Below are 72,089 nucleotides of genomic sequence, written 5' to 3'. Positions count from 1 at the left end.
TCATTTTAGAGGCAGCCTGGCTCCATATTTTAAACAGATCATAGATTTCCAGAGCAGCATAAAAACCAAATCAACAATAAAAATCAACCTACACGGACTTAGCAGTCATTCTATTTCAACACCTGGCAGAATTATCAGTTAAAAAAAATGTTTGGGAGAACATTAGGGTGAGAACCATGCAGAACCTGGGGGGGAGGGGATATTATTTGGGGGGGGGGCAGATGAAGATTCAGGAATTCTGGGATTAAAGTCCATATCTCTTAAACTTGCTGAGCTGGCAAAACACAGTCCTACAGTAACAACCATTGTAAATGGCAACAGTGGCTCTATTTCAGTGATGTTGCTGTGATTTGTCAGCATGATATTGGTATAAATTGCAGCACATTCAGACTCAGCAATTAAAAGGTGGGAATCCCAAAATGGATCAGCTTTTATCTAGCTTGCTCAGAAGGAAAACTGTTTAAAACAGCTTGTTTCGGTGGCAATTCATAACAGCTTTTGAGGACAAGAATAAAGGACAAGGAGATCTGCTGAAACAAACGGCTATTATTAGGTTTGGGGGTGGGGGTGGGAGAAAGCTCTCCTACCCTTCCTCCCAAGTTTGTCCTTCCCCTGTTTTTAATTAAGAGGAAACGGGCATGTTTCCAAGGGAAGCCTTTAGCATTTGGTGGCGGTTACTACACATAGACACACACAGACACACAAACTCTCCTTGCAGGTTCAGTGGGCTCTTATGAAAGTACTATGTGCCTTCCCCAAACGCCCCCCCACCTCAATCCACGCTCTTGCCTCTCACCTGACTTGTTACAACCACCTCGGTGATCCCTGGCTAACACGTGCCATACGTTAAATAAATAAATAAATGTTACAATATTAACCATGGAGGGTTTTTTTTTTTACCTTCATATTTGCCCTTTACAAATAATTAATAATAATCCAGTATGATCTTTTTCTGCTGCTAGACTGCTGGCTCTACCCAGGAATACTTTTTAAATTCAGCACTTGTGTGCTTCTGAATAGTAATGAAAATCAAATGAAAAGTGTACAGTCTAGGCGAGGGGAAGTTTATTTTTCCCAAGGCAGAGTTTCAGAAAACCTCTCTGTTCCTCCTGAGGTGGCCGGATCGTTCTATCCAGTTGCTAAGATTTTATTCTCAATGCTTTTCTTGTTTGTGTTGAGCTAGTTATACAATCATCAAGCTCTTTACTCTGCTTCTTAAAAGAAGAGGTCAGACAGAGAGCCTAGTACACGGAGAAGCTGTTTTCAGTTTACTTCAGATGGTGTCAAAGATTTCTGTGAGCTTGAATGAATCAACTCAATTCTGTTATTGTTCTGATGCTTTGGGAATTGGGAATCGGAAACATGGAGCTCCAAAACATTTGGATAAAATTGCTGTGATGAAAAATGACAAGATGTGCATCATGACGGTCACATTGTAATCCCCAAGGTTGTACTTTGTCCTACAGAAGTCATGTAGTTTGTATTACATCATATGTTTTGTCATTCCCTCCCCCAATAAAAGTCGACCTTGACTTACAACAGTTCATTTAATGACCGTTCAAAGTTACAACAGCATTGAAAAAAGTGACGTATGACCTTTGTAGCAACCCCGTGATCATGTGATCAAAATTCAAGGTGCTTGGCAACTGACTCATTTATGACAGTTGCAGTGGCCCAAGGTCATGTGATCACCTTTTGCGATCTTTTGACAAGCAAGTCATTGGGGAAGCCAGATTCACTCAACAATTGTGTTACTAACTAATCAACTGCAGTGATTCACTTAACAACTGTGAAAAGTTGTAAAATGGGGCAAAACTCACTTAACAAATGTCCCACTTAACAACATAAATTTTGGGCTCAATTGTGGTTGACTACCTGTATATAGGTAACTTGGACATTATCACTTAGGGGTGTACTCACTTTTGTTGCCAGAAGTTTAATGGCTGTGTGCTGCGTTATTTTGAGGGGACAGCACATTTACATTATTATACAAGCTGTATACTCACTAGTTTACATTGTACCCAAGTGTCATTTCTTCAGTGTTTGTCACATGAAAAGATATACTTAAATATTTACAAAATGTGAGGGGTGTACCTCACTTCTGTGACATACTGTATATAAGGGATGTGGTGGCTCAGTGGCTAAGACGCTGAGCTTGTCGATCGAAAGGTCGGCAGTTCAGCGGTTCGAATCCCTAGTGCTGCGTAACGGGATGAACTCCTGTTACTTGTCCCAGCTTCTGCCAACCTAGCAGTTTGAAAGCACGTACAAAATGCAAGTAGAAAAATAGGGACCACCTTTGGTGGGAAGATAACACTGTTCCGTGCACCTTTGTCATTGAGTCATGCCGGCCACATGACACGGAGATGTCTTCGGACAGCGCTGGCTCTTTGGCTTTGAAACAGGGATGAGCACCGCCCCCTAGAGTTGGGAATGGCTAGCACATATGTGCGAGGGGAACCTTTACCTTTACCTATTTATATATGCCCATTCAACCTGCTTCAATTTTTTTAGTTTATTTTAATCAACAGAAACCAAATCTCCAGCTTCCAGCATGGCTTTTCTTTCATGGAATGTCTCTGAATACCTGCAGTTGAGAGATTCATTTGAAAATTTAGAAACTATCCAGAAAAAAAATGGCAAAGATAAATGGGGATCATAGAGAGTGCAGGGTTTGAGGAGAAGGAATGGCAGAGAGAAAATTATTAGTCTTTTGCTACATTGGTGTTTTGTCATTGATCAGATCAGCTAAAGGCCTAGAGGCTGCATTTATATCATAGACAAAGCTTAGTTGTAATCATCATTCAGTTTTAGAGATTAGTATATTTGTTCAATATAAGTCTCAGTTATTGAATGAATCCAGAAAATGGGTTAATTTAATAATCAGGTTAAGTATGTTGTGTGAACAGAACTAGGGGTTACATGATAACAATATTTCAATATCTGAGGGGTTGGCATAAAGAATAGGGAGTCAACCTATTCTCCAAAGCACCAGAAGGTAGAACAAGAAGCAATAGGTGGAAACTAATCAAAGAGAGAAGCAACCTAGAACTAAGGAGAAAGTTCCTGATCGAACAAATTAATCAGTGGAATGACCTCCCTACAGAAGTTGTGGGTGCTCCAAAACTGGAAGTTTTTAAGAAGAGATTGGACAACCCTTTGTCTGAACCATTTGTCCCCTGCCAGAGAAGGGAGTTGGATTAGAAGACCTCCAAAGTCCCTTCCATTATTCAATCTTCAAGTGTTTACCTTCGTTCTATAGCTGCTATGAAAATGCCAAATATTTTTTTGTTGTTGTTGTTTCTGGACAATTTTCTTGAATTATCTTTTGAATTCAGTTCCGAAAGGATGCTTTGGAATACGTAGGGTGCAAATATGATATCCTTCATCTTTTCCCATCACTATACACGAGTTGCAGAGATGTGCTATGTTTACATTTGGGCAAGCTCCTAAGCACGTTTTTGGAATCAAAATATGATAGAATATATTTACCAGTCATAGTAAATATATTCTATTGAAAGCTAGAGAGCATTTATTATTTTTGACTACTTCGTGGTATGGTCAGATTGTTGAGCGTATGTAATAGTCTGTTTTGAAATTTAAAGGAAAACTTTGCAAAAAGTCTCTCTCCTTCTTTATAGGTGCATCTCACAGACCTGTTCTATGCCTGTTCTAGCTGAGTCTGACAGGCCTGTAGGTGCAGTTTTTCATTTATCTCCTAGTCATATTACAAAAATATCCAGCATTGGGGGTATTATTTTGATGCTCTGCCTTAAGTTCAATATATCTTTCTTTTGCTAACACTACAGAAAATCAGTCCACATAGGCAGGAAACTTTAGATGGTCCATTGCTAACATAGAACAGAAACAAGTGGGGAGATACAGAGAAGGGAATTTGCAGTGCAAATTGGAAAAACAAACAAACAAACCCCGAAGTGGCCTACTGGTTTGACATTGTGGCTCCTCTGGGGGATTAGGGTGTTACGGGATTACGGGACATAGAGTTTCATAGAGTAGGGATTACGGGACATAGAGTTTCATCCCCTTCCACTCTAGGCCATCTCTTTTCAACAAGATGTGTTGGTTGTCTTGGAACCACTTAGAGAGTCAGTATGGGATGTCCCTATAGGCAGTTACCTATCTGTGGGAGGTTTTAAAATTATACTATTAAAATTATATTAGAATTATATACATACAGTGGTGGGATTCAGCTGGTTCTCTTTGGATCAGGCGAACTGGTAGTGGTGACTGTGTGAGGCTCTGCCCACCCCCCTGGATGTAATGCACAAGCACTGCGCATGCGCAGAAGGTGATGCACATGAACAGAGGAGGTACGTGCGCTCACATTTGCGAACCGATAGGGAAGGTAAGTGAATCCCACCTCTGTTACATATATATATCAAATGGTTTTGCAAGAGAGACCAGGTACTCCATCAATTAAAACAGAAGTGTGGGAGGACAAGGGCACAAATTTTTTGACACTGCTACCAAACCATTGAATTGGATCTTAAATTTTATTTAGTTTCTAAAGATAGAACATTTAGATTAAAGTGGTTGCAAATTTGTTGGACTAGAAATGATCTATATACTAGTAAAGCTCTCTTGTCTGTTTGTAACCTTCAATTAGCCCCAAGAGTGCACCATAGCACAAAATACTTTGAATCAATTCGTTTTTCCATTCTTGCGTGTATAGTATCCTAGTTGCAGTAGTGATGTGGAGGATCAAGTACCATTTTTCTTTAGTTATTTTGTCTGGTTTCATTCCTAATAAAAAAATCTCTGGTTTCAGCTCTATGTTATATCCTGTAATTTCCACTATCCAGTTCCGAACCTTGGACCAATATTTGCCTGCTTTGGGGCACGTACACCAACCATTCCCACACTTCCAGCATGCCGGAGAAACTCCCGGGAACATTCTTGCAATTCTTGCCAGGGGGATATGCCAACAATAGACCATTTTATAAATATTTTCCTTGTAGGAGGTTGACAAAGTAAGTTTCATATTCCTATTCCATATCTCATCCCACTTATCCAAATTTGGAGAAAATTTGAGGTTCCTCCCCCAGGCAATCATAGTGTCCTTAATCACCTCCTCACCAATCCATCGTGACACCAAAAACTGGTAGCACCTTGAAAGTAATTTCTTTTCGATTCCCAATAAGATTTTATCTAACTTCTGTAGTGACCTATATATTCCCTCCTTTCCTTTGTCCCTTCTGACTCTCGATTGTATTTGGGCATATGCAATTGAAAGTCAATCGGGAAGCCAACTGGAAATTGGAAATTGCTTCCATTCCTCCTGCCTTTTTGCCCACTCATGGTCATTCTGTTTTTTTGTTTAGGTAAGAAAATAGCTCTGAAGGGATAACTTATTGGGTCATGGGTTGCCTAGTATCTGAGATAGTATGTGCAATTATAGCCAAAAGTTTACTGTACGTTCTTCCAAAGATTGAATTACTAGATGATGGATTACACCAGATCCTTGGTTTACTGCTTATTAACACTATTATTCGTCACCTCTCGCCTTGACTACTGCAATGCTCTCTACATGGGGCTCCCCTTGAGGGGCACACGGAGGCTCCAGCTGGTCCAGAACGCAGCAGCGCAGGTAGTGATGGGAGCAGCATGGTGCTCCCATGTAACACCGCTCCTGCGCGAGCTGCACTGGCTCCCGGTGGTCTTCCGGGTGCGCTTCAAGGTGTTGGTTATCACCTTTAAAGCGCTCCATGGCATAGGGCCTAGCTATCTTCGAGACCGCCTGCTGCTACCGACGACCTCCCAGCGACCCGTGCGCTCCCACAGAGAGGGCCTCCTCAGGGTGCCATCAGCCAAACAATGTAGGCTGGTGACCCCCAGGGGGAGAGCCTTCTCTGTGGGGGCACCTACCCTCTGGAATCAGCTGCCCCCAGAGATAAGGAGAATCCAAGACCTCAGTACCTTCCGCCGTGCCCTTAAAACCCACTTTTTCCAGCAAGCCGGGCTGGCTTAGGAAGACATTTTTTAAATTTTTAAATGTTTAATTGGTTTGTGGTTTTTTTAAATTTTGGGCCAAATTTATAGATTTTAATTGTTTTAATATTTGTATTTCATGTTTTTAATTCTGGCTGTGCACCGCCCTGAGTCCTCAGGGAGAAGGGCGGTATATAAATTGAAAATCAATCAATCAATCAATCAATCAATCAATCAATCAATCTGAAGAAAAGTTTAAATATTAAAGAGGGAAAATAAAAATATTATTTTCATATTTAAACTGGCATTGCAAATGCCACAGCATAAAAGACAGCAGCTGTGTCAACAGTCAAAGACAAACAATTCAGTTAGTTAGCAAATGTGTAAAAGGATTTCTTTGAACTGTGATCTATATATTCTTTTCATTGGAGTACCTATTTTACAAAAATGTTCTTTTCCACTTAAATCTATTTAGGAATCCTAACACATACATGCTAGTTTTATTGACCCGTCCGCTCACCCATTGAAAGTTTCTGCTGAACTACCCATGGAGAAAAAATACAATCAGGCAATCCCATTATAGTAATACTTTCCAAACTGAATATGATGAATAAATAAATAAAAATAAATCCTGAGTATGAGGCAGTATCCTATATGTCCCTTCCAGGGGTGAAATCCAGCAGGTTCTGACAGGTCTGGAGAACCGGTAGCGGAAATTTTGAGTAGTTAGGAGAACCGGCAAATACCACCTCTGGCTGGTCTCAGAGTGGGGTGGGAATGGAAATTTTGCAATATCCTTCCCCCAGGAGTGGGGAGGGAATGGGGATTTTGTAGTATCATTCCCCTGGAGTGAGGTGGAAATGGAGATTTTGCGGTATCCTTCCCATGCCATGCCCACCAAGCCATGCCCACCAAGCCACACCACGCCCACCAAGCCATGCCCACAGAACCGGTAGTAAAAAAAATTGAATTTCATCACTGGTCCCTTCTATTTTGAGGATACATGTGATAAAACAAGGATTTGATTGTACTTATTGATGAAAATGTGCCAAAATTGGGCAGCACTTTCTTTACCATTGGCAGGGAATGCTACATGTGGCATGTGTAAGTCCAAGGGGTGTGTATGTGTCACTTAGTTTATACCAGGTTTTTACTATTTTATTAAAAATCATTGAGAAACATTTCTTTTTCTTATCTTGTGCCTTTAATTTATTTGGCTTACTACTTCTGATTTCTTTATTGCATTCTGCATAATGTTGATTACCCCAAAAGAGAATAGTGTGATAGGTATGTATGTGCGCATGTAATACGATTCCTTTTCTGTGTTCAATTTTTCATTGTTTTTCCTCAGCCATATTGGCTTTTTTGGTTGTTTTCCCCACCATGGAATTCTACTTATAATTGATTAAAAATACATGTTCAACCACACTCATATTTAGTTTCTCTTAAAATCAAGAAGCCCAGCATTAAATAGTGCCTCCTAATATTCTGTGCTATTTCTACTATACTGTGCTATATAATCAAGATCACGTGAAGTGTTAATACCACTTTATAATGCCTTGGTAAGGCCACACTTGGAATACTGCATTCAGTTTTGGTCATCACAATGTAAAAAAGATATTGAAACTCTAGAAAGAGTGCAGATAAGAGCAACAAAGATGATCAGGGGACTGGAGGCTAAAACATATGAAGAACGGTTGCAGGAACTGGGTATGTCTAGTTTAATGAAGAGAAGGACTAGAGGAGACATGATAGCAGTGTTCCAATATCTCAGGGGTTGCCATAAAGAAGAGTGAGTCAAACTATTCTTCAAAGCACCTGAGGGTAGAACAAGAAGCAATGGATGGAAACTAATCAAGGAGAGAAGCAACTTAGAACTAAGGAGAAATTTCCTGACAGAACAATTAATCAGTGGAACTTGCCTGCAGAAGTTGTGAATGCTCCAACACTGGAAATTTTTAAGAAGATGTTGGATAACCATTTGTCTGAAGTGGTGTAAGGTTTCCTGCCTAAGCAGTGGGTTGGACTAGAAGACCTCCAAGGTCCCTTCCAACTCTGTTATTCTATTCTATTCTATTCTATTCTATTCTATTCTATTCTATTCTATTCTATTCTATTCTATTCTATTCTATTCTATTCTATTCTATTCTATTCTATTCCACTTGCCTAGCTAAACATATTTTGTTGGTTAATATCTGAAAAGCCAAAGAAGTCTGTATTGAGGCAATGTTCAAGAATCCTCTTGTAGTTTCCTCCATATTCTGAGTGAGAAAATTATCAGCAAGATGAGTCTCAGATTATCTGGCAGGCAGAATTTGTCTCCAACAAGTATCTGGATAATTAAAGTCCTTGGTACAAAGTACATCTTGCTTTTTTTTTTTGAAAGATCTGTAATTTTGGTTTACTGTCTCACTGGAGATTGGCTACCCCTTGGATAGGGAATTAGACTAGAAAACTAATAACTCATAGATTATATAATTATATCAAACATTTTCTGGTGGGCTGAGAAATTATTAATGTAAATACTAAGGTTATTTTCAAGATGTGCTCGCCTTCCTTCTAAAGAAGTCATCTTGTCCAACTGAGTGACAACACAAGCCATGTCTTGCCAATCCATCTGTGTGATTCCTGCCTCTGTCTCTTGGAATTTGTTAGATCTGCTTTTTGGTTCTCATTTGCTTGCTGTTCGGTGTCAAAAATAAACTCTGTGAAAGCCTTTGGACTTTAGAGTCCAACATGACTTCCATTGAGATATCAAAATCTTCAGTTTAGAACACGTTGACAAATAAGAAGCATGAGTCATTCATATTTTTTGCTTCCCATCCTCCATGCAACAAAGAAAGCTACTTGCAGCTGTTATGCCCTTGTGATAATCCATGCGTCTATTTGAAAATGAATTATGGCAGAAGATGTTTTTTTCTCTGCTGATCAAATATGCTTATCCTGTCATTTTCTTTGAAATCTTTGTCGGTTCACAGACATTCAAACCCTTCCTCAATTCTGAGAAGTACAGATATAATTGGGGGAAGTAAGATAGTGAAGAGATGTGTCTTGATTAGGTACATGCTTTCATATTGCACCCTTAGCATTTGATCGGGTTAATCATAAAAAGTGGTTGCCACAGTGACACAACCTTGTCAATTTTCCTTTGTGCTTTCATCTTAACTATCAGCATATTTCAGTGGCAGTTTGCCTGTGTTCCAAAAGGCTTAATTTTGAATTTCCGCAATCTCTATCCAAAATTATCTAGCCTCACAGAAAAGATAAGACTGGCAAAAAAGAAAAGGCTAAAATGAGGATGGGATGCAGTCAATAGAGAAGCTGAATTGACCATCTTAAAATTGCCATTGATGCTGTAGTCCTATATTATCCTTGAAATTATTTCAGAGAATATATAGCAATAACAATAACACTTAGATTTACTGTGTTTCCCCGAAAATAAGACCGGGTCTTATATTAAGACGCATTAGGACTTATTTTCTGGTTGGATCTTATTTTCGGGAAAACAGGGTATGTACTGCTTCACAGTGCTTTACAACTCTCTGTAAGCAATTTACAGAGTCAGCATATTGCCCCCAACAATCTGGGTCCTCATTTTACTGACCTCGGAAGGATGGAAAGCTGAATCAACCTTGGGAAGGCTCAAACATAATGAAACTGCTAATTATATTTCATTAAAAGAACATATGCTTATGACAAATAATACTTGTTCTCATTTGCCTTTCCCTGCTCACTCACGCATTCACTCACATTGTCAGATACACAGAGACTGATATTGTCCAACCACTGAATGCGGATGATTTGAACCATAATTCACTGCACAGCACATGGAATAATAAACTAGCCACATAGCCTGAATTTGCCTAAGGGCATTGAACTGCATTTTAGCCTAGCATATTGTAAAAGTCCATATTGTATCATGTTACTGTATATGAATCCAATTATTGCAGTAAACTATGATTTTTGCCTGTGCTATATGTAAATCAGCATACTAAAAAGCAGAGACATCACTCTGCCAACAAAAGTGCTTATAGTTAAGGCTATGGTTTTCCCAGTTGCAATGTATGGCTGTGAAAGTTGGACCATAAGAAAGGCTGAGCGCCAAATAATTGAGGCCTTTGAACTATGGTGCTGGAGAAGACTCTTGCAAGTCCCTTGGACTACAAAGTGATCAAACCGGTCAATCCTAAAGGAGATCAACCCTGACTGCTCTTTAGAAGGCCAGATCCTGAAGATGAAACTCAAATACTTTGGCCACCTAATGAGAAGGAAGGACTCACTGGAGGAGAGCCTAATGGTGGGAACGATTGGTGACAAAAGAAGAAGGGGACGACAGAGAATGAGGTGGCTGGAGGGAGTTACTGAAGCAGTCGGCGTGAGCTTAAATGGACTCCAGAGGATGGTAGAGGACAGGAAGGCCTGGAGGAACATTGTCCATGGGGTCGCGATGGGTCAGACACGACTTCACAACTAACAACAGCATATGTAAATCAAACTATTGGTAAAACAAACCATGATTTATTCAATTGTATGAATAAATGACTAGCTTGACTAGTAATGACTGGCTTCATACATCATATAAACTCATTTTTTTCAGTTTGACTTACACAATATATGAATTCAATCAATTATCAGAAGCTTTCATGCTTAATCGAAGTAACAAATGATACCTGTAAAAACATCTGGTATATTCTGCCTTAATAAAATCCTGTTCAGAGCACCAACCAGCCACCAATGCAATCTTGTATTGATTGGGAGTTATGGGAATTGAAATCCAATTTTTCTGGAAGGTATCAGATTGGAGAAGACTAGTATACATTAGTATATTTTCAATCCAGGCAACTTTCTTTCTCTATTGCTCTCCTTACTTTTGATTATTTTAGCCTAGTACAGTCCTTGAATCTTACTGTTCCTGGAATCCACTGGGTATGAAAGCAATAAAAAATCTATTTCTATAATAATGGAAAGCCTGTCCAGGTTTGTCTCAGTTCTATCTTATCCTAAACAAAAACAATGTGGGTTATTTCTCATAGTTGTTCAACCTCTAGATTGTAATCTTTTCACCAAATCACTCTTTAACAGTTTTTTCATACCTTCTCAAGGTATCCTTTAAATTTCTTTACACAACTTGGTATTGAGTGAGTGAAGGAAAGGAATTATTAAACATTGCTGCTTTAGAACTTTATCTATTTGTTAGAAGAAAATTCTTTTGACCCATTTTCCAAGCCAGGTCATGAAAATAAACACACTAGGCAATTTGCTTGAGGAGAAGGATCGTTTATTTGATGGTGTGGTGGACAGTACACCTCTCAAAGTTGACCATGAATTGAAAGAGGGAAACAGTAATATTTAATATTTGTGTCACATGTTAATTCTTAATCCTTTGTGTGTTGAGGTGTTACAATTTTGGCTAATGGGTCTGGCTCTGGCAGTTGTCTTTGTGTAGTCAGAAAATTTTCCTGTCTTGAGGGGATTTTCTTTAGTTATGATTAAATTAGTAGAGTTTACTGATTCCTTAATGGCAGACACGTTTTGTAAATTTCAGCCTAATCAGGGGCGGGTTCCAAATCCCATCACTACCAGTTTGCTCGTGCACTTGCTTGTGTGGCACTTCTGTGCATGCGCAGAAGGGTGGGCAGAACCTCCCGCCACTACTGGTTCGCCTGATCCAGTGCGAATCGGTAGCAGCACACCACTGCTTTTAATATAGCATTAAAGCAGTGGTGAAATCAAAAATTTTTTACTACTGGTTCTGTGGGCATGGCTTGGTGGACATGGTGTGGCTTGGTGAGTGTGACAGGAGAAGGATACTGCAAAATCTCAATTTCCACCCCACTCCAGGGGAAGGATACTGCAAAATCCCCATTCCCTCCCCACTCCTGGGGAAAGGATATTGCAAAATCTCCATTCCCACCCCACTCTGGGGCCAGCCAGAGGTGGTATTTGCCAGTTCTCCGAACTACTCAAAATTTCCACTACCGGTTCTCCGAACTGCTCAAAATTTCCGCTACCGGTTCTCCAGAACCTGTCAGAACCTGCTGGATTTCACCCCTGCATTAAAGGCTTAAGCAGTCTTTTGTTTGATTGTCTGGGAGTTCCTTGATGGGGCTGGGGACCCTGATTTGTGGGACCTCAAGTTGACTGCCGTGGAGTGGGATGAAAGATATGAGTGGCATTTTGGGGTATTTTTGTCCCACACTATAGTTTTGAAAATAAAGATAGATCTGATATCTGATTATTTTAACATTATTTCTCCTAATCTGCCCTTCCAGATGTACAAAATACATTTATCATTTTAGACCATTTGGAGATTTTTAAAAAAACCTGGCCAAACAAGAATTATTAGGTCTCTCAGGAAGCTTTGTCAAGATTTGGAAAAGACACTGCACTCTGAGTGCAAAAGATAAGAGCCAAAATATTATGGGTAGACAACGTGCTATGTAGACATTACTGTACCAGAAATTGTAGTATGTGCCACTTATACAGAAGTGTATTTATGTTAATGATTGCCACTAAATCGGACTGAAAGGTCAGCATCACTTGAAGTCCAGCCAGCCTACAGCTATTACTGGCATTTATTTTCTTTTTTCTTCCCCCCCCCCCACGCCTTCTCTATGTAAATTTCCCATTAGAAACAAGTAGCTATTTCTGTACCATCAACACATCTCAGATGACTTTGCTCAATGCAGGGTATAATTATCCAAACTGTGAAAAAGGAGGAAAAACTGATACCAAAACTCCTGTGAAAATGCCCACAACAAAATGTGAAATGGTATTTATAAGCACCACATGAAAAAGCAGAGTCTCTTTTTTTTAATGGTTTAGATATAGCCAGAAGAAGTAGAGAAAGAAGTCAGATTCATGAGGCAGCTATTTCTAGCATCTAGAACAGGGGTGTCAAACTCACGTCGTCACATCATCGTCACATGACGTGATTTCCCCCCCTTCACTAAACCGGGCGTGGCCAGTATGTGACACATCTGGTCCGCGGGCTGCAAGTTTGACACCCCTGATCTAGAACAATAATGTCCATCAGTTTCCTCACTCCTGTATAATACAGATAGTCCTCAACTTACGACCACAATTTAGCCTATAATTTATGTTGTTAAGTGAGAAATTTGTTAAGAGGGTTTTGCCGCATTTTACAACTATTCTTGCCACGTTTGTTAAGTGAATCACTGCAATTGTTAAGTTAGTAACACGGTGGTTAAGTGAATCTGGCTTCTGAATTTGCTTGTCAGAAGATCACAAAAGGGGATAACATGACCCCGGGACACTGCAACCGTCGTAAACATGAGTCAGTTGTCAAGCATCCAAATGTAAATCATGTGACCATGGGGATGCTACAACGGTCATAAGTGTGGAAAACACTCATAAGTCACTTTTTTCAATGCCTTCGAATGATCATTATTTTAGAATAATCTTCCCCAACTTGGCACCTCCAAATCTGTAGACTACAATTCACATTACTGTTGAAGCCTGCAGTCTACACCAGGGGTGCCAAACTGGCTGCCCGAAGGCCAGATGTGTCATGTGGAGGCCACACCCACCCCAGCTCCACAAAGAGGAAAAACATCATTAAACATCACATGTGTCAAACCTGGAAGCCATCTTTTACAGTTGGGCCTTCAGGCCTGCCACATTTTTCTACTGTGGGAAAATGGGAGGGGGAATTGTATAGAGCATGGGTGATATATAGTCAAACTAACATTCTTTTCTCAGAGAGTCAAGGCCATGGTGCCCTGCAGCTGCCATGAGGGGACTGGGAGGTATCTTCAGTTTTGGATGGTACCTGATTGGATCATGTGATGGACATTTTGGGTGCTGGGCAGGGACTTGAACTTTCTTTTTTGGTGGGGAAAACCTGGAAGCTTTCAGATGTGGGTTTTCCCAGATGTGCTAATATGACATCTTCAATAAAATGGAACTTCAAGGAAATTCAAGCCTCGGAGTCTTCTCCCTAGAGCATCGGTTCTGTTATGGTGGCTTTCAGAGCCTTCAAGGTCACACGCCAAAATTTGACAGCAACATTAAACAATGGTGATGCAATTTCCCATTGATTTTTCATGAGAAAAAAATTGATATGCTACGCCTTGATAGGTTTTGAAAACTACCGGGAGAGGGGTGTAAAAAAAGAAGAGAAAACAGGTCAGGGAGTCAAAAAAATGATACTGGTAGTTCCAAAAAGATAGTGTGATAAGCTCACTTTTGACTTTTCAACATCTCTTTTATACCTGAGAGCTAAATAGGTCCCGGAGTTATAATTGTAGCTGTATAGAATAAACCTTAATTCCTGGTGTCCATATTCACATACGTATTTTGCAACAGCATAGGAATCATTTGCCATAGCTTCTTCCTGGATTGTTTTTGACTTTCTAATTGTGCCACCTTATGAGTACTAACCAGATCAGACATTGCTTACCCTTTCAAGATTAACTGTGGCCAGCTAGGTTTTCCTGACAGCAACTTGATATAAAAGGGAATTTATTTCTATCGCTTTTAATTTTATTATGCCAACTACTAAACCAGTATTTTTCATACTTGGCAACTTTAAGATGTTCTGGGCAACTCCCAGAATTCCAGAGCCAGCAAGGGAATTTTGAGAGCTGAAGTCCACACATTTTAAAATTGCCAAGTTTAGAAAATACGGTATCAAACTCTTGCCTTTGTCCTTCATGGTATTCACCACTTTGACATCCAGCATTTTCTCTCTTCCCTCATCCCCATATTTGCATTTCTGTCATGTTCATAGCTTTCCCTCTGTTGCTTGAGCTCACAGCTGGGCCTGAGGGCATCCTGACATTTCATAAAGCTGCAGTTGCCTTCAGATGACGACATAGTGATTAGAGCCTCAATTTCTCATAAATAGTAATTTACAATGGTGACTGTAGGCTGATCAAAGTGTTATTTATGCATTTATTTCATTGCTTTCTTAATAATTAATAGCCAGGGGAAGGCAATATATATATATTTTTAGCGAGGGAGGTGCCACATTTTTTGTTTGGCTTGTAAGGCCATTCACCACTTCCTAAGTGCTGATATGATATCATCTTTTTTTTCCCCATTTCCGGCCCATTGCAAATGCATTTTACATTTATTTTTGCCAGCTTTGATTCAAAACTGCTTCTATGTGACCTGAGCTATCTTAAGCTCTTCAGAGCAGATGGTCTCCATCATTGGGTTCTGTATTAGTAGCCTCACCTTCAGTTGACAGAAGTGCTTGCACATCCCTTCCTTTCAACAGCTGGTCACTGCCCTGTGAAGTCATTTCATACTTGGCTGTCAGACTGTTCTGTTCTCTGCTGGGTGGCCACATAAAACTGTGGTTGATCCAACGACAATCTGTTAAGTCAGCGAACCATCTTCAGCCTAGAAGCTCATGCCCCATTCATTTTTCTATCTGCCAATGGCGTCCTTTCTGTTTTGTACAAAGAATGCTCCCCATTCTTTCTTTCAACAATAATATGTGATGTGGACATACCCAGAGGGGATTTTACAATCTGGAAGCAATGTGGGAAAAAGTCTACGTAGCCACTTGGGGTAAAGAACAAGGGACAGGTGAGAGTTGTCCATTCCTTTTGAGCAAATGGAATAGACTGAGATGAAGAAAGGAATGGAAGGGATAATGAATGATGCTGGGAGGGGACTTGAGTCAGGTCATCTTAACAAGAGCCCCTAAAAGTTATAGTCAGCACTACTGTGGAAGCAGAGGTGAGTTTCAGCAGGTTCTGACCAGTTCTAGAGAACCGATAGCAGAAAATTTGAGTAGTTCGGAGAACTGGTAGTAAAAATTCTGACTGGCCCCACCCCCATCTATTCTCTGCCTCTCAAGTCCCAGCTGATCGGAAGGAAGTGGGGATTTTGCAGTATTCTTCCCCTGGAGTGGGGAGGGAATGGAGATTTTACAGTATCCTTCCCCTGCCACACCCTCTAAGCCACACCCTCTAAGCCACGCCCACCAAGCCACGCCCACCAAGCCATGCCATGCCCACAGAACTGGTAGTAAAAAATTTTGAAACCCAATGTGGAAGGTCTTGTTTGTATTGGATTCCTCCCCAGATAACTGGTTCAGCACATATATCAGAGTCTTTTAAAGGATATTTGTCTGTTTTAAATTCAGTTCCATCATTATGGTGGGAATTGTATTGTATTTAGCTGTTGGCATTTCATCCTGTTTTTCATATGAAGTTATTTGTGTTTATTACTTTCTGTTTTAAAAATAGTGCTCAGTTAATGACAGTAATTGGGACTAGAACCATCACTAAGCCACACAATTATTTGTACATGTTGCACAATTGCACATGACTGCTCCACTTAGTGACAGCAGTTCCACCGGTCTCCAGTCATTGTGGCAAGGGTTGTTAAGCAAGGACTTCATGTGAACTTCCAACTTCCTACTTTGTTTTGTGGGAAGCCAGCAAGGAAGGTTGCAAATTGTGTTCGCGTGACTGTGGGACACTGAGACATTCAGGAATCTGGGCCATTTGCTGAGCTCCCATGGGACAGCTTTGCCAGCCTCAACTTCAAGAATGGTCAGAGTGACCACTCATTCAGCCCCGGTGCAAGTTTGCATGGTCACTAAATAAGTGTTGATTAAATGAGGACTTCAGAAAATACAGAAAATTTGTTTGTATTGAATAGTAGCATATACAATGACCATTTTTAAAAAAAGGTTTTGGTCTATATTAGTGATGAGCTGTTATCTTGTGAAATAGTAAAAAAAAAATATTAGCATTATTTTTAAAAAATACGGTAGAGAAGTACTTATCAAGAAACCACCCAGTCATCGTACTCTAATGAGGTTTTGCCACCCTGCGACATTTTCATTCTTCAAGGAGTAATAATTCTAGAAGTGTGAACATTGTATTTGGTTTCATTGGTATTAGGTCATTGGAAACTGAGTTTGTTATTAGAGCTGTGCAGAAATTCAGATTTGATGGAGCAAAATGCAGACTGGAGTACACATGGGTGCAGAAAATGTGTCTTTTCTATAGAGTAGAGTAGAGTAGAGTAGAGTAGAGTAGAGTAGAGTAGAGTAGAGTAGAGTAGAGTAGAGTAGAGTAGAACAGAACAGAACAGAACAGAATAGGTTTATTGTCCAAGTTGATTGGAATTTGTGAGACATACAAGGAATTTGTGTGTCGTGAACGTATGCCAGCTGCAGAAGATGGCTGCATGAGTCCAGGAAAAATGCAGCTGTTTAAAGTGCTATATTGATGCCACACATACTCTTTAAATCTGCATATCTGTATAGTACTAGATTGAATAGCATGCACAAAATGGAGTCTCCCAGCATTAGGCCCCTCCCCAAATGACATTTTGGAGGGGAGGGTACAGAACCATCGGAACTCACAATATTGTGCCCAACTGTAATGGACATGCTTTCTGGGAACTAAAATCCACACATCCTAAAGTTGCCAAGGTTGAAAAACATTGGCTTAGCACATCATGGGAAGCCAAACCATAGTGATTTATTGGCTATGGCATAGAGTTTAGGGGTTCCTGTGAACCTAGCCAACTCTAATTTGTTTTAGAGAATCATAATGTTGAAAGGGGCCAAGAAAAGTATGAACCCACTGTTTTTATTATTCAGACTGGAATCACAGGTAATAAGTCTGCTGTTATGAACTTATTCTTACATAGCCTTTAATGACTCTTCCTAATTTGCAAATGACAAGGTTCCTTGTTACATTATCTAGTCATTACAAGGATTACTCTGCAGTCTATTAATTTGACACCTTTCAAATGCCAAGCACAGAAACTTCTGCTCTGTCATTTTTTAGCTGAGACAGAAGTAGGGTGGGGAGAAGTATGTCACTTGAGCAAATTAAGACATCTTCTTAAATTCCATGGAGATAAGAGCTTTTCTTGACCTTTTTTGGTCTTCAGAGCAAGATACCACCTGCTAGAATCTTTATAGGAAAGAGAAGATTGAGCCGCAGAGCTCCTATAACGGGTCAATATTTGCTTGCCATTTGGAATGAGAGTGATAGTTGGATTTGATTTTGCCTATGCAGCCTTTTGATAGCATTCACCATCTTCAGGGCTTGAGATCTGTTTTGTGCTTGTTCTCCTTCTTCCTCCAGGTTTGGTTCCAGTTAGTGGACTGGTTCTCAGTCATCCAGGTCATGGTTGTCTAACTGAAACCCAAAGGTGCTTTTTCAAAAGGCAACTGGAGTTCTGAAGATGCTTGGATGAGAAGCGAAACATCTTCAAGGAAAAACAAAGTCCAGTTATTTTTTGAAAAAGCAGCTTTGGATTCCAGTTAGTGTTGATATCTGGTCGAGCCCATACCCATACTGTGACTCTGAGTGGCATATAATAAAAACAAACCATAAAACAATAATATTAGAAAAGAACTCTTTCATTAAAAGCACCTATTGGTGTTACTATTGTTAGTCGGACAGACCAATTATTTGTTGGGATCAGTGTGTCTTCGCCCAAATAGACTCTGAACTGGAAAGGTGAAGTAAAAAAAAGAGTCTTTATCTGTGTGCACAAGTGAAGTGGCTCCTCTTGCTGATCTCTCAGTCAAGAAGAGGAGCAATTTTCTGCTGTCAAGTGCCATTTGTATATGCTTTTACTTGAGAAAACAATAAGCAGAGTTCATTCACTGATTTCAGGAACTTGACATATCACTGACATTTTTGTACCTTACTGCTGGCTTGTATGCCCGTTAATGCTCATCTAAATATTCAGGAAATGTGTTTTTATAATTCTAATGAACTTTTGAATGCAAAAGATCAAGCAAGATCCTCTTGATCAGTTCTTATTGGTGTAACTGCTTACTTATTCTTCCCAATTTAAGGGATCTAGTAACTGGTAACAGAAAATCTCTGATCTGCTGATATCATTATTGACAGACAATGAGAGGGTTTGATGTTATAGACCATGGGTGTCAAACTCGCGATGTCCCGTTATGTATCACAACTTTTTTCTCCTTCGCTAAACTGAGGGTGGGCGTGGCCAGAGTGTGATGCATCTGGCCAATGGTCCACAAGTTTAACACCTCTGCTATAGACAATGCAGCCACCTCACTAAGTTGCCAGTTCATGGAGATCCTAAGCCTGTTGATACTACATGTTGTGAGAAACTTCCAGAAGGATATTAAGGATGAGGCCAGTCTCACCTCAGGGGAAATGATGTTCCGTAGGCCAGGTGCCACAGCAGAAATGATCTTCCATAGACCAGCAGATAGCAGATTCCACCAGATGTAACACATTCATCAGGGGTGAAATTCACTTATCTTCCCTACCAGTTCGCCTTCTGCGCATGCGCAGAGGCTGAAATACATGCGTCATGATATACGTGGGGGTGGGCGGGGCTTCGCGCATTCGGCCCTACCAAATCGCGTGATCCGGATAGAACTGGCTGAATTTCACTCCTGACATTCATGGACATTCTTACCTTCTCTGTTGAATCTGATGGGCTGGGCAGATCTAATCAGGGATTGGGTTAGGGTTAATGTTAACCCTTAAATAAATTGGATCCATGATATGAAGGGCTTTAAAGATCAAAAACAGCACCCTGAATCGAACCCAAATTGAATTGCATGGCAATCAATGCAGCTTGTGAAGCAAAGCTATAATGTATGCTGTTCTTAGGAGAACACGTGACCGCTTGTGCCACTGCATTTTACTGCCATTAGTTGTTTTTCCAGCCTTTTGCACCCCAGACCAGGTAGCCCTGCTATGCAATGGTGCCTTCTAAAAGGCCCCTTCTAGAGTATGAAGCAGTTGGTTTCATAATCACTTGTGATTAGGTTCTGAAAAGCCTTGGAGAAAGTTACTTTATTGCCAGGCTGATTCCCTGTGGACTTTGCAAACTATATGAAAATGGTCATCGATATTTCAAGAAAAGTTCATTATCCAGTGGAGTGAGAAATAGGGTCTCATGTCTGAAGTACAAGTAGGGATATTAGCATTCTTACTTTTGCCGAACTACTTTAACTTCGAATTAGGGCTACCAGCTCTCACCTGCAAAAATCCGGATAACAAAATCTGGGAGGGAGAGTATAGTAAGAGCTCCCAGCCCACTTCAGAGCTACAACAATTTAAAAACTAAACAGTTTTGCCCCAATAAAGGAGAATATTTGTAGCTCAGAGTTGACACGAGGTGTCCTTGGTGCTCTCTGAGCTTGCTTGTTTTCTTGCAGACATTTCAGTGGTGGGTTGCTACCAGTTCACTCCAGATTGGGTGAACCGGTAGTGACGGTGGCGGGAGGCTCTGCCCATCCACATGGATGTTTCCACGCAGAAGCGTCACACACATGCATGAGTGCGCGCACACCCTAAGCGAACTGGTAGCAACGGGTTGTGAAACCTGCCCCTGAGATATTTCATTACCCAAACTAGGTAATATCATCAGTGCTAGTAAGGAGTGCAGTTAGCTGTCAGATTGTATTCTGGTAGCTTGCCCTGTCAGTGTTGGTGTGGGTGGCTTTAGAAGTTCTTTGGTTGGGCTGTTTACTGTTGGCTCTTTGGCAGTTTCTTGATTGTGGTATTGTTTACTTGATTGTTGGTCTCACCAAAGGTGGTCCCTATTTTTCTACTTGCATTTTTTACGTGCTTTCGAACTGCTAGGTTGGCAGAAGCTGGTCACTATACTGAAGCCATTTGTACATAGCAATCTTGTTTTTGTTTTCTTATCTTCCTTTAATTCCACTTTATAGAAGTTTAAATGAGAACAGCAAGCACAATCAACTGAAATTCCACTATGTTTCCAAGTTAGCTGGAAAGTAATGCTTGGATTTACAAAAAGTACAGTATTTCCTTTACTTGAGTTCAATCTTTTCCCTTCCATGTCAGCAGTTGATCTTAAAGGTTTAACATATTCATGAATAACATCCCAATGAACTGCATATGTCAAACAATACAGAAATAGCTGGTTGATATTTTACATGATTCATAAATTAAATTACCAGTTCATTCATTCAAGGAAAAAAAAATCAAGGCTGTTGCAATTCACTTATTTTAAAAAAGAGAAAGTTAAAATGTGGCTTCCTTTCATAGACTGTCAAAATTAATAGATTTCATGATACATTGGTACAAACTCAGAAATTACTGTGCTAATTCTGAAAGCTTTAAAAATAGATACATGTCCTTTATGATGGAAAGGAAGAGAATCTTTCAATATATCTGAGATAATTCAAAAGTTTATGCTTTTGCCTTTCGAATTATTTTTTGAAAATATCCATTTGTACCTTTTAACTTTCAAATGTAAATATAGATCATCTCAGGGACCAGCGCTAAGCAGATTGAGAAGATGGCTGAATTTTTTTTATGGCCAGACTTTTCATTCCATGTTGTTTGTACTTCAGGGCCATCTGCAAGGAGAGGCTGGCAAAAGGGTTAAAATAGTGCTGGTTTTCATGTGTGTTTCCTTTTTTCATGTCTGTTGACAGGCTACTTGACATGATTTTTGAAAAAGGGCCAGGCTTTGTGCAATCACAATGGCCGTCCTTAACTTTTTTGACACCCCTATGATATCCCTGCTGCTTTTTAAAATCAGTGTGGGCTTTTTTCACAGAGTGGACCTTTTACCTTAACCCTAAAAGATAACTGAGTCTCTGCAAATTTTACTTCGCTATTTGTAACTGACTTTAGGGGGTGGTGCTCATCTCTGTTTCTTTAAGCCATTGACCCAACACTGTCCGAAGATGTTTCAGCAGTCATGTGGTCAGCATGATGTCACGCCATGACACATAGCGAAACATGGAATGTTGTTATCTTCCCACCAAAGTGGTACCTATTTATCTACCTGCATTTTACATGCTTTCCAACTGCTAGGTTGGCAGGAGCTGAGGCAAGTGACGGGAGCTCACTCTGTGACAAATCACCAGAGCACAAATATTCTCCAGCATCTTTTAAGCCACTGAGCCATGCCACTTCTTTTGCTGTAACCCTAACTCTTTTCCTTTTATTTATTTTCCCTTGGGTTTTTTGTGGGACTGCCAATGATTTAAATATTTTTAAAGTGGATTGTCAGTATTACTTTAATCACTGGCATTTATTATTTCTTAAATTAATTTTATAGTAGCTTTCTCAATCACTTGAACCATTGTGAGAAGATTTATACCCTAATATAAGAATAAAGACCCTGAGGCTAATTGCTGCTGAATCACAGTTCCCAGAATTCCTCATCAGTGACCATACAAGATAATGCTCCTCTCATTCCTCCAACCTTGAAGTAAATTCTGTCAACTTCATTGTTTTGCATTCCTTCTTCATTCTTCATATAGTCCATCTGTGGTCATAATGCATATTAGGATGTTTTGGAATGTGCCATCTTTTAAAACTAATTTCCTTCCTTCCTTCCTTCCTTCCTTCCTTCCTTCCTTCCTTCCTTCCTTCCTTCCTTCCTTCCTTCCTTCCTTCGATTCCCCCAAACCACCTTCTTGTGCCTAGATAGTGTCATACATTACCTGGCTGAAACCTGGAAATATAAAGTTAAGTGACACTCATTCTGTATTAATCATACATGTATGCCTTCTGTATCTGTGATGGAGTCCAGATCAGATTTTTGTTTGAAATTGCCCTGCCTCATTCAAGAAGAATAATGTGGGGAAAGGGCAAACTGAGCCTTGGTGGCGCAGCAGACTAAAGTGCTGTTAAAGTAGCACTTAGCTGCCAACTGCCTGCAATTACTGTGAGTTCAAATCTCACCAGGCTCAAGGTTGACTCAGCCTTCCATCCTTCTGAGGTAGGTAAAATGAGGACCCCGGATTGTGGGGGCAATAAGCTGACTTTGTATAAAAAAGAACACCGCTTGGGGGGGCCAAAAGCCCTACTAAGCAGGTATATACGAAAGTATGAAGGCTATTGCTTAACGCATTGTAAGCTGCCCTGAGTCTCCGGAGAAGGGCGGCATATAAATCGAACCAATAAATAAATAAATAAATAAATAAATAAATAAATAAATAAATAAATAAATAAATAAATAAATAAATAAATAAATAAATAAATAAATAAATATAATTTTCCACTTCCTCTGATTTTCTAAAACTTCTGCTTTGTTCTTTTATTTAAAAACCTTACAGGAATAAAAAAAAACATGTAGAATTCAACAGCATTTTATCTAGTCTGCCATTTTATCTAGTCTAACCAAAGTCACTTTGGATAGTGGAATGGACAGCATATAAATTTAAAATAAACAAACAAACAAACAAACAATAAATAAATAAATAAATTTTGCATGTAACAAGAGCCATTCCATGTTGAATAGAGAAGTAATAGCCTTCTCTTATCTCCCTATGATCTAATCTGCAAGAACAGTTGTTTTTTTGCTATTACAGCTAGGATCAAAGCCTGCATTATTTTATAAAAAATAATCTATGTTGGACTGTAAATATTTTCCTCATCAGTCAAAAATGTTTTAGGAGAGGATCTGGTAGGCAGAACTGAACGAAAATAGCATGCCTGGATATTTAAGCTACCTGCTTTCCATCCCTGACCTTTATTACAGGAATGCTACAGGTTTCTTATATTTTCACCAATATAGCTTTTGAGGGTAGAGGCAACTTTGCTTGGAAACACATTTTAAAATAAATATTTGATATACTAGCTTACCAAATTAGATCCATGTAGGCTTTTAATTGATTTAATTACATCTGCAAGACATAGCATTATTGGAGTTTATACATAGATGGCAATTTACACACACAAAAAATCAAAGTTTCAAAGGTGCAGAATCCAACAATATATTATATTCCATAAAACCGTTACCCACATCTTGTTTTTAATAGTCTACAAAAATATGACCAACTATTCTGAGTGTTTCCCCCTTCCTACAAAGCATTTCATCCAAAACAAAGGAAATACAGAAACAATCAATTAAGTTTAGTAGGCAGGTCAATACTGTTGTACACGTATAAAATAATGTCATAAATGTGGCTATGCACCATTGAATACATTTGTATTCCTGAAACAGTTTTCTCACTTTCTTTTCTCATTAATTTATAAAATTTACCTCTCTTAAAATTAAATGCTACTTAATAAAATGTAATTAAAACATTTACATTTAGCATACGATCAGAAAAGCGAAGCTGGAGCAAACCATCAGTCTATCTTGATCAGCAGCATGTTCCTACAGTAACCATGGAGGTGCTTATGATTAGTCCACAACCAAGACATGAACACAATATTATCTTCTTATTTATGCTCTTAGACAGCTGGTACTGAAAAATGCTCTGCCTCAGATTCTGGTGATTATATAGCCATCATGGTTAGTCGACATACATTACCCTATTTTCCAGAATTTGCCTAATTCCTTTTTTTAAATCTGTCCAAGTTAATATCGTTTCCAGATCTTTGAGTTATGCAGTCTGTAATTTAACTATGCACTGTATAAAGAAATACTTCCTTCTGCGATGACAAGTGCCTAATCATTCAGTTTCATTGTATCAGCCTATATCCTAGCATTCTGTATAAATTGTGTCACCTTGAAGACATTTAGAGCTGCACAATGCAATCTGAGCTTATACACAATAGCATTAACGTGGGTTGGCCGGTAGCTTTGGAATTAAAAGAAGGCAGATGAAAAATGCTGGAAGATTGTCATCCAGCTCTTCATTTTAAGTAAAAAAAGGTATCCTGAAAAATATATTCAGCTCTTTATCAAGACTATATTAAATCCTGTTGAGAACCACTGGAATTAAGTTATATTCCTACATATATTCACTTTTGAGTAAAGCCTTGCTGGATTTTCTTGGAAATACAATGCTCACAAACTAATTTGAACTGACTAAGGATCAGATATGATCCTTAGTGGTTAGAATGCAGTATTGCAGGCTAATTCTGCCGACTGCCAGCAGTTTGATCCTGTCAGGCTCAAGGTTGACTTAGCCTTCTATCCTTCTGAAGTTGGTAAAATGAGGACCCAGATTGTTGGGAGAAATATACTGACTCTATAAACCGCTTAGAGAGGGCTGTAAAGCACTAAGTTAGTTATCATATTCTGCACAATTTGTATTCAAAGTACCTGGCAGACTGTAAGAGAGAATTGCTAGATACCTGAATGGGGTTTATGACTTCTAAATTTGGTTTTCTTTTTTACTAGAGCTGAGGTGGGCTAAATTTAAGTCAGTCAACAAAAAGATCACTTGGTGACAAGATTATGACTTCAATTTTTTTTAAAAATAAAGTCTATCATAATAGGACACATTCTATATATTTTAATTATTTTATTTTATTTTTGTGCCTTCCAGTCAATGTTGCTCTTGGCAACTGCCTGGATAAGTTCCTGTAGTTTTCTTGGCAAGGTTTTTTGGAAATGGTAAGGCTGAGGGAGACTGACTGGCCTAAGGTCACTCAGATGGCTTTGTGCCTAAGGTGGAACTCTTGGTTTCTACTTTAATGTGTTAACCAGTAAACCAGGTTGACTCCCTTATCCTATATTGGAGATATAACCCCCCCCCCCCCAGCAACATAGCAATCCTACATGATGGAACCAGCCACCTATTATCCAAAATAATGAATTATCTTTTATACATAAACTGCATTATGCTCACTTTGTCCCAGAAAAAAAATTGTATACTTCCACCTTATTGCTACTGTTGCACAACAGTTTTTAAATAAATATATTAATATTTGATTACTAAGAATATAGAGCAATCTTATTAAAATATTTTTCATTATGCCAGTAATGATCCTCATGCAGTGAAAAGGATCATAAAAGAACATTTCAAGTTGCAAATCCCATTTTGGGACCAAACCCAACCAATTTCATTCATTTGGAATTTGGAATTATTAATCTTTTTGTATTATTAATCTTGTAAGACTGGTATATGATTTGAAGAGCAATCATATCCATAAGAGTGGAAGTTTACAATCAAATTTAAATTCTCTTTTTCTTAAAAACGGTAGATGTACATTTAGGATAATTTTGTGGAATGAGAGAGAATATGTATCTGTTTTCATTTTTATTTTTCAAGCATTGTAAGTGGGGACAGATAGAAGAGGTGGAGAAGAATAACTGAAGATAAAGCTTCAGTTTTACTCCATAAACGTAGAGCTCCCCTTATAAAATTTCACAAGTTTTAACTTAGCAGAAGGAAACTTTATCCCTCTAAAGAACAGACCACTAATATAATTTTCCTGTTACACTGGAGAGAGCTGCAGAGATGACCTTAGAGAAGGAACACCTCAATTAGTTAACATGAATGAAGCCCAGAAAAGGAAGAAGCTTTCAAGATCCAGCTACTATAGTCTATCCTAGTCAAGTAGTATTCTAGTATTTCTTGTGGTATCTGTTTCCTGATCTGACCTATCAATCCTGAAAGCCCGAAGCTGTTTTTTCCTTCCTTTCTTATACTAAAGAGAGTTAAGGCAGAGTTAGTTTAAGTTTCTTTCTAACATTTTATTCCTTTCAGGGACTAAATTCATGTTTCGCTAAATGCTACATTCCTTCTCTGAGATCATCTCTCTCTATAATTTCCTACACGCACATATTTCTAGACCAATCCTTCATTTTGTATAAAAAGCTCCTTCTTTTAATAATGTGATTTACACTCACACAAATACACCATACAGGCATACACGCTCTACTCCTTCAATCACCACTACCTAGTATTTATGAGTGAAACTCTTTGGAATCATATAGTACTGATTGCAGCAACATAGAGGAGAGGGGAGGATTTCTATGAGGAGATCACAGTGAGCTCTGATAGAAGGTTCACCAACAAGGATTCCATATCTAAAGAAAAAAAATGTAGAGCATCTGCTTTGCATGTCTTCCATCATGCTGATATTCCAGAAGTTGTGTCACCAGGTGTGGGGTCCCAGGAAACCAGTGACATTCTAAGATGGCTCCCCTATTGTGGTTTATATTTGGACTCTCTCTGTACTTTGTGCTTTGTGTATTTTAATTTTTAATCATATTTTAATTTAATAATGGTTGTTTATAGTTTTATTATGATAATTTTATATCATTGTTTTATTTGACTGTTGTATGTCAGAGTCATTTCTGAGATAGGCAGCCATATAAATTTGGCTAATGAATAAAATAAATAAAAAAGTCACAATCTTGCAATCAAAACCGGCTTCTTTTTTAATGTGTGTCACAGGTGACACTTCAATTCCATGTTTGTGGATGCCATCTTGAATTTTTACACTCCCTTTCTATAGGTATCCATGTAATTTTTGTATGGAGAACATTTTTCTCCAGCTCAGGATTTTAGCTTTTTCCTAATGTTAAGCATGGCATGTGGATAGCTGCTGTTTTGCTAGTTCCAATAAATAACAAATCTTGTTTGAAAGTATAGTACAAATAGAATTTGGGAAATTATTAGAACTTTTTATGCCCACACAGGCTTCAGTCTGTGTGGGCATAAAATCTAAGATTGTGTGTTAATCTAAAATTGGTAGACACTTTTAAAATAAAGCATGGATCCCCATATTAAGAAAACAATATTTAAAAAATTGAATACTTCTACAAATTTCCTTAGCTGGTGTACAAACACATTAAGGCTGATGCTCATAATTATAATGATTATTTATATACATCACAAGTGAACATTTATCATTCCCACCCATCCCAATATTGTTTTAATAGGTTGAGTTTTGATTACTACCATATACACATAAAATGTACTTTAGTGTCTCATCTCCCTGGAGAGCTTTATTTCAATATAATTACTTACAGAAAGAAAACTTTCTTTGTGCTAAAATAGTGAAAACTCACCCTAAGACATCAAAATGCAAGAATCAAGTCAAGTTGAGTTAATCTTGAAATTAACACCATACAAATATCGCTTCGCTTTATCATATCACTTCGTCATGACTTCTACCTAATCCTGGAGACTGTATTTTGGTCACCACATTGAAGTTAAAGCATTGGAAATCATTATTGGGAATAACTGCTATATCAGTTTTATCCTATTCACTGCTACTGTGGGGTTCCGCTTAAAACTCTCCTCATGCAAAAGCCTACAATAGATTAAATAATCCAAATAAAGCAGATGGTCTGAGTGGCATCATTAATTACATAGAAAATGCATCTTAATGTCTGTCCTGGCCATTTCTGTCTAGTCTTTGTTCCAAAATGATAGGTAAAAAATTCAGCAGAGTCTATATACAAATGCATTGGAAATGTCCTAAAACAGCAATGACATAAGCAATGTTTTCTTCTTTCCCTTTCAAAACAGGCCCAGTTAAATCAGGTTAGCATTTGGGTCACAAATGGTTTGCGCAAACAATAGAAAAGGCTGCTGAAGTTACACAAAACCAACTTGGTTCACAAACAATAATGAACAGCTATTTCCATTCAAAATGTACACTGGTAAAGAATTCCTTAAATGTTAACTCATTTTCTTTCAAATGCAGTGTTAATAAAAGGCTGGTTCCCTTGAATTTGCACAGAAAAAGAGAGAAGGGATAAGTAAAGATCCCTGCTGTGCACCACAAAAAGGCAGTCCTAAATTCTCCATTTAATCCAGATTTAAAAGTGAAACTTGCATTTCTATACAAAAAAAGGTACAAAGTTAGAAGGTGACATTATATTACATCTATTATCCATAATATCACAGTGCTAGTTTTAAATGGCTAAAACAAAAGAGGTTTAATTGATTTAATATATTCTATGGCAAACGAACCCTGTGTCTTGGTATCAATACCAGATAGCTCTTTTATCTTTAAGAGGCAATTTCACTTACAAGTGCTAATTTTTTTTTTTTTGGTGTTTGATAAGAATAGTTTTGCTTCTGTTTTTCCTTTGTGGCATTAATAAAAGGAACCAGGAAGAACTACCTAATGTGCTCCGTTTTTCCTCAAAGGAAATTGAAATGATATGAATCCCAGCCTGAAAAGAAGCAGTTCTAAAGCCCCTAAATTTCTTGCCATGTACTAACCTAATAATAGAACTAAAATTAAAACCTTCTACGGTTTTAAAATAGAGCATGTTGACAAGCCTTCGGAATGCGCCAGCTTTCCAATTAGGGTCCCACCACAGCTTCAGTTTGTTGAATGAAGTTCCTTAGTCATCCTCAGTTCTGCTTTCACTGGATTTTGTACTATCTCCTATGTCTTGGTGGGGTGGAGCACCTGGAGAGAAACAATTGTTCCTGTGTTAGAGAAATTATGATTAACCGAGCTACAGTTTGTTAAAGACACATAAAACATATGAAGTTCCTTTATCTCAAAAATTATACTAAGTCAGTGATGGTTAACCTTTTTGTCGTCACGTGCTGAAAGTGCGCGCATTTGCCTGCACCCATAATACAATGTGCGCGTGACCCCACTACTCCCTCTGCCCCCCGCGCATGCACATGTGACCCACCTGCCCCATTTTGGGCCTAGCAGGCTCATTTTTGGTCCGAGGAGGCTGCAGGGAGACCTGCTAGGCCCAAAATGGGGCGGGGTGCTGCTGCACCCCCCCGTGCTTCCCCGCATATGTGCATGCATCTCCCACATGCACCCCCCTCCCCACACATGTGTGGAAGAAGTCCAAAAACCAGCTGGCTAGCGGGAGGTGCACATGCATGCAGGGTGGAGCTGAGCTGGGCGATGACTTGTGTACCTGCAGAGAGGGCTCCACATGCCACCTGTGGCACACATGCCATAGGTTCACCATCACGGTACTAAGTGATACAATGGGTTTGAATAATTGTAAATGGAAGCTGGAGGAGGAAAGGGTGCACCATTTTAGAAGAGACCAGGATTGTCCCTATCATGGTGCTCTGTTCAAAGAACAGGTGGCTTGGTGGTCAAATGTTTGGCTTACATTTATGTAATCCCTTGTCATTTAACATTAATTGGCTGATCTAATGGGATTTGAAGACCAGGTCTGCCTATGCTTGATACATTAGAACATCCCAACAGAGGAATAAGAATACACCAGTTTAACTTTTTTTTTTTAAAAAAAAAATATGGGTGGAACACATGGTGTTCTAGTACAGGCAATGTCACACTCTTTTTAACATGTTTCCCTGATAAAAGTTAATTAAAATGTTAATACTTTCAAGATCCATCTGGTGTTGCTGAGCACAGGATCTCTGAGCAGCCAGAGCCTTCTTGTCTTCCATCGATTTCAGGTCCTCTGGCGGCCAACGAAGCTCTCCACTTTCCACATCCCCCATCTCAGATGGCTCTACTACAATGGATGGTAATCTCTTTGACAGTTTTGGATACTTTTCATGGGCATCCGGAAAAGCCTATGAAGTACAATGAAAAAATTATTTAATTCCATTACGATGATCAGGTTGTAATGACATGTATAACGAAATAACTATAGGGACAAATGGATGTTCTCTGTTTCAATGTTTTAAAATGCCATTAAAGATTATAAAAAGGAAAAACTAGCAAATCCCATAGCAATAATTAGTACAATCTTGCAACACAAAACTTTCATAAACCAGGAAAGCTAAACTAAAATTCTAGAGGAAATGGATGTGTCCATATTACAAATTTTATTTTTGGTGGCATTCTGTTGACTATCAATTCTCCATTGGTAATAATGGGGCAATGGTGGTGATAGCTGCTATGCTCTTCATAATTTGCTTAGAGCTTCTTGTGAACTCGCATTTTCCATTTTATGCACCAGAAGAAAGAAAGGAATGGTACCGAAAGAATTCCTGTATCATGGTGCCATGCAATTTATCTCAATTTATCTTCAAACTTCATCTTAAACTGCTTATCTTAACTACTCTGAACATTAAAACCAATGTTTTAATAGGTTAGGCAATATTTTGAAGGTGAATTCAAGTAAAAAGTTTTTTTTTTCCTGTCAAACCAAGGAAAACTTCTTCCCTTTAGCCCAGGGAAGAACATGTTAGAATATTTGAAACTGACAGAATGGGAAGACAGATGTGTTTCTTGGTATCATCCCCTCCCCAAAACAAGAAGTTAGGCCTTCAATACTCATTGCCTCCTGCTATGGCCTCTTAGCTCAAATATTTGCCAGTCTGATACAATTTCATTGGGCAATAGAAATAAGAAATAGTGTAGCATTTGTCCTGAAAAACCAAGAATCTTTACCTCCCACCTTTTGTACTTTATTGACACTGCTATAAACAATGGATAATGGTAATTTACTGTGACATATTGCTATTTACATTCTATCATTCTGATGGTTAATATTTGTGTAATACAAATATCCAATATTTAATCATCTGGCATGAGTGCAGCTGACAGCCTCAACTCAAACAAATGACAATTATTATGAAACCATGAGAGCATTTATACCGCAATTAGTAAAGAGCATGGTTACTTTAAACAGGATGATTTTTTAAAATACAAGCTTCATCAGATCAAGCTTCATATAAATGACTCCAGATTTGGTTTCAGTCTCCTTACATGGAGGATTTCAAAGGCTAGATTCTAGGCAGAGAAAGAAACAGAACCAACTGCCAGTCAGAAAAGACTCCACCAATATTTGCAATAGAGAAGCAGTTTCTAGCTATGCATGGATTTTCAATTAATTTCAAAAATCCCAAGGAAGTGATTAGCTAATATCCCTAATAAGGGCAAGTTGTCCATTCCTTAGCATGAATGGATGGAGGTTTTTAAATATATGTTTTTTAAAAAAATATTTAAAATTATTTTACTTAAAAATAAAATAAACGTTAACCACGTAGTCTATGCTGAGACATTGTCAGATCTGCCACTTTGCTCCTACTTTTATCTTGTTCAGTGATAGCTTGCCATAAACTCTGGAGGCGGGGAAGAGGGAAACATTTGGGAGGGGGGAAGGCCGAGACTCTCCAAACTGCCTTGTACCAATCAGAGACAATACTTCAAGGACACCTGGCCAGAAAGAAGACTGCAGGTACATTCCAAGGACGACTGTTCTGAAAATATCTGGTTGAATATGATACAAGGACACAAGGGGGCCAATGGGAGGCACATGTGGGAAACAAGGAGTTTTCACTAGGGAATTGGCATGGAAATCTCAAGGCTGGGTTTGCTTTACTGTACTTCACTTGACTTTAGTAAAACTATACCTTACTCTCAAAAATGGAGTCATGGATCATTCTTGCCTAAGGTTAAAGTTGAGGCAGGACTGACAGGCATTTTGCGATGGTGAGTTTGTGGCCCTCCAGTTACTTTTCATGTCTATCAGCAGTTCAAGCATCACAGCTCAACCCTGCTCAGCTAATAGCAGTAGCAATAACACTTAAAGTTATATACAGCTTTACAGTCCGCTCTAAGTGGCTTTACAGAGTCAGCATATTGCCCCCAACAACCTGGGTCCTCATTTTACCAACTTCAGAAAGATGGAAGGCTGAGTCAATGTTGAGCTGGTGAGAATCGAACTGCTGGCAGTCAGCAGAATTAGCCTGCAATATTGCATTCTAACTAATGCACCACCAAGGTTGCTAATACTGGAACTGGCAGAAATTATAATACATAGATAGGAAAGAGGTATATATGAGCCCTTGAAGTAACTACAAATGGAAGGGCAAGTGATCAAACAGGTGTTGGGTCTCTAGGCATGGGGTCTTAAAATTGTTCAACCACTGAACCTGATTGTCTACTTTTGTTTCTGTTTCTTGTTGTCAATTTGGAGAGTGCACATTAATCCACAGAGGATGGATTAATGTGCACAGAGGGTGCCACATTTGCTGCATTTGAAAAATTATCAAGCACTTTTTAGATTCATGCCAGTGTAAATATGTGGAATCTGTCTAACCACCAGATTCAGAGCAGATTGAAATTCTCAATCACCCAGGTATAAAATGACTATGTCTCCAGACTTCAGAAAACAGAATATACCACATCATAAAAAGAATTATTCTTAATAGGAATGCATGTAAAATATGTATACTGAGGAATAATGAACAGAAACAACATATTTTAAGGATGAAATACAGTACTTTCAAAAAGGTATATGGAAGGAAAACCAAATAAGACAAAATATTTCAGACAAAAATATGTATATTACGAAAAACATACAAGGAAATGGGTATGGATTTTCATGATTTTTTTTACCAAATTTACCAACTAATGTAGAAAATAATTTAGGATGGGGAAAATGAGAAATTGAGAAAACTATTCAAATTAGCCTATTGTTATTTTTAAGGGTTGCATGATACCTCTGTGTCCTCATATACTTAATGAGAAAAGTTGTAAAGACAATAAATCTATCGATATATATGTCCCATTGTTGGAAGTACTAGAAGATATTTCGTAGATATTTTGATTTATTGGTAATTACTGAGGTTGTTTTTTTTTTTTTTTAAAAAAAACAACCTTAAGGAAATGTCAGAAAACTGTAATGTAAATCTCAAAGCCTTCTGATTGTTTTCATCAAATGCATCATTAATATCTCTTAATACTATAGGACAGTGGTCCCCAACCCCCGGTCCGCGGACCGGTGCCGGGCCGTGGAGTACCTGGCACCGGGCCGCGCAGCGGCTGGGGGACATGAACGCTGCAGCGCAAAGGCTCCTGGGCCGTGCACAAAAGCTCCTGGGCCGTGCGCAAAAGCTCCTGGGCCGTGCGCAAAGGCTCCAGGGAAGAGAGCCCCGCGCAGGTACGCACGTGTGGCCCAAAGCCCCTACCCCTGCGCGCACTCAGCGGGCCACGGTAAAATTATCAAAGGCTGATTGGTCCGCGGCGATAAAAAGGTTGGGGACCACTGCTATAGGATATTTAGCATGCAATGGAAGAATAAATGTTTGCTGTAAGCCTCCTGAGATCTCCTAGTAGGTCTCCATGGAATTACCAGTAAATGTCAACAATACTCTTATTTCTGACATTTACTTTAACAAATATGAATATAGAAAAAAAAGTAAAAAAGAATCCATGCAACATGTACAGAGATGTGGAATTGTTATCAATGCTATGATATACATTAATTAATATGATATTTCTTACCAGTAGTAGTTGCCCAAGGCAGATCTCCCTATTTTCCAATATAAATGGCCAAATTGATCCCCTGCCATATCCTTCTTTCAACTTATTGACTTTTTTCAAATCCTCAGATAATTTCATCTTTTGCATGTGACTGATAATTAGATAATGCATCAGACATACACTAGAACTTGCAAAGAAAATTCACAAAACTCAGGGAGATTCTCAAATTATGGGTACTTCTAGATTGTACTTTTCTTACACAATCAACTTATCATGTTTGTGTAATTATGCAGGGAGAAATCCAGTTGTCTCTTTTATTTGTCAATTCTCAATATCTCCCCACACTTTTTCCATTAAATCATAAACATTGCACAAAGAGGAAAAGGTAAATTTGTTATATAAGCTATCCAATTTCAAATGTCCTGAATGGGTATTTTAAAACTGTAGCCTGAAGTAGGCTAGACTTATGTAACAACTCATTCTGCCCAAGGCCATCCCTAAAGATACATATTTATAACGAAAAGCCATTTTTTCCAAAAATACACTGGAAAAACATTACTGTAAATACAGTAATTGTGGCAAAGGGCTAAGTTTTTATAAATCATTGTAAATATGAAAATCTCAAATTGACACACAATTGAGACAATGCACACTAATGTTATTTTAATTATGTTTACTCTTATGTACAGTATTCTAATTGTTGTTCATAATGTTATTTTTTGATTTCAATGTATTGCAAGCTACTCTGTGAAAATTTGGTTTTGAAGAGTGACATATAAACAAATTAGGAAAAATACAGTGCAAAAGTGGATTGCCTTATTTTCATTAGACTGAACAAAAACAGGATATCACCCCAGCAGCCTCTGAGCCGAGTTGGAAAAATAACACTGTATGTTATGTTCATTATAGACCACCATTTCCGTCATTATTACCTTACTTAAGGCTACACAATGTGAATACTTGTTTTAAATGTGGTATATGATGTGGTAGGTCTAATGTCTTCACTCAAAACTATATTCTGCTGGAAAATCTGTCTTAGAACCTTAGAATGGATCCTGAATCTATGGGAACTTTTTCTAAACTTCCAAATTATATATAAGAGAATGACATTTTGTCAAAAGGAGATCAGTATTTCCATACTGAGTGCTACATTTAATGTAGATAAAGAAGTCTTTAATTATCAAAAGTTGCATTTAAATCTTCTGCCGTTTTAAGGTTGGAAACATATCTCCTAAATAGGGAAAACTAGAACACCCTGATCCTGCCCACGTGTATGTATGTATTTATTTATTTATTATATTATATTATATTATATTATATTATATTATATTATATTATATTATATTATATTATATTATATTATATTATATTATATTATATTAATTATATTATATTATTATATTATATTATATTATATTATATTATATTATATTATATTATATTATATTATATTATATTATATTATATTATATTATATTATTATATTATTATATTATTATATTATTATATTATATTTTTATACCGCCCTTCTCCTGAGGGACTCAGGGCGGTGCACAGCCAAGATAAAACATAACATATAAAATTTAAAAAACAGTTTAAAAACAATTAAATAATTTCGGCCCAGTAATTAAAATAACCCAATTAAATCCAAATTCAATTAAAACTGAGAGGATGGGATCAAGCCAGCCCAGCTAGATGGAACAAGTGTGTCTTCAGGGCCCGACGAAAAGTCCGGAGGTCTGATATCGTGCGTATCTCAGGGGACAGGTCATTCCAGAGGGCAGGCGCTGCCACAGAGAAGGCTCTCCCCCTGGGGGCCACCAGCTGGCACTCCCTGGCCGACGGCACCCTGAGGAGGCCCTCTCTGTGTGAGCAAACCGGTCGGAGGGAGGCTATCGGCGGCAGAAGGCGGTCTCGCAAATACCCCGGCCCTAAGCCATGGAGCGCTTTAAAGGTGGTCACCAACACCTTGAAGCGCACCCGGAAGACCACAGGAAGCCAGTGCAGCTCGCGCAGGAGAGGTGTTATATGTGAGCGCCCCGTTGCTCCCATAATCCCCCACGCGGCCGCGTTCTGGACCAACTGCAGCCTCCGGGTGCACCCCAAGGGGAGCCCCATGTAGAGAGCATTGCAGTAGTCCAGGTGGGAAGTGACGAGTGCTTGTGTGACCGTGCGTAGGGAGTCCCGATCCAGAAAGGGACGCAACTGGCATATCAGGCGAACCTGATAAAAAGCCCCCCTGGCCATGGCCGTCATATGCTCTTCTAAAGACAGCCGTGCGTCCAGGAGGACGCCCAAGTTGCGAGCCCTCTCCGTGGGGGCCAGTGATTCGCCCCAATAGCCAGCGATGGCACCAGCTGGCTATATCGGGACGCCGGAAGCCACAGCCACTCGGTTTTGGAAGGGTTAAGTCGGAGCCTGTTTCTCCCCATCCAGGCCCGCACGGCCTCCAGGCACTGGGACATCACTTCAAGGGCATCGTTGGGGTGGCCTGGGGTGGAGATGTACAGCTGAGTGTCGTCAGCGTACTGATGGAACTCCACCCCAAAGCCACGGATGATCTCGCCCAGCGGCTTTACATAAATGTTGAACAGAAGGGGCGAGAGGACCGACCCTTGTGGCACCCCACAAACAAGGCGCCTCGGGGTCAACCGCTGCCCCCCTGTCAACACGGATTGCAAGCGGTCCGAGAGGTAGGAGGAGAACCACTGCAGGACGGTGCCTCCCACCCCCAGCCCCCTCAACCGGTACAACATGATACCATGGTCGATGGTATCAAAAGCCGCTAAGAGATCTAACAGGACCAGGATAGAGGAACAACCCCTATTCCGAGCCCTGCAGAGATCATCCACCAACGCGACCAATGCCGTTTCCGTGCTGGGTCCAGATAGACATAGTCCCACCCACCTTGCATCAGCACCCTATCATCTATAGTTTTCCAAAAAATGATGAAGTACAGTTTACTGTAAGATTACCCATCCCTTATTTAGAGAGATAAGTTATCAAAAAGGCAATCTTGTATGATTAGTATGTATCACCATTTTCCAGTGCTTCTCCAAAATCACTGTAACTATTCATGGGTTCTACATTCCAGATGTTGTCTGTCTAGCGCCTTGATCTTGAATCTACTTTTTAAAATCTGTCACTTGATTCACTGATGTAAAACCTAATAGGTTTCGGTAAGCAACTTTGAAAGTACTGTGTTTTGTGAAACACTGTCGCCTTCTATTGTATTCAAAAGGAATTTAGCTCCAAGCTTCACCAAAATGATAGTCATAACAAAACCTAACTCATAATCCTTCTTCTATATTTTATTTTTTCTTCATGTACACTGAGAGCATATGCATCAAAGACAAATGCCTTGCGTTTCCAAGCAGACTTGGCCAATAAAGAATTCTATTCTATTCTATTCTATTCTATTCTATTCTATTCTATTCTATTCTATTCTATTCTATTCTATTCTATTCTATTCTATTCTATTCTATTCTATTCTTGTACTTCGGATTAAAACACACAGTGGATTTCAATTTTTATATACTATGATCGTGTGGTGTCTCACTCTAGCTTATTCTAAGAAGCTAAATTGTTCTGACAGACTTTGAAGATGTGACTTTGTCTGTAGCTTTGTATTCAATTTGCATACATACACTTACCTGAGTGGAAGTGCCTCCTTCTTCCTCAGGTTGGCTCAAGGTAAATTCCTCCATCACAGGTTCACGTGTATTCATTACCTCTGTCATGCTGCAAAAATCAGAACAGGCTATTTAAAATGTGAAAGACTTAAGACAGGTCAAATGTCTCATAACATATATTAATTTTCTTATACACAAGCCAGACAAAGTGCACTATGGCTTTTGTATTAATAAACCAAGCTACTATGCCTGTAATCTATTAATAGCATAATTCATATTAGTTGGATTTTTTTGAACTGTGTTTATGAATTTGCAGGGGAAAACCCAGAACTATTTGCACCACAACTTTCAAGTTAAATCTTTCCATATCAATAGCGATTTTTCTCTCTTCTTTACTTCAAATCAAGTCAGAAAAATTAGTGAGACATTAAACCAAACACAACTCAGAAAAATTGGATGGTGATTCCCTATGACTCAATACATATTTTGTTCTTTTTCTGAGGTTGCAGAAATGAGGTTGACACAATTGATGTCAAGGGAAATATTATGATGAATGGATGAATGGCTGTTCTAGTTTATTGAAGGGGATTAGAGGGGACATGATAACTGCCTTTCAGTATTTGAGGGTCTGTCACAGAGAAGAAGGGATTGACTTATTCTCCAAAGCAGCAGAGGGCAGGACAAGAAGTAAAGAGTGGAAGCTTGTTAAAGAGAGATCCAATTTAGAAGGAAGGAGAAATTTTCTGACAGTGAGAACAATTATTCTATGAAATAGCTTGCCCCCTGGAGCTGTGGGTGCTTCATCACTGGAGGTTTTCAAAAATAGACTGGACAACCATTTGGCTGGAATGGTAGAAGGTTTCCTGCCTTGAGCAGGGGGTTGGACTAGAAAACTTCTGAGGTTCCTTCCATTCTATAATTCTATGTTCTACATTCTGTGTTCTACTGCTGTAAATGTTCATTTAAAACTTCCAAGGACAAACTTCATACCAGAACAAATCAAAATTACAGCCTACAATGAGATGCTTCAATCATTTGCAGTGAGACTAGTCCCTAAAGAAAATAACTACTATAATTAGAAAGTTAACATACTCTGCCTGAGAAAATGTATAAAATGACATAACATATGTTGAAATGCTTTGTGGTTACCTTTGTAATTAGATTATTAACCCGCTCCCCATAAATTGCTTATAAGGGGAATGGTTTTTGTGGCACCAGGTGACAGGGGAAATTGGACATTTGCATGAACTAAAAACCAGAAAGTATGTGGCAGGAATCAGTTGAAACGGATGAAATGTCCACTCTGATTCCACACGGCAGTGCTTTCTCAAAGAAAGAGTAGAGAGCAAGAACAGATGACATTTGCAGAAGCAGTGAAGCTTAAGTATCTAAGCATCTTTTGAAAAAAAAATAGTGCAGAAATAAAATAACTATAAAAATGCACAGATGATCTTTCATGCAGCTGAACAATATTAAATGCTTTAAGAGCATGTTGCCAGTTTTTTTTTTTTCCCAGTTAACAGCCAGTCGCCAGGACAGAATGAGAATTGAAACTATTCTGATGTCCTTGTTCAATATCAATTCCATTAGAATTTGAGGGCTCTGTGTTGTGAAGCAACAAGAGAAAATAGGAAACCCGGTATGTTATGTTATACAGATCATTATAAGTTGGCATGCATCAAATTGTTTCTGCCTCAAGAAGGGCTTTGGTTTGAAGAGACTTTGGATCATTAGCCCATTTCCCAAAGTCTGAGCCATAGGCCTGGCATGTCATCAAGCCACAGTTTTGACAATCCACAGAAATGTCTATCATGATTTTTGCTGTTCTGGCCCATTTACTGCTATCCTGCTTGGAAAAGATCTCACAACCATAACAATGAAGCTGTGATGATGAAGGAAAACAATATAGCCCCTATTTTCAGAGTGAACTTTCTTTTATTCACTGCAGACTATGACTGCTTCTCTTCCTTTTTTTAGAACCAGTGATTTGAAAAGTTAGAGCTGTTGCCAGCTTGTTGATGCAAGGCATAAATAGCTATTCCATAGCCTCTTAATTAGGAGATATATTGGGAGATTTAAGACAATATATGCAGTCTTGAGGAGAATAGAAACTAGATTGCTGTCAGCTTGGAGCCTTGTCTTTTACTTTCACAGAAACCACTGACTATCTATAGAGGGACTCCTTACGCACAGTCACTCAGGCGCTCGTCACTTCCCGCCTGGACTACTGCAATGCTCTCTACATGGGGCTCCCTTTGAGGAGCACCCAGAGGCTCCAACTGGTGCAGAATGCGCAGGGAATTATGGGAGTGAGAGGGCATTCCCATGTGATACCTCTCCTGCGTGAGCTGTATTGGCTTCCAGTGGTCTTCCGGGTGCGCTTCAAGTTATTAGTCACCACCTTTAAAGCGCTCCATGGCATAGGACCTGGGTATTTGTGGGACCGCCTTCTGCTGCCGATAGCCTCCCACCGACCAGTACGCTCCCACAGAGAGGGACTCCTCAGGGTGCCGTCAGCCAGGCAATGTCGGCTGGCGACCCCCAGGGCGAGGGCCTTCTCTGTGGCAGCTCCTGCCCTCTGGAATGATTTGCCCCCGGAGATACGAAGGATATCGGATCTCCGGGTTTTTCGCCGTGCCCTAAAAAACTTTCTTTTCCATCAAGCAGGGCTGGCGTGAACCCCCCCCCCCTTTTAAGCCTTTTTTAGCCTTTTAAATTGTCAAATGGGTTTTAGTTTGAATGTTTTAAATTTTGGGCCACAGTTATATAATTCTTTTAAAAATTTTAAATTTTGTATTGGTATGTGTTTTAGTTCTGGCTGTGCACCGCCCTGAGTCCACTAGGAGAAGGGCGGGATATAAATTGAATAAAATAAATAAATAAATAAATAAATATAGCTATTCACTGAAGGTTCAGCACAATTCGCCATACAAACAGACATGCCAAATCATTGTTGCACAATGACTATCAGATACAGGCATCAAGTTCCCCCTCCAAAAACATGGAAGCAATGTATGATATAAACTGCCTTGAATATACATTAAGCTTTCCGTTCAAAAGCCTCAGTCACCATATGTCCATCCACAGTGACCTACCAGGATTTGCTCAAAGAATCTAACCTGCTGAAGTATCTTTCATTCAGTAATATGTACTGGCTTGGTCAACCCAGATGCCAGCAATATTTATTGGTTCAATTTCTAGATATATCTAGAACTCATTTTAGGAATGGATTGAGATGCTTTCATTTTTTCTCTGAACCAAACCAAGTGTTTGCATACTGACAAAGACTAGCAAAAGTGGTACGTCTACAGGCTCCTTTCTTTCCTACAAACTACATTTGTAATGCACACAGCATGTAGTTCAGCCTACAGAGGGCAAAAACCTAGATCTAAATCTAAGGAGCAAGCTTCTTTCATCCTCTTGACAAAAAGCAGGAATTGGCAGGTGAGTACATCATTAACAACTAAGCATCTGAGCTGGGGTAAATAAGGGGAAGAAAATGGCATAATGAAGATTACATTTACCTTCTAAGGACATGAATGGATTTGTCTCCTGAAAAATCTATGCTTGTTGCCAATGTTCGCTCTGGGAAGGAAGTGTTGTGCCAATTGCGTCAATCACGTAGAGCATCTGAAAAAGACAACATTGGAATGAATCAGAGGATGCAGTGGAAGTGACAAAGCTCGAAGAATGGGCATAATGAACCTGAGATAAAAGGAGAACGAAAGGAAGCAGGCAGTTCCACACTGAAAATTCTACAAAATTCCAAAAGAAAATCCAGGAGAAATTTGTATATATAGTAGATAGACTACGCAGTTGCTGGGATTACAAAGGTGCTTGACTTTCTATCTACAACCATGAAATCTGTCACTGTTTCTCCTCTGAGGAATCTTACCAAATATATAATATTCAACCAAAAATACAAAACAAAAACTGATTTAAACCTATGTAGCTTTCACTGTTATTTCAACTCAGGATCAATAACTATGGATAATAAGAGACTCAGAAGGTTTATTATACTTACCTGAAAGAAAGACTTATTGCTTTGTCAAATATTTTTTTATTTAGTGTGCAGGGGTCATCTTAGATTTGCTGCAAATATGGCAAATGTTTCATTTTTGGGGTGAGGGGTAGGGTAGGGGGAAGTGTTCAGTGTCATCTTTTTAAAGTAAATACATTAAAAGTAAATCTGGGTTATGTCATCCTCATAATAAAGAAAGAAAGGCAGCATTGCGATTCCATTTTTGTTGAAAGAGGGATTTCTTCAATTTATTGAGAATTTTATTTCATTTTTAATATTTAGGACTAGAATAGCTCTCCTACGTGTTGGTTAACACTTAAAGTCACACAAAACACTTTCTTCTGAAAACTCATAATGCAACACAAAGGCAGAAAGAAACACTTAGGAAAAAGACTTAAATAAATATTACCAACAAAGGTAATGAATAAGTGTAAACAGGCACTAAAGTTCCCTCTTGCGAAATAAGAGCTCCAGTCTCTACCATGATTTTACTTTATCAGAATGCCCAGAGACATTTTTAGAAACTGAAAAGGGACTGTAGGGCTGTGAATGTTTCCACCTGGCTGGAAAAAAGGCAAAAGTGAAAGAGACCTAATAAGATACTGGGCATGGAGTGAGGAAGGTGGTATAGCAGTGATGGCGAACCTTTTCAGCATGACATCGCAGAGCACTGTTTCCTCCCAACTGAAGTGGTACCTATTTATCTACTTGCATTTGCATGCTTTCAAGCTGCTAGGTGGACAAGAGCTTGGTAAAGATGGGCGTTCACCTTGTTGCATGACACTTTGGTCTCAAACCTGGGCTGATAAGCCCAGCATTTTAACCACTGAGCCATTGCACCGACCATATTCATTAAGGAGATTGAGGGGGGAAAAAACACCTCCCTTCTTCGGATAGTATTCTAATAAAATAGAAGCTCTTTCTCCCCCAAATATTGCTGGTACTTCTGTTTATACTTTCATATCTTCTTCAGTCTATCTTAATAGAACCTGCCCAATCTAATTTGAGTTTGTCCTTTTGCACAAATTCACAAATCCCCTTGCTTTTCTGCCCAATTTCCAGTCCAAAACAAAAAGCAAAGAAATCATCTCTCTTCTTTTCTTTAAGATGGTTGAAGAGTTTCACAGTCTACTGCAAACTTGGAGATGGAAATACAGTAAAAGCTGTATTTTATTTTGGCAATAAAGGACTCCGTCTCAATGTTTTCTCTCAAGGGTAGAGCTTAATAAGAGTTTGTGTTGAGGCGCACAGATTTTCTCTAAGACTTTCTTCTCATATTCTATGATCCTCCTGACAGACAAGGTAAACCGGGAAACTGAGAATCGCATGACACTCAGATCTTTGTTAAAAGTTCAACCTTACAGATGAAATTTTAACTGTTTATAATTTGGGACTTATGGACAGCCAATTAGAAGAGACTTACGAAAGATTGATTTTGAATATGCAGCAAGATTATTATATGCAGAAAGATGAAACAATTCTGAAACTGGGATGGTTTGTAAAGATTATGGAATTGGTGGAAGTGGCAAAATTGACCTGTTTGATCAGTGATAAGACAGCAAGTACTAGAAAAAGTTGGAAACCTCTTATGGACTTTTTGCTGAAAATGAAAAAAATGAAGTGATATTTATGGATTTGCTAATTAAAAAGGACTGAATAGGAGAAGAAGAGAATGTAATTTTAATGAGAGAGGAATGAGAATAAGTTTGTAAGTGCTGTAAAAAAGATTGGAAATTGTTTCTTAAATATCTTTTCTTTTTTCTATTTATATCTCTTTCTATACACTTTAATTCTCCACTGCATATTATTTCTTTTGCTTTTCTTTACATTGTTTTATATTTAGCTTTTATTTATCTGTGATTTTTAAAATAAACATTAAATTAAAAAAAGATAACTAGAGATCAATGGAACATAATTATGGCCAACAGAATTGTGGAAGAAGGCAGATTAGGAGCAAAAACTTTCAAAAATGGACAGCTGCCTTTCAGTCAGAAATGGTACCAAAGAACTAAAAGCCAACACTAGCAGTTATTAAACAATTGATGACTCAAGTTAAATGGCAGTGCATGGAATATTCCACTTTAACTTTACTTTAAATAATCTGGAAAATACAGGACAGGCTGCATTTGGTGTCTAAATCAGAGGTGGGTTTCAGCAGGTTCTGACCAGTTCTGGAGAACCGGTAGTGGAAATTTTGAGTAGTTCGGAGAACCGGGAAACTGGCACCCACCCCCATCTGACTGGCCCCACCCCCATCTATTCTCTGCCTCCAGAGTCCCAGCTGATCGGGAGGAAATGGGGATTTTGCAGTATCCTTCCCCTGGAGTGGGGAGGGAATGGAGATTTTACAGACTCCTTCCCCTGCCACGTCCACCAAGCCACACCCACCAAGCCACACCCACAGAACCAGTAGTAAAAAATGTTGAAACCCACCACTGCTCTAAATATATCAAAGAAGATGGTAATGGATGTCCCAAAATTCTTAGGAGATTCTTAACTTGGTGGATGCTTCCTTTTTTCCTTACCTGCCTGCCTGCCATTTTTTTGACAGTGGAACCTGGCTACAGATTCCAATGGATTTTTTTGTAATGGGGGAGTTGAAGTATGTTGAAGGGAAAAGTGACAGGCAAATAGATTTTGATTAAACACTCTGCCCATTAGACCATGGCTACCCTCCGACTATCATGTTGCTTATTAATAGCCATTAAACAAGTCACTGTATATACACACACACACATTGGAATGTTTGTACTGGTAAAAGGACTTGAAAAGTTATGAAAGACAGCAAACATCAGAGTCCAACACAGCATCCAGCCTATCCTTCCCAACTCAAGGAATCTTTAACAAAAATATTTTATGCCAGCCACAGGCATTTCCCTAGAGTTGAAAAAGGTGTCTTTGCTGAAATGAATAGCAGTAGTGTGCAAGCTGTATGCTTTACAGTAACTTGGATCATAGCCACAGAGATTTAACAAACCTTCTTAGTTAGGAATCATTTCAGTCATAATGTAGAATAGTAGATTAATCAGGCAATGGTTTCATTCAAAAATAACAATTAGGGAAAAAAATGTCCTTTATCTTTCAATACTCATTTTCTGAAAAGATCCTGGGTCATTACAATTAAAGAGATTCTAATGCACCACAATTACCTCTGTATTTACAAGACAACTCTGTTTTCATAGAATATAGAACATAGAATCATAAGCAGTATCATATTATTTGTTGCTATGGACCTGTATAAAACTTGGCTTTTATTCTGGCTTCTATTCTGTTCCAGGATTCATCTGAAATCTTTAGGCAGTTTTAAACTTTTCTTCTTCCTGCTCTGTCCAATTTGCTTATATTTATGATAAAAATAGGCTGAGATATAATGTCCACATGACGAATGGTAAAATATATTGTTTAAAAAGAAAAGCAAATCTCTTTGTTCTCTAAATCACTGTTCATGATACTAACATCCATTTAAATGCTTGAACCAGGCTACACGTACATTGTTCTTGAAGCAAAATTTTAGCCATTGCAAAAAAAATTTATTATAATATAGAGCAATCTATTCAAACAAGACTGTATAGCCCAGAAGATTTAATGTATGGATTTCCTTCCTTCCATCCATCCATCCTCCTTCCCTCTACCCTTCTCCTCTCCATCCTCCCTTCTTATATGAGCCTAAAAGCCAAATTTTATACAGATTCATAACAACACACAATATGATATGGTTTCATTGAGATAAAACAGATTTAAATATAGGAAGCTGTCTTTATCAAAGTTAGATCTATTAATTAAGACTGTTTGCTTGGGATTTGTCTTCCATAGATGCCTACTTATCTGGAGCAAATATATAATCTAGCATTTTACCCAGATACTGTAATATCTAGTTCATATAAGTGATATGGTTCGCTTGCCAACGTATTATTGTTTTTGTTTTTTTAATTTGTATGTTCAGTTCTTCAAACTATATTTAGATTGTTCTTTCTCTATTGTGTTATGTGTATTTCAATCTGAGATCTGCTAATTTACCAATGAGAATGCTAATTGGAATTACAGAACTTGTTTGCAACATTTTCCCCCTGACTGAACCATTGGTCCAGATGAGTGAACAGGCTGGCTAAAAAACAGCATTTGAATTCCTGAATTCCCAAGACAACAGCTTGGATTCCAAATTAACCAGAACATTTTGAAGACTTCTTGTAATCATCCAAACCTATTTTCCAGATACAATATTTCTCCAATATAATATTTGTACAATGGAACCAATGCAAAATTCTAAGCAAAAATATAGAGTTGTCTTGGTGTTTACATTCTTATAGCAGTAACCAACTGTCCATCTAACTTCTGCATTTTATAGTTCCCTTATAAACATATCGCTTGTATATGAATTCTTCTTTTGCTATATGAACAGAAGAAAACTGTGCTGGATACAAGTGTAATCCATTTACACTTCATAGTCAATTAGATTCTACCACAAGCATAACAAAAAAAGCACTGCCATTCTGTTGTTTCCCCAATGGTTAGTGCCATGGTGCTACTGTAGTTTTATAGCCCCATGAATTAATTCCTAAAATGATAGCTATCATCACATCATGTGCATTGCATTTTATTTGTTTATTCCATGCTTTGCGACTATGAAGTTATTCCTGCTCTGAGGATAGGAGATAAGCTCAGGATAAGCTTTAACAGTAGATTCAGCTAACTGTATACAGTGGCTTTTTAATGGAGAATAAAATATATGATTAACTCCAGCATTACCCTGCCTGCCATAAGTTAGTCATTCATATTACCACTTGAAGTGCTGTTCTCAATTCCAGGAACATTTGATCCTTCAGTATCTGTGACAAATCATCCCTTGTCTGACTCACATTTTAGATGCCTCAAGCTAATAATTCTTCTCTATATAATGTCTATATAGCTTGGTATAATATCCTACCAATTGCTTTACTGAAAGGGAAGGTGACTTGTAGCATATCCCGTTCAGAGGTTGGAGCAATAACTGAAACTTGCACACTGGCACTAGTAAATATTAAATATTGGTCAGATTATCCCAGAACCAATAAGGAAAACCAACAACAACAACAATAACAACAACTCTATTTCATATAATCACTTGCCTGGTGCTTATGTTTCTACTTGTCTTATGCCCTGGACAGTTCCTGTTTTGTAGAATGTTTTTTTTAAAAAAGGAATGTAGTCAAAAGGTTAATAGCAATAGCACTTAGACTTATATACTGCTTCATAGTGCTTTTACAGCCCTTTCTAAGCAGTTTACAGAGTCAGCATTTTGCCCCCAACAATCTGAGTTCTCATTTTACCAACCTCAGAAGGATGGAAGGATGAGTCAACCTTGAGCCTGGTGAGATTCGAACTGCCAAATTGCAGGCAGCCGGCAGTCAGCAGAAGTAGCTTGCAGTACTGCATTCTAACCACTGTGCCACTGGGGCTCTTATCCTTGACATATAGTATCCAGGTAAGTTTAGAAAAGACTCCCATGTAAATCTTCATATGTACTGTAACTTTTACTGTGTCAGGGTAGGGTGGAGGGAAATGCTAAAAATTTCAAACACATGCAATTATGTGTCCACATAAACTAGGTTTCTTCACTTTTCTGCTTTCTAATAATAATTTATATGCTGCCTGACTCCCAGTGACTTTGTGTGACCTATTTTACTCTAAATAAATGGAAAGCTATTCCAGTGTCTTGTTCAGTGGATTATGATAGACAGGAGGGGATGTTTGATTCCTATTATAAGTCTCATTGTCTTACATTTAAAGCATAGATAAATGATAGATAGATGATAGATAGATAAATAGATAGATATAATTTAAACATTAAGTAATTTTAATGTTAATTTTAAACAACTTTTAAAATATTAAAAATAAACTTTGTACCAATAGGAAGACTTCAATGAATCAATATTTTTCATTTTGTTCAAACTTGAATAAGTTCTTGAAGTTGGCTAAATTTTGATTATCAAAGGTTTTCTGATTTGGCTGTTATGATTTACAAAGGGAGGAAGAAAGGAAATTCTATGAGCAAAACCCCCCCACATATCTGGAATTTTTATGACTTTCTGAATGTAGACAACAATCATATATACTGTAACAGCTGTATTCAACTTTACTGCCAAGGAGCACAAGACAAGAGAGACCAATGTTACCACAATTTCTTCCTATACCACATTTTTAGGTCAGGTAAAATATTTCAAGACATCCTTGCCAACTTCATGGTGAATATGATTTCATAGAATAATATGGTTGTCAGGGTTCCAAGTAATTCCCCCAATGAAAGAAGACTCTGAGGCTTGAATTTCCTCAAAGTTCCATTTTATTGAAGATGTCATATTGGCACATCTGGGAAAACCCAGATCTGAAATTTTCCAGGTTTTCCCCACCCAAGTGAAAGTTCAAGTCCCTGCCCAGCACCCACATGTCCATCACATGGGCCAATCATCCACCGTCCTGGAGATACCTCCCAGTCATCCGACTCCAGGTGCCAGGGCAAAGAGTCCTTGACTCTCTGAGAAAGGAATGTTATTTTGACTACATATCACCCATACTCTATGCAATTCCCCCCTCCCATTTCCCACAGCAAAAAATGTGGCAGGCCTGAAGGCCCAAATATAAAAGATGGCTTCCAGGCCTGACAATGGTTGGAAGAAGGCATTTAAACCATCAACTGCAATGTCATGGGGTGAGTAGAAATCCAAAGTGTTTTTTTTTTAAAAAAAAAACCCAGATGGTTGTCTCTCTATCTTCCATTTCATTACATCCAGGAAAAGTCTATGGAGATTTTCAGTCATCCAGGTCATGGTTGTCCCAAAAGTGCTTTTTCAAGAGGCAACTGGACTTTCTGGTTTTTCTTTTAGGATGTTTCGCTTCTCATCCAAGAAGCTTCTTCAGCTCTGACTGGATGATGGGGAATGGAAGGATTTATACTCCTTGCAGGCAGATGGTCATTTGCATTCTTTTAGTGAGTCATTAAGGTCAGAGAGGGGAAGGATACAATATCATTTATCTCCAATCTACAACACAGTCCTTTCAACACTTCCAAGAAGGCTCCACACCCATTTGCACCACTCAGGTGACCCTGATGACACAGATAAACCTCCAAGTGGCCTCAATGACTCTCTAAAAGGAAGGAAATGTCCAGCTGTCTGCAAGGAGTATAAATCCTTCCATTCCTCACCATCCAGTCAGAGCTGAAGAAGCTTCTTGGATGAGAAGCGAAACATCTTCAAAGAAAAACCAGAAAGTCCAGTTGCCTCTTGAAAAAGGACCTTTGGGACATCCAGGAAAAGAAATTTCTGGGTAATTAGTTCCACTGTTAAACTCAATCAGAATAGACCTTGAAGGGACCTTGGAGGTCTTTTAGTCCAACCCTATGCTCAAGCAGGAGATCCTATACAACTTGAGACAAGTCTCTTCTTAAAAACCTCCAATAATGAAGCACCTACACTTTCTGAAGGCAAGTTGTTCCATTGGTTAATTGTCCTCACTGTTAGGAAGTTTCCCCTTAATTCCAGGTTGCTTCTCTCCTTGATTAGTTTCCATCCATTGTTTCTTGTCTTGCCATGTGGTGCTTCTATTTTCTGGTGGAAAATAAATGGATTTTCTCTTCTTTGTGGCAGCCCCTCAAATACTGGAATGCTGCTATCATGTCTCCCCTAGTTCTTCTTTTCTATAGACTAGCCATACCCAATTTCTGCAACTGTTCTTCATATATTTTAACAACTGTTCTTGCTATTAGGAATTCTTTTTCCAAACAATCAAAATCTGCCTTCCTTTAGCTTTATGATTCCATGTGCTGACAGAACAGGAACATTTAGGCTTCTTAATCCTAACCTTGATGTTCTTCATCCCATTTGAATAACCTTTCCTTTCTAATGCAATGACTCTTAAGGCATGACAACATTAATCTCACATTGTGTCTAATAGTATGGCAGTTCTTATGTACTGTTGACTCAGAACATCCTGTGTGGTTGCGGGATTCTCAGTTCTTTACATTTTTGGCAAAGTCATTGTCTCTCTTTCCTAGTAGCCAAGGCAGGAACACATTGAAGGGTTGAAGAGAGAGAAGGGAGGCGCGGGACAGAGAGAGAGAAGGAAAAAGAGAAGAAGATAGGAGAGAAAGAAAAGGGCAGTGCACAAAACTCATTTCTTTTTAATGATGGTACTTTTGAAATCCACAATGGTATCAAGGAAAACTTTGTCATGTTACACGATCCACCAAAAAGAAATGCACTCATGTATGCAGATCTTTCTGAAAACCGCCTACTGCTTTTCGAATTTAAGTATTTTCTTTTTTCTTCCTCTCTCACTCTCTACCCTCCCCTTCTCCTAAGCAACTGAAGAAAGCAAGATATGTCAGAGACTACAAATCAGACAATTCCATCCTGTTCTTTCTTTTCAGGAGCCACAGTTCCCTCTTCCCACCCACGCTCTACTTGAGCTCTTCGGCTGCTCCACAGGGTTAGAGCTGCTTTCCTCTTCACAGATGTACAGATTAGTTATAAGGTTCTTTTCTTCTCAAAGGTAACAAAATAAACTGAGTCCAGAAGATACAGACATGCTCTGTGTGAAAGGTGGTTCGGGGTGGGGGGTATGGAAAGGTTTTTTTTTTAAAAAATAAAACAATTTCTGTACTGATCTTCAACTCTTCTGGAGTCTGAAAATGCCTCCAGGCAATATCATATTTTCAGCTGCAGAGAAAAACAGGAGAGGCTTTCTTTTTTTATACTTCATAAATACAAATCTAGCAACTATACACTTCATACCAGTACCTAATTTCCCTCTCCATGTCGCTCCCAAAAAACACAAGTCTTACATATGTCAAATAATCTTTAATGCATGGGTGAAATCCATTAGGTTCTGTATAAATCTGGTGGTGTATAAATCTGATAAATAAATACATTACACCAGGGGTGCTATTCAGCAGGTTCTGACAGATTCTGGAGAACCGGTAGCAGAAATTTTGAGTAGTTCGGAGAACCGGCAAATACCACCTCTGGCTGGCCCCAAAGTGGGGTGGGAATGGGAATTTTGCAGTATCCTTCCCCTAGAGTGGGGTGGGAATGGAGATTTTGCAGTATCCTTCCCATGCCACGCCCACCAAGCCACACCCCCAAGCCATGCCCACAGAACCAGTAGTAATAAAAAATTGGATTTCACCACTGCTTTAACAGAAATTTTTACTGCATTGTTTTCAAAAGTTACACTTTCCATTTGAAAAGCAAACCAACTTATATTATAAGCCTTTTGTGTTGATTTATGCCAAGCTGTGGAATGCGCTCAGAAAAATGGGAAACCTGGAACTAATGACAACAGGTAGAACAAGCAGGCTTAAAACTGGCAATAGAGATATTAAGTCAAGACAGATAGCTTCTGTCTTTTTGGGTCAACCATCAACAGAAAAGGAACATGCAGGCAAGAAATATAATTAATTCTAGAATCGATTAATCAGGCTGGATTAGAATTGAGTGAATGGAAGTCCACAAATTGATCCATTCATAAGCAGAAGAGAGGAAGAAAATTTTCTAGTGATTTCTTGTTTCCTATGTAACATCCTACACCCTCTGGAAATCTTTTCTGGAGGTCTGGGAGATCTATAACAGATCCCAAAATTCCCAATTCCATACTTATCCAAATGTGTTGATTACTATAGTCATAATTTTCAGACTATGGCAACTAAAGATTTGGAGAGTCCAACATATCTGGACAGAAGGAGGTCAGGGAAGCTGAAGAATATATTTTCTAGTTCATGTAAGAAACACCTGATTTTATATTTAGAACATCAATATTCAGTGTATGTTGGGACAGTAAAGAACTTATCTTAACTTTCTTCTATTCTACATCCTTTCTTATATTAGAGTATAATCACATCCAAAAGAATACAGTGTACAGTACTTGATCAATGCAGAATCTACTGGAACGGTTATTTCACATGTTTTGAAGACTGGACTTCTATCTATGCAGCCTAATACCATAGTTACTAGTCACATCAGACTCAACTTGTATTCGGTTTGTAATCAACTATAACTTCAAGGTATATCTCTTTTGTACTACTTCCAAGCCATACACCTTCTCTCTTATATTTGTGCACTTAATTTCTGATTCCTAAAATGAACATTTATTTTTGTCTTTATTAATTTTTAATTTTGTTTTTTCAAACCACTTCTCTCAAAATCATTCTCAGCGTTTTCTTCTTTTAGTATATTAGCTATCATATCTAGTTTTAGATCATCTGTAGTTTTGACAAGCATTCCGCTCCATCTATTTATCTGACTAAGCAAAAATGTTGAAGAGGACTGTGTCCAGAATTAAAACCTATAAAAGTCCACTTGACACCTCTCTCCAATTTGATAAGGAACATTTGATGAATACAGTTTTTTGAACCATCTGTGGATACATCCAATAGATTTTTATCTAGTTCTTCCTTAACTAACTTGCTGATTAGAATGCCGTAGGAAATTTTGACAAATGCTTTGCTGCAGTTAAAATACAGGCTTATAGCATTCCTCCAATTTACTAAGGACATTACTTAACAAAAAAAGATGGAATAAGATTAGTATGGTGAAACTTGCTCTTGATAACTTAATGGTGAACTTTTAGTAATCACAGCATTTTTCTCAAGATTTTTACAGATTAATCTCAATCCAAATAATGAAGTAAGAGTGACTGGTCTATAATTCTCTTGATATCTCTGATGTAGAGAGTAAAATAGCATTCAGTTGTTTAGTTTACAACTATTATCTGTTTTATAGAACAATTATACTGCAAAAATTATTTTCAGTTCACAGTTTGCACACTGGTCTCCTGTTTTTCATACTGAGATATCCATTTTTTTTTAAAAAAACCCACTTTTATTATTTTTTATAAATAACTCAAGAAGTGAACATACCTAGTATTCCTTCCTCCTCTTATTTTCCCCACAACAACAACCTGTGAGGTAGATTGGGACTGACCCAAAGTCACTCAGCAACCTTTCATTCCTAAAATGGGACTAGAATATAATAATTTAAATGCAGGATTATTGATTCACCTGAGCTAGCATCTGCTTTCTAATCTTATAGTTTGGAAAAGGATTAATTACTAAATTCCAAATGTAAAACTAGAGGCCATTGGCTAAGTTGACTAATGTTAATGGGATCTGTAGTCCAAAATCAGCCAAGGGCCCAAAGCTGAGAAGTACTCAGTTATACAAAATCCTCCAAAACGAATATTATATTTGAATTGGGTGCAAGATGTCTAGTTGAGGATAAAAATGTGAAAGGAACTGAGAAGAAGTACATCGGCTACAATCTTTTTTTTAGCAGACTGGCCTTCATAGCAAATTGAGAATGAATAAGCCTCAGTCCTGCTGTTTGCCTGGTTAAATGTACTCATGTTATAACAACTGGACATGGGTTTTCTAGACTCTTCCTCATGGCTGCGTTAATATGCACATGTCCACTCCTTGAACTTTTGTTCTGAAATTCTGATTTGTCTAAGGCAGCTTCTCGTATGAAAGGGAAAGGGGAACATAACTTGTATGAAGTTGCATTACATTTTCTGTATTTTAACAGCAATGCATTCATTGGTTGTGTCGCACATGCTTAACTTTTACCAACGTAGTGGCTAAATTGGGACTAGTTATGCTTGGCTTAGAGTGCATTAGATTTTTATGCAAACCAAGCATGTTTTGCTATGTTTCTGGATTGTGCTAACAATGTCAGTATCAGTATTAATTGTGTTTGTTGTATGAATGCAGCCACTGAGTGCCATCCTTATGTGGATTAAATAGTACAATATTGTATGTCCAAAGAACCAGGATAAAGATGAAATAAAAAGATGGAAAGATTCTCCATGTAAACCAAGAATACCTGATGAGCTCAGAACACTCACTATCTGTTGGCACGAGGGAAATGGAATTGAGTGTCTTGGAACAGGGCATGATAGGATGGTCAGCTGCAAAACGGCAAGGTTCTTGTATCTTTACAGCTATGGAAAAGAGGAAATTTGAGGCTGGTTTCCTTGGCATGATAGAGCTAAATCATTGAACCCAACTGCCTGGCTAGATGCTTGTTTTCCATGAACATTATAAATCTTTCTTCCACATATTATTTATTTCCAGAGGAATTAGTCTTGCATTATTCTACAATACTCTCTTCAGTGTCATTATAAAGTCTATGCTAGCCTGTCCCTTCGTAAATCTTTCTTTATGCTTGGGTTGTGCTGCATTTATCAAGTGCTATGGGAGCTGATTACAGGGTAAATCCTAGCACCTCCATCTTCTTCTTCCCCTTTTTTGGACAGAGCTTCAGTTTTGAATGTTCTCAATCTACCAAGCAGGAAAGCATGCTAACTGTTCTTCATTGAGCAACTACGACCAAATGTCTGTACATGGTTTCCCCTAACAGAAGGATGTGTGGGCAAATCTTTCGGAACACGAACAAGGCCAGACAATTATCAAGAATGGAGAACAGAATATGTGAGAGATTCTAACATGTCTGTCTGTCTCCCGCTTAGGAAAATTTCCACAAAGAATATTAATTTCATATGGTATAGTGACAGAAATAATTTACAGCACAAGTAATTTATCTGATTTATACTGTGCCTTTCAAGACACTTAACAAAACTTGAAAAACAAATTATGAATATAAAAAGGTTAAAAATAAAGATTAAAATTAATACTAAAATAGGCACAAAAACATTTAACAATAAAAAAGGCTGGTAAAGGAGATGCAGCTTTGCACATTTGCTGTAAGAGAATATTAAGTGCATTATTTACCCCTTAGTGTATTCCTCTCTCTCCCCCCGCTCTCCCCTCTCTCCCCCTCCCCCTCCCTTCCTCCCCCCCCACCCAGTATGTGTGTGTTTGCATAGATATTGGTGCAGGAAATTACATTAAGATATTACTCAGGGGTGAAATGATCCCAGATCTGGTAGCGATTTTTCCCTGTGGTTCAGCGATCCGGTAGGTTTACAGAAGGCATAAGGTTTTGCGCATGTGCAGAAAGTGTGTGCACACACGGGACGCATGCGCAGGACGCGTGTGCTTCTGAACCGGTAAGGAAGGTAAGTAGATTTCACCCCTGGTATTATTCCTAAGAAAATATATACAAGAGCAGTGGTGGTGCACTGGTTAGAATGCAGAATTGCAGGCTAATTCTGCCAATTGCCAGCAGTTCAATCCTGACCAGCTCAAGATTGACTCAGCCTTCCATCCTTTCAAGATTGGTAAAATGAAGACCCAGATTGTTGGGGGACAATATACTTTGTATACCACTTAGAGAGGGCTGTAAAGCACTGTGAAGCGGTATATTAGTCTAAGTGCTATTGCTATTATAGATTGCTAAGGCAATCTTATGTATCTGTTCTGAAGTAAACTTTATTGTTTCTACTGCAGCTTTATTTCAGATAATAGAATATGTGACTACAAACCAAAGTCTTATAGCAAGGGATCTCCAAATAAATGGTAGCAAGCCTCTGATGCATTTGATTTGCAACGAGTTGGGCAGCATAGAAATATGATTAATTAAATGATGTTTTCCTAAACTAAGCAAAAATGATGAATTAACTTCATAATCCATACTTAATTGCCAATGGCAATTTCTTAAAACAGGTTTAGCAAATTAAAGGTAAGTTAGCTTTATCTTTGTTCCAGATATACTGGTGATACATGTTTCTAAATGTTCTCAATTTTTTTCTGATGAATAATTTTGCAAATTAAGTCGTGCCTCAGTAATCATGTATTCTTCTTCTTCTTCTTGTGCCATATCCATCATAGGATGTTGGCAATCATGTTGGTGATCCTATTTTTATCAACAGCCACACAAAAAAAATGCTGTTGAATTTTGTCCAATCATGTATTGGTAAAAAAAAAAAAAAAGCAGCAAATGCACTTTCCTTTAGAAATAATTTGACAGAGACTTTCAAAGCCTGTTAGGAATATTTCACTAAGCCTGTGGAATAATAGAAAAAGTATTTTTTGTTTTGGTAATAAAAACTAGGAAACAGAATTATGATGAATAAATAGTACAGCTGTATAAAGCTTTTCAAATATGTGATTTGGAACATACAAAATATTATTCGCTCTCTCCCCTCCCCCCCCCTTTTATGTATGCCTTTGAGACAGTATTGATTCCTGGTGATTGCGTGGACAGGTTCCTGCAGTTTTCCTGGCACAATCTCAAAAGTGGTTTGTCATTGCCTTCTTCCAAGGTCACTCTACTGACTTTGTATGTAAGGTGGATAATTGATACAAAGACATGCTGAAAGCCTCTCTCAAGTCCCTGGATATCGACACCACCTCCTGGGAAACCCTGGCACAACATGGCGCACGTTGATCCACCAAGGCTGCCAGGCATTTGAAGACAAGAGAAGTGAGCACTCTACAAAGCCAGAACTGCAAATGCTGCAACAATGGTGCTCACACTGTCTGCCCGACATGTGGCAGAAAATTCCGTGCCCGTATAGGCCTTACCAGCCACCTGTGGACACACCGTGGACAGTCCACAACCTGTTAGATGTCAAGGTCCTCTTCGAAAACGATGGATGAACAACAATGTAGGGTGGAACTAAAACCCATTGTCTCCTGGCTTCTAGTCTTGTGCCTTAACCATTATATCAACCTGATTCTCTACTACCCATCTTTAAATCTCTACTACCCCTACTCTTTAAATCAACTGTAACTTGTAAATGTTTCACCCAAAATTAGAGTGGAGGGGATGAGGAAGTTTGTTTTTACTGTTGTTAGATTTATATTCTGTTTGCTCTCCCAAAGGAGCATAGCTACAAGTGAGCACAATGACAGCCTAATGTTCTTACATACTGAATTATTAAGTCTGTTATGACAAAAAAGAACAGCAAAGTTTCTAAGTTTGTTCACTAAACTGGGAATAGAGGCATTAAAGAAACATGTGATTCAAAAGAATCAAGTATCAAAAGATGTATTTATCTAAATAATTTATATAGCTACTTGTAGCCCTGGGTGGCTCACACAATTAAAATAACAACAAAACCAATATACAAATACAAATAAGCAACCAAAAACAAAACTGTTAAAATCCAATTAAAACCTATTAAAATTTATACTGATAGTTCTCACTTAACTACCTTAATTATGGCTGGAATTTCCATCGCTAAGCAAACTGGTCATTAGGTAAAACATCATGCAATCACCTCATGATTTAGTGATTTAGTGACAGCAGTCCTGATATGAGCCGCGGTGGTGCAGTGATTAGAGTGCAGTACTGCAGGCTACTTCTGCTGATCACTGGCTGCCAACAGTTTGGCATATCGAACCTCACCAGGCTCAACGTTGACTCAGCCTTCCAACCTTCCGAGGTCGGTAAAATGAGGACCCATATTGTTGGGGGCAATATGCTGACTCCGTAAACTGCTTACAGAGGGCTGTAAAGCCCTATGAAGTGGTATATAAGTCTAAGTGCTATTGCTATTGCTATTCCTGGTTGTGTTCCCTAATTAATGGGACCCATAATAAGCCTCTTCTGCCTGACATGATGGGATGGGTAGATGTAACCAAGAAGAGGTGGTCCCTCAAATAACCGAGTCTCATGCCATGTAGAGCTCTACATGTCATCATCCAGCACTTTGAACTGAACTTGGAAGCAACAGTGCACTTATCCAGAAGTGCATATAAACTATCTGTGTCATTGTATTTTTCACCAGTTGCAGTTTCCGCATATTCTTCAAAGGTAGTCTCATGTAACTATGAGCACATTAAAGTAATCCATGTAAGAGATAATCCAAGCATGAGTCACTGAGAGCAGAGCCTCTCAAAAGACAAATGGGTGAAACTGGCACACAATCTGAAGTTGTGCAAAGGGCCTCCTATCTGTGCCTCAGGCAGAAGTCATGAGCCCAACAGGACCCTCAGGTCGTGCATAGGGTCTCTTGGTAGCAGTGTCACCCCATCTAGCACCAAAGATGGTAAATTCAAAGAATCTGAAGGCCCCAAAACCCAAAGCCACCCAGTTTGCTCAGGTTGAACTGAAGCCTATTGGGGAGGGTAGGTAGGAAAGGATAGACCTACCTTCACAGATAAACTAATAGGGTCCAATATCTAATTGTCATCTAATTGTTAAGGGTTGAATTAGGGCTGGGAAAACATGAGTTCCAGCGCTCCTTCAAGCATAGAAGTCATCAAGAAGGCATAGCGGTGAAGACCTGGCTTTTCCGGCAGGCCTGGGGCCGTTGATCTCACTCTTGCGATCCGGCGAGATCCGGCCATGAATGTGGTGAATGAGTTATAATGTTTTTAATGTTTTTAATTTTTAAATGTTTTTTATAATGATTTTAAATGCATTGTGAGCCGCCCTGAGTCTTTGGAGAGGGGTGGCATACAAATTGAATTAATAAATAATAATAAAATAAATCAGGATGACTTTGGGCCAAGATTTGGTGATAATATAAATTGGATGAATGAACGAACAAACAAACGAATGAATGAATGAATGAATGAATGAATGAATGAATGAATGAATGAAGTGAATGGCTCACCAAAATGGCATCCTATTCTGCAGCTACTGAAAAAAGGCAAAAGCTAAAATAAGGATCATTAGCAAATGAATAAAAAGTAAAGTTAACAGCATTATATCCTTAGATAACTCCAAGAAGCAATCACATTTGGAAAGACTGTACTATTTTATTGACTGCATATTATAAGGATACAGTAGACAGAACTGGGAAAGTACAGCAAATAATAGCTGCAATAATCAAAGGATTAGAACAACTCCCTTGTCAGAAAATGTTAGAAACTTTGGAGAATTTTACCTTTAAATAAATAATTTAATATGTGACAGAGTATATAAAATATTCTGCATATGGAGAAAGTAGGTAAGGAATAGTTTTTTCTAGTTCTCTCACAATATTAAAAACCTAGAGCCAATTAATGAATTTGAATGGGAAAAGTCTAGATCAGTCCCCCAGCAGTGCTGGCTGGGGGATTCTGGGATTCTGGGAGTTGAAGTCCACCCATCTTCAAGCTTCCAAGGTTGAGAAACACTGGTCTAGATGGAAGAAAAGTAGTATTGAATTGGCTACCACCAGTTGTAGTTGGACCACTAACCTGAATTCCTTTAAAAGGGGATTGGGAACATCCATAAAGGATGTGATACATCTTATAAATAGTTTGAATGTTTGCATTCAAAACTCTGTGTTCTACTACTTGAGATGTGAGAGTGTTTTGTCTCTTTCCCGATATTAGACTTCAGAAAGTTGTTTGGGGTATTCCATATGTGTCTGCTGCTGTTCATACTGTACCATATTTCAGATACTTTCAGAAACAGGCAAACTTCCCTCGGAATGTCTGAACTGACACGTTCCGGGGAATATGAGAGTTTGCACGTCCCTTTCAGTTCCTATAATGGCACTGACTACAGATTACCATACCTTCAATATCACAAGTAGCTGCCCTCTCTTTATCTATTGTTGAGAAATGCAGGCAAGAGGTCACCACATTCATGTCATCATCTGCAGCATGAGTAGCAAAATGTTGTGTGTGATGGGCCTGATCCAATAGGGCTCTGCTGATATCCTCAAGCTCATAAACTGGCTAGACTAGTTAGGTCAATTTTGAGGGCTGAAAAAAAACCATCTGAAAAGACAGTCCATTGACTAGGCTGCCCTCTTTACCAACGGTGGGTTTAATTTTTTTTTCTACCAGTTCTGTGGGCGTGGCTTGGTGGGCATGGCAGGGGAAGGATACTATGAAATCTCCATTCCCTCCCCAATCCAGGGGAAGGTTACTGCAAAATCCCCATTTTCTCTCAATCAGCTGGGACTTGGGAGGTAGAGAATAGATGGGGGCGCGACCAGTCAGAATTTTTACTACCAGTTCTCCGAACTACTCAAAATTTCCCTTACCAGTTCTCCAGAACTGGTCAGAACCTGCTGACTTTACTAAAAGTCATTCTGCATTTGGGTCAAGTCAGTATATATTATGCCACACTGACACGAGGAGCTGTCACTTTTTTAAAAAAACTTCACATCATGGTGACAGTATTGATACATGTGTAGCTGGAAGTGCAATTAAATATGAAAAAAAAAACATTTTGAGTAACTTGACAAATAATGCCCAAAGTGGAATGATGCTTTTAGCATTGACAAAAAGAAAAATGAATAGGAGGAGTACCATTAATTCAGGATTAAAATGTAGTGAGGGAGACAGATGGATTACAGTGCAATCCACTGAAATGAATGGCACATTTCTCAAACAGTGCAATTTGTTGTGTTCACAAAATTAGAGCCAATGGGCTCTTTAAATTCCCTAAAGACTGTGTTCCAGGAGATTTTTTGCCAGCACAATAGAAGGGATGTTATTTTTATTCATTTTGCTTCCCTCTTGCAGGAGCCTGTCTTAACTTCCTATAAATAGATTCCAGATGTGAAGAGGAGTGGGAAATCAGCAAAATACACTTTCCTTCTAATTCAACAGGTGGAAACTTCTTGCTGGATCAAAGCTCCTTTTGTCAACAGAGGGACCTACTGGATACAACCCACAGGCACAATTTTAATATTCACTCTCTGATTTGTGTAGCCTACTTCCAAGGAGAAATGAAAGCTGAATTTCTAGAGCAATTAAGAGTTGCAAAAACCTGAAACCATAGGAAGTGCAATGCAGCATATTTAGAGCTGGGAAAGGGAAGGAAATTGTTACAGAAAGAAAATATGCAAACACATTTTTATTTTAAGAAACTAAGAAAGAGACTACAAAGTGTCATTAAGAGTTTACAGCTTGATACACAGTATTAATGATAAGACTGAAACTTATCCCGCTTGTCATTTGGCATGGGACATACTGGAAAAATCCTGGAACAAGGCAAGAAACACTGATAACTATAAGAATGGTCTTTTATTTTTACTTTAGAAGAAATACAGAACAGCTGATGTCCATTACGGCCACAGATCACAGAGGATGCTTAATTGTTGCTTCCTTAGGGCCATCCCCCACACCTTTTAAAAATAAACATATCACAATGCCAATCAGTGGAAATAATGAAGCCTTCATTTATGTATCATCTCATTATAGATAATGATCAGAATAATTCTTATTTCTGTTGATTATCCATTCTTGCTTTTTTTTTTGTTGCAATTACACTATGTGTAATTGCCCAGGCTAGAGGAAAAGCTATATTGGACCTAATTCTTACTAATAGAGAAGAAGTGACAGAGGGAGTTGAAGTTGCCAGAACCTTGGGTGAGAATGATCACGTCATATTGGAATTCAATATAATGAAAACACACAAGCAATAGAATATAATACAACCAGTGTCTTAAACTTTAAAAGAGCTGATTTCAACAAACTCAGAGCCTAAGAAAAATTCCATGGATAAAAATCCTAAAGGGAAAAACAACTCAAGAAGCATGAGAAACTCTGACAACTATCATAAAAGCCCAGTCCAACACAATACCACTGAAAAAGAAAAAACAAGAAATCTAAGAAGAAACCAGCATGGTTGCACAGATCTCTCTCTGACAAACTGAAAGACAAAAAGAATAAGTACAAATATGGAAAGAGGAAGAATATCAGCAGATAGCTCGAATCTGCAAAGATGAAGTCAGGAAAGCAAAGGCTCAGAATGAACAAAGACTTGCAACAAAAATAAAAGATAATAAAGTTTCTTTCAATATATAAATAACAAGAAAAGAGTCAAGGAAACAGTCGGTCCACAAAAGAGAGAAAATGGCAAAAAAGTAACACGCAGTAAAGAGAAAGCAGAGCTGTTTAACTCATTCTTTGGATCAGTCTTCACCCAAAAAGAAACAGACTAGAACAGACTTCCAAAGACAGACTAGAAATAGTACCTGTAAAAGATAGACTAGAAATAAAAATTAAAATAAGCAAAAAAATGTATGGGAACACCAGTCTGACCTTGATGTATATAAATCATTGGGACCTGATGGATTAAATCCCTGAATTCTGAAGGAGCTGGCAGATGTTATCTCAGAACCATTGTACCATATCTTTAAAATCTTGGAGTATCAGGGAAATACTAGAGGATTAGAAAAAAGCTGATGTGATTCCCAACTTCAAAAAAACAAACAAACAAAAAAAAAACAGACCCTGGAAATTACAGACCAATCAACCTAACATCAATATCTGGGAAGATACTGGAAAAAATAATCAAAAAACAGATCTCTGAACATCCTAAAATATATAAAGTTATAACTAGTAGCCAGCATGGGTTTGCTAAAATAGATCATGCCAAACCAATTTTATTTCATTCTTTGGCAAAGTGATTAAATTAGTAGAAAGCGAAATGCTGTGGGCATAGTATACTTAAGACTTCAGCAAGGCATTCAACAAAGACCACAATCTACTTCTTGATAAACTAGAAAAATGTGGGCTAGACAGCATCACCACCAGATGGATTTGTAACTGGCTGACAAACTGTACTTAAAGAGTAGTCCTTAATGGTACTACAGCTACATGGAAGGAAGTAAGCAGTGGGATACCACAAAGCTCTGTCTAAGGCCCAGTACTCTTCATATCTTCATAAATGACTTAGATGAGGAAATAGAAGGGGAACTCGTCAAATTTGCAGATGACACTAAGCTGGCAGGAATAGCCAACATCCCAGAAGACAAGCTCAGGATCCATAAAGATCTTGACAGACTTGAATAATGGGACCTATCCAACAAAATGAAATTTAATGTGGAGAAAAGCAAAGTTTTACACCTAGGCAGGAAAAAAACAAAGATATAAGTACAGATCAGGCAACATCTGGCTCAAAAACAGTAACTGTGAGAGGGACCTTGGAGTCCTAGTGGACGGTCACTTAAACAGCAGTGTTCAGCAGCAGCCAGAAAAGCTAATACAATCCTTAGTTGTATACATAGAAGCATAGAATCAAAATCATGTGAAGTATTAGTGCTGCTTTATAAATCCTTAGTAAACCAAAACCTACATCCAGTTTTGGTCACCACATTACAAAAAAGATGATGAGACTTTGGAAAAAAGAGCAACTAAGATGATTAAAGGCCTGGAGACAAAAACATGAATAACAGTTGCAGGATTTGGATATGGCCAGACTAGAGAAAAGAAGGACTAGGGGTGACATGATAGCAGTAATCCAGTATTTGAGGGGCTACCACAAAGAAGAGGGGGTCAACTTATTTTCTAATGCACCAGAAGGCAAGACAAGAAACAATGGATGGAAACTAATTAAGGAGAGAAGCAACCTGGAATTAAGGAGAAACTTCCTAACAGTGAGAATAATTAAGCAGTGGAACAGCTTGTCTTCAGAAGTTGTAGGTGCTTCATCACTGGAGGTTTTTAAGAAAAAACTGAACAGCCACCTATCTGAAATGGTACAGGGCAGGGGTGAAATGCTCCCGATTCGGACCGGCTCGGGCGAGTAGGTAGCAATGGCGGTGGGCAGTTCAGAGAACTGGTAGCAAAAATCCCTGCCCCCGCCCCCCATGCCCAGCTGAGCCACGCGATCATCAGAGCCTTTTTTTCCTTTTAAATGGCTCTGACGAGTCAAGCTCTGACCAGCCAAGCTGAGTTACCTGCTAATCAGGCAACTCAGCTTGTCAGACCCATTTAAAAGAAAAAAGTTTCTTTTTTTCTCTCCCCCCCCCACTTACCTTACCTGCTGGTCGCAACATCTGCCTTGCTTCGCTTTTTGTAATACCTGCAATCCATTGCATCAGCAAGCAACTGAATCTCCCTGCCTGCAATCAAGCTCATCGGTGAGCAGCTCTATCTGCAACTTTAAGACTTGTGGACTTCAACTCCCAGCAAAGCTGGCTGAGGAATTCTGGGAGTTGAAGTCCACAAGTCTTAAAATTGCCAAGGTTGGAGACCCCTGTTCTATTGGGTAAGTTTTTTTCCCCTTTGGGAGCTTTAAAAAAAATAGTTAATTGGGGTTTTTTTTAGTTGTTCTTTTTTTAGACCTAGCCATTTAAAGTTTAGGAAATTTTAAATTTAGCTGCTTTTATATAAAAATAAAAATAAATTAAAATAAAATAATATTTGTGCAGCTTTCTGAGATTTAGTGTGTTTCTGTAGTGTTTCACTTTAACTACACAAAATCTCACAAAGCTCTATGTGGAATTTTCTGTGTGTAAAGTGTGAAAGTTGTTTTTTTGGGCTTTTTGTGGCTGTGTGAGGTTCCTGCTTGTTGCGGGGCCATTTTGGGTCTAGCACAGCTGCTTTTACATTGTGGATGAGCCAGTTGTGTTGTGCTGTGTTTTGTAGGTTAAAAAAGGGCAAAGAAGTGACATTGACTTGGCCACACCCACCCAGTCACCTTACCACCAAGCCCCGCCCACTAATTCAGCCATGCCCACAGAACTGGTAGCAAAAATTTTTAGATTTTACCCCTGGTACAGGGTCTCCTGCTTAAGCAGGGGGTTGGAATAAAAGACCTCCAAGGTCCCTTCCAACTCTATTCTGATTGAAGAACCCTACTACTATGTTTATAAAAGCTTATAAAGAGATGCAATCTTCCCACAAAGACACATGATGTACCTAAACACGTAACTAAATTTAATGATTCATTCACACTGGCTGCAAGAGTCACTTGGTTGTGAGATGGGCAGCATATAAATTTAATAAATAATAAGAAACAGAAATACTTCAGAGCATGAACTGATTGTTCTTTTCTCATCGATCAAATCTGTCAATGGGTGATTTATAAGAAATGTGATGTACCAATAAAGCCAACATTTTTACAATATTGAAGAATTAAAATATTAAAATTTAATCCAGATTAAAATGTTTGTTGTCACCCCATGTTAAATCTGGCAAACTACCGTATTTTCCGGCGTATAAGACGACTTTTTAACCCAGGAAAATCATCTCAAAAGTCGGGGGTCGTCTTATACACCGGGTACCCGAATCTGAGTTGCTGGCGCTGACCGATGACACTTTGGGAGCGCCGGCAACATTGAGGGGAAGCTGTACTCCAAATTAGTTCCAACCTACAAGAGGTGCCAGGCAGTGCGCGGCCCACGAGAAAGGAACGCGTCCCCACTCTACCCCAGAATTCGGGTCACCTTCCTTTCTTTCCCAGCAGTCCACGGTGAAAGCGGCACCGCGGTCAACCTGGGCCAGCGCCTTGCACACCTGGCTCTGCGTCTCCATTATGAGAAGCTCCATGCGACTTCGCATGTCTCCGCCCCAGTCGCGCAGCTCTCGCAATCCGCTCACCGGAGGAGCCATGAAGTGCTCGCACCGCCTTGCCAGATCTTCCTCGTCCTCCTTTCCCCATGGCTTTTCCGGTTGTAATTGTTGCTGCTGCTGCCACCGAGGCTGCTCCTTCATCTCCGCCCGCCGCACCAGGCCCAGCCCGGCCAGCACCGCTGTGGCTCCCGCAGTCCAAGCAGATCGGCACCTGGGCTCGCAGGCGAAGGGTGGGAGTGCACAGCGCACTTTCCTGACTTGGCGCCAATCCGGACGGCTGCAGAAGGAACTGGGCACCGGCTGTCATGTCTTTTCTGCTGTGCGGGATTCAGCACCTGGGCTCCCGGGGTTTAAGCCTCCGGGCCAGCCCGCGCTGCTCCAGGATGTTCGCTTCGGGCTCCTTGGAATCGTTGCCGGGCAGTTCTTCCCGTTGGGGCGATGGTGGGTGGCAGCGATTGGCGTCGCTTGGACTGCGGGAGCCAAGGCGAACTCCTTCCCCACGAGGTATTGCTCTGCATTTCACCACCTCTTCCAGGCTCGCAGCCACCCACCATCGCCCCAACGGGAATAACCACCCGGCAGCGATTCCAAGGAGCCCGAAGCGAACATCCTGGAGCAGCACGGGCCGGCCCGGAGGCTTAAACCCCGGGAGCCCAGGTGCCGAATCCCGCACAGCAGAAAAGACATGACAGCCGGTGCCCAGTTCCTTCTGCAGCCGTCCGGATCGGCGCCAAGCCAGGAAAGTGCGCTGTGCACTCCCACCCTTCGCCTGCGAGCTCGGGTGCCGATCCGCTTGGACTGCGGGAGCCACAGCGGTGCTGGCCGGGCTGGGCCTGGTGCGGCGGGCAGAGATGAAGGAGCAGCCTCGGTGGCAGCAGCAGCAACAATTACAACCAGAAAAGCCATGGGGAAAGGAGGAGCAGCACTAAGTTACCTTCCGGGGTGGAGGGGTGTGTGTGGAAGAATAGGTGAAGCTAAAACGGCTTTCTCGTTCATCCCGATGTCGGGAGAAACGGCTTGAGGGGCGCCCGAGCTTTTAAGATTTTAACCTGGGCTAATCGGGCGGGGGAAAGAAGTGCTCTAGTCTGCAAATGAGGCAGGTCTTGGGTTTAAAGGGTGGGGGGGGCAGAGAAACTTTCAAGGCAGTTTTCTCTCAGCCAGAGGTAGAATCTGAACGGGAGAATATGGGCTGCGTGGATTGCATTATTTCGCTCATTTCTGGAAATATCCCTGCGCCCTTTTTCGCCTCCCGGAATTATGTGGCTCCCACCTACCCCACCCCACAACAGATCTGCGCGAGAGGCCAGAAAACTGTGGGTTTCGTGTGTGTGTATATAACAAAAGGTGCAGATGTCTTTCCCCCCCGTTTCTTTCCGGCTGCAGCCTTTCTTCTGAATGGGGTCGGGCTGGATACGCCGCGAAAGAGATCGGCTTGGGGAAAAAAAAAACCGGTCTGCCGCCTTTACCACTACCTCCCCTCTCCACAAACACACACTTTTTGTTGTTGTTTGTTGCTGATAACATTCCCCCTCTCTCCCCCAATTCCACGGGTTCAAAGCCGCCGAGAGAGAGAGAGAGAGAGAGAGGGAAAGAAAGAAAAAAAGAGTTTTGATTCTGCTGGCTTATCGCGAAGGCATTGGAACAAGCAGCCTAAAACTAGGAGGCGTGTAAAGTCGCGGCTTAATGTTGCCGCAATGAGACTTTGGTGCCTGTTTGTGTGGACGGTGTCCATGCTCGCCGCGTCCTCTGTATCAAGACCTCTTTTAAAGCTCCTTTTTGATAACCCCCCCTTGTGCCTCTTCTCCGGGTTTCTTGGTAACTGGGATCTGCTACACGTGCAAAACGGAGTCCCGAAATGGCTCTCCCGAGGTTGCCTGCTCTCACCATTACTGCAGCCGTCTGGATTGGTGCCAAGCCAGGAAAGTGCGCTGCGCACTCCCACCCTTCGCCTGCGAGCCCAGGTGCCAATCCGCTTGGACTGCGGGAGCCACGGCGGTGCTGGCCGGGCTGGGTCTGGTGCGGCGGGCAGAGATGAAGGAGCAGCCTCGGCGGCAGCAGCAGCAGCAATTACAACCGGAAAAGCCATGGGGAAAGGAGGATGAGGAAGATCTGGCAAGGCGGTGCGAGCACTTCATGGCTCCTCCGGTGAGCGGATTGCGAGAGCTGCGCGACTGGGGCGGAGACATGCGAAGTCGCATGGAGCTTCTCATAATGGAGACACAGAGCCAGGTGTGCAAGGTGCTGGCCCAGGTCGACCGCGGCGCCGCTTTCACCGTGGACCTCCTTGGAATGCTGGAACCAGCTGGTTGCTGCGCGGAGCTTCCCCCAGGCATCCAGGGAGATATTACCGACGCTCTGACTTCCCCAGACCGGTGGAGCTCGCCATCAGTGGGGGTCAGCTGGGGAAGTCGGAGCATCGGTAATACCCCCCTAGATGCCTGGGAGAAGCTCCGCTCAGCAGCCAGCTGGTTCCAGCATTCAGCAGCATGCAGCCTTGACTAGATTGGCACAGCTTTCTGTCAATGTCATCAGTCAGTGCCAGCAACTCAGATTCATGAAGTGTGCAGATCTCGACAAGGCTGCATGGGTGAAGGAAAAAAACCTGGTACAAAATAGCCCTCTTGCCACTACACGTAGCGTAGCCCATTACCTTTCTCTACAGTACAGCAACAGTACAGTACAGCAACAGTACATACAGTATAGTATACAAATATAACAGTCAAGACCCCATCATGGCTCCACCAGCAAGAAGAAAGAAATATGAAGCCAGTTTTAAACTTAAAGTTGTAAACTTTGCCATGGAATATAATAATTGTGCTGCTACAAGACAATATGGAGTAACAGAAAAGATGGTTCGGGACTGGAAAGCAAATGTAAAAGCGTTAAAGAGTATGCCAAGGGGTAAGTGTGCATTAAGAAGAGGCACCCCACATTGGCCAGAACTCGAAAAACATGTAGCAGACATGGTGAATGAGCATCGCCAAAACGGTTATGTAGTGACACGAAATAAAATACGTTTGTTTGCACTTCAGTGGGCCAAATCTAACCCAGATCACAGCAACAGATTTAAGGCCACTGTATCCTGGTGTATTAGATTCTTGGAAAGGCATAAGCATTTGAATTAAAATTACCATATTGAAATCAAATCTGATGTTTTTTAATTTTTATTTGGTGTGCGTTGGAAGAGGGGTAGTCTTATACGGCGAGTATAGCCCAAACCCTATATTTTAACAGGAAAAGTAGGGGGTCGTCTTATACGCCCAGTCGTCTTATACGCCGGAAAATACGGTACATTCAACTATGTTTGCTTAAGAGCTCTGCACAGATATAGCCCCAATAATATGAGGTCTACTGAATAACACAGAACTAAAACCCTATGCAAAGAAGCCTCACTAGTTGCTAAGGCAACAGGACAAAGTTTTTATCTATCATTTGGGCTAATGGCTCATATCTTCCACTGAAATTACAGTAACAGGATTTTTCTGTTGATTTCTCTTGATTTAGTTAAAGAATTTCTTTATTATGTATATATTAAAATTCTTCCTATTTATATATTGTCAGCATCAGAATTCATGGTAAAAGTAAAGGCATAAAACAATACAAGGAAAACACGGTAACAACTCAGTAAATGATAAAAATCAAATGTGACCCTTATTTCATATCCTAAGGTAGGGTTCAGTCAAATTGCCTAGGTAAGAAACACAACAATCTATCTAAATGGCTAAAAAGTTAAAGTTTTGAAGCAAGGTCAAATCTGTATAAGAAAAAATCAATATGCCAGTGTTTAAAAACTGAAATTAAAGTGGCTCAAAGGCCACTTTATCCTTGATAGACACACAGATAGCTGGAGAAGGCAATATCTGTGAGCATGAGATATTAAAACTCAAGAAATTGGCTTTGCAGTTAAGCCTCCTGGAGGTAAGCACTTAGACTTATATACCGCTTCATAGCCCTCTCTAAGTGGTTTACAGAGTCAGCATATTGCCCCAAACATCCTGGGTCCTCATTTTACTAACCTCAGGAAGATGGAAGGCTGAGTCAATGTTGAGCTGGTCAGGATCGAACTGCCAAACTTCTGGCAGTGGGCAGTTAGCAGAATTAGCCTGCAATACTGCATTCTAACCACTGCGCCACCACGGATCCTAAGGTGTGCAGAGCTTTAAAAGTCAGAAGGAGGCCACAAAAATTGGGTCCGTTAAGGTTGCAATCCTATAGCCTTTTATTTAAATCTAAGTCCCACTTATCCCCATAGGTTTCTATGGCAAATGTCTTTTGGAAAAAGGCTGATAATTTACTTATCTGTTAGGGTTTCAATATTTTAATGCTGTAAGCTGCCCAGAGTCGTTTCTATATGAGATGGGCCGCAAATAAATTTTATAAAGAAAGAAAGAAAGAAACTCATAGCCTTTAGAACAGCAAAGCTGGCTGGGGAATTCTGGGAGTTGAAATCCACTCATCTTCAAGTTGTCAAGGTTGACAAGCACTGCAGAAAAATCACCTGCTTGACCTTAGGCAAATCTGTAATTGTCCAGCACAGGATTTGACTCAGCATTCTCAATCCAAAGCTAACTTTAGAACAGTAAACTATGGGCTGGCTTTCAACAGGAAGAAGCAAAAGGTGAGAAAGTCTGATAAGCTATACTTATACAAAATTGTTGTATTGGTTACATTCTATTTCCCTCATTCTAGACCTCATTGTGCCAATTTCCTAAGGGTCTTAACCTAAAAGCAAATCTGTAGGAAGAACATAAACTAAACACTGGACAGATCATGGGAAGAGATTTCATATATAGGTTACATAATAAATAAATGCTGAAGTAGAGACAGTTATGGCACAGTCTTAATGTGGATTTTCATTTGCAAAGATTCTTCAGTGTCAAAGGCAATATACCTCAGAACATCAGTAGCTAAGGAACTCCGGTGTAGTAGACTGAATTTGTATTTATGATCTTAGCATTAACATCTCATAGACAGCAACTTGGCTACTATAAGCCCATGGTGTGCATGGGCTTTTAATGTTTTTAAAATGTTTTTATAATGTTTTTAATAATTTTTCTATGTTCATTGTTCGCATTATTTTTGCTGTAAGCCGTCCAGAGTCCCTTGGGAGTTGGGCGGCATAGAAATGCGATAAATTTAAATTAAATTAAATAAGGGAAAAAGATGCAGAATTACACTCATTCACATGGGGCTGCATCACTGTATGTGTGATGTACTCAAATTATCTCCTCTTCTCACATACACACTACCTTTCTGTCAGCAGAAGTAAAGTGGCTAACTGCAATAAATGAAAATACCCCAGATCCATTGGACTCCAGTGAATGAAAATTATGAAGGATGGTTTTTATTTTTTACATTTAAAAATAATGACTTTAGAAACAGGTGGATTTCAGTCAGTAAAACAATGGTTAAGAAAAAAGCTCACCCCCCCCCCCCGTGGCTCCTGAGGGAGGGGCACTCAGAAGCTCTTATTATGAGTCAGGCAGATTCATATTTGAGTAGGTGGTACATTAGGCATTCTGATCTCAGGTTTTAAAACATAATCTGTACTTTGAATTGTACAGAAATCAAATTAATATCTTGCTGGAGTAAGAATGGTAACACGAGTCAGGGCCCCAATAATTGCATTGGGATCAATTGCAGCTTCTCAGGATTCCTCAGGCACAACACTATATAGAAATTCCCATAATGAGACTCAGATCTTACAGAAGGGGTTTGGGTCACCATGGCTAGGTCAGCAAATGTTTCTTCTCAATTGCAAAATACATCTACTTTTTCATCTTTAACAAAAATAATAAAGATTTGTTCCATGCTGAGCCTAAAATCATATTCTTCCTATGTTGATAAAATGCTTGAACTGAAAACTGATTTAAGGTTATCCAACAATCCTGATCATTCTAAAGGATTACAAAAAGCTCTATACTTTGGCCTGGTTCAAAGACCACAAGAAGCTACCCTGTTTTCCCCAAAATAAGACATCCCCTGATAATAAGCCCAATTGGGCTTTCGAGCGCATGGCAATAAGGCCAAGTGCTTATTTTAGGGTTCAAAAAAATATAAGACAGGGTCTTATTTTCAGGGAAACACGGTACCATTTCTTATCCTCTGAACATCCCTTCTTTCTTAGTACAAGGAGAGGAGAATTATATTTGTTTGTTTGTTTGTGAACCTAGTGGTTTACTTGATTTATGATAATTTAATAAAAACTATCAAAAAGCAGTATGACAAAACCAAGGTCATTGACTATAACTATGCTATTAACTATAACATAGGAACTACTGTTTTCAGCCCACCTCTAATGACCACCTTGCCATGGGACTAAACAATATGTGTTGAATCTTCTAAAGTTTAAAAAGTTTGAATTGTAACACTCAGATGTCAATGGTTGCAATAAATAAAGCTATGAAGGTGTAATGCAGTTGTGCTGAAAAAAACCATCTGAAAAGACAGTTCATTGACTAGGCTGCCCTCCTTACCAGTGGTGGGTTTCAAATTTTTTTACTACCAGTTCTGTGGGTGTGGCGTGGTGGGCATGGCATGGCTTGGTGGGCGTGGCAGGAGAAGGATACTGCAGAATCTCCATTCCCACCCTAGTCTGGGACCAGCCAGAAGTGGTATTTGCCGGTTCTCCGAACTACTTAAAATTTCCACTACCAGTTCTCCAGAACTAGTCAGAACCTGCTGAATAGCATCCCTGGTGTAATGTAATTATTTATCAGATTTATACTCCACCTATCTCACTGTCTAAGTGACTCTAAGCAGTTTACATATAAATATAAAGTTATAATTTTGTGATAGCAAAACAAAAAACAGGGAAGTCTGGAAGTTGATTCATGGCAATTGGACTGCTTTTTCTTCTTCCGTTTAAATGTTTCACTCCAAGTAGTTTCTTAACTCAACTTCCAGACAATTCTACCTGGATGACTGAGAATCTACACAGGGAACCTTTTCAGTGGAGACGAAATCCAGTTGCACACATACTGCATACAGGCTAGTCTTTGACTTACGAACACAATTGAGCCCAAAATTTCTGTTGTTAAGTGAAACATTTGTTAAGTGAATTTTACTCCATTTGACGACCTTTCTTGCCCCAGTCGTTAAGCGAATCACTGCAGTTGTTAAGTCAATAACATGGTTGTTAAGTGAATCTGGCTTCCCTGTTGACTTTGTTTTTCAGAAGGTCACAAAAGGTGATCACATGACCCCAGGACACTGCAACTCTTATAAATACGAGTCAGTTGCCAAGCATTGGAATTTTGATCAAGTGACTATGGGGCTGCTGAAACAGTCATAAGTGTGAAAAACAGTCATCAGTCACTTTTTTTCAATGATGTTGTAACTTCAAACCTTCACTAAATAAACTGTTGTAAATCGAGGACTACCTGTATCCCACACATGATTTTTAATCCTGCATGGTTGAAAAGTGTTTGGACAATGCCTGGGTAAGCCAAACAGCTTGTTAAAAATGATTTCTAATAATCAGAGATGAGTTTTCAGTGCTGAACAGCTCCTTGCTGTGAAATATACAAAATAGTAAAAAGGTAAAATAAATTATGCAAAGTATCAGAAGCCAA

General features: G+C 39.4%; 1 protein-coding gene across 1 annotated transcript; it reads right to left on the bottom strand.

Annotated features, from left to right (window-relative positions):
• Positions 1-28,780: 28,780 nt before the first annotated feature.
• Positions 28,781-40,964, bottom strand: LBHD2 (LBH domain containing 2). The gene is made up of 4 exons (XM_070931571.1): positions 40,894-40,964; positions 37,391-37,478; positions 29,899-30,094; positions 28,781-28,985 (listed from the first exon to the last, which is right to left on the bottom strand). The coding sequence occupies exons 2-4, from the start codon at positions 37,475-37,477 to the stop codon at positions 28,918-28,920; spliced, it is 351 nt and encodes a 116-aa protein (XP_070787672.1). The 5' UTR covers position 37,478; positions 40,894-40,964; the 3' UTR covers positions 28,781-28,917.
• Between the last annotated feature and the right edge of the window lie 31,125 nt (positions 40,965-72,089).

The sequence above is a fragment of the Pituophis catenifer genome, unplaced genomic scaffold (genome assembly GCF_029215685.1).
Source record: "Pituophis catenifer annectens isolate HBS135680 unplaced genomic scaffold, rPitCat1.0.hap2 SCAF_1, whole genome shotgun sequence".
Taxonomy (NCBI): Eukaryota; Metazoa; Chordata; class Lepidosauria; order Squamata; family Colubridae; genus Pituophis; species Pituophis catenifer.
This window is presented reverse-complemented; position numbering and strand designations above follow the sequence as displayed.

Excerpts from the sequence above, each read along its gene's own strand:
- LBHD2 (XM_070931571.1), bottom strand. The coding sequence starts at position 37,477 with ATGACAGAGGTAATGAATACACGTGAACCTGTGATGGAGGAATTTACC. Across the intron at positions 30,095-37,390 it reads AAGGAGGCACTTCCACTCAG|GCTTTTCCGGATGCCCATGA; the intron begins GTAAGTGTATGT and ends TGTACTTCATAG. Across the intron at positions 28,986-29,898 it reads ACACCAGATGGATCTTGAAA|GTGCTCCACCCCACCAAGAC; the intron begins GTATTAACATTT and ends GTTTCTCTCCAG.